This window comes from Pongo pygmaeus, chromosome 19 (genome assembly GCF_028885625.2).
Source record: "Pongo pygmaeus isolate AG05252 chromosome 19, NHGRI_mPonPyg2-v2.0_pri, whole genome shotgun sequence".
Taxonomy (NCBI): domain Eukaryota; kingdom Metazoa; phylum Chordata; class Mammalia; order Primates; family Hominidae; genus Pongo; species Pongo pygmaeus.
Window position 1 is genome coordinate 4,943,187 of NC_072392.2, and position 56,668 is coordinate 4,999,854.

Genomic DNA, 56,668 nt, shown 5'->3' on the forward strand with positions numbered 1-56,668 from the left:
GCCTGGTCAGGAGGGGTTGAGGGCAGGGCCTGGGAAATGAGTGATGCAATGATGTTGGGTGGTACCACCCCCCACCCAACCACCCACTCCAGGCCTCCTACATAATCGGGTCACTAAACAAATCCCAGAGAGCCCAGCCCCAGCTGTTGCCTGGCTTTCCAGAAACAGAACTCGGTTGGGAATGGCAGCTGCTTGGACAGGTCTGTCCCCAGAAAGCCCTGGGAATGGATGGAGTCCTGTCTACCCTCTCATTTCCACTGACACATTTATCTACCAACATTCTGTCCAAGTCTCCTCTTCTGAGCCCTCACCAGAATCACCCTTAATGAAGAGTCACAGGGAGAAGACGTCTGCCCACGCATCAGGAGACAGGCCTGGAACAGAGCCTTCCTGCACAGCCTCAGAAGGGACCCACCCTGCCGATACCTTGATCTTGGACTCATGGCCTCCAGTACTGTGAGACAGTAACATTCTCTTGTTGAAGGTGCCTAGTCTGTGGTACTGTAAAACAGCCCTAGGAAACTAACGCAGCCTGTTAGCCCACAGATGGTGAAGGGATGGAATGCTCCACGGAGCTCCAGGCTTACTGTCTGCAGCTCCCAAAGTGTGCTACGGGACCCTTGGGTGGGTGTAGGTACGCAAGGTAATTTTGGGTGGTTCAAGGTGAATAATTTCAATTGACATAACAATGTATTTATCTTGCTGGGTAAATGAGGGATCCCCAACTGTTAGGAACCAGGCTACACAGCAGGAGGTGAGCAGCCAGCCAGTGAGCAAAGCTTCATGTGTAGAAACAGCCACTTCCCATCCCTTGCATGACCGCATGAGCTCTGCCTCCTGTGAGATGAGCGGTGCCGTTAGATTGTCACAGAAGCATGAACCCTACTGTGAGCTACGCATGCCAGGGATCTGGATTGCGTGCTCCTTATGAGAACCTAATGCCTGATGATCTGTGACTGTCTCCCATCACCGCCAGATGGAACCATGTAGTTGCAGGAAAACAAGTTCAGGGATCCCACTGATTCTACATTATGGTGAGTTGTGTAATTATTTCGTTATATATTACAGTGAAATAATAATAGAAATAAAGCACACAATAAATGTAATGGGCTTGACTCATCTCCGTGTCATCCCTTCCCCTTCTCCCGGGTCCGTGGAAGAGCTGTCTTCAAGAAAACTGGTCTCAGGTAGCAAAAAGGCTGGGAACCACTGGTGTAAATGCTTCAAGGAATAGTTAAGCAGCTTAAGGCTTACATGCTACAAAAAATACAGGTTTAAATGCTAATAAAAATGGGTGCAAATGAAAACACTCTCTTGCTGTGGTCCAGGGAATCTTAAGCATTCTATCAGAAAGACTTGCAGCTTGGAGCTGCAGCTGCCCTCCCACATCCTGTCCACTGTAACCCCTGCAACACACAAACACACACACACACACACACACACACACACACACACACACACACGCACACACACACACACACACACACACACACACACACACACACGCTGTGCTTCATGCCGTCACTAGGGTGGCCTGGGAGGGAATGTGTGTTTTTTGTTTTTTGTTTTTTTGTTTTGTTTTTTTTTTGAGATGGAGTTTCAGTCTTGTTGCCCAGGCTGGAGTGCAATGGCGCAATCTTGGCTCTCTGCAACTTCCGCCTCCTGGGTTCAAGCAATTCTGCCTCAGCCTCCCAAGTAGCTGGGATTACAGGCATGTGCCACCATGCCTGGGTAATTTTGTATTTTTAGTAGAGATGGCGTTTCTCCATGTTGGTCAGGCTGGTCTCGAACTCCCAATCTCAGGTGATCCGCCCACCTCAGCCTTCTAAAGTGCCGGGATTACAGGCATGAATCACCGCGCCCAGCTGGGAATGCATGCTTTTAGGAGAAACGAAGACAACTCAGGCCCCTCATTCTCCTGGTGTTTGCACAAGTGCCTTCTCTGCAGACCATGCTTCAGTCTCTTTCTTAGTTCTCTGTTACTGAAAGAGAGAAGCAGAGCCCCAGCATGTCCCCAGCTGCTTAGGGCCCAAGCCAAGTACACAAGTTTCCTGGGGAGCCTGGTGAGTGGAAGGCACTGCAGATCCTCCCCAAAAGCGGCGTCAGTTTTTGATGGATCCTTGAGCCCAGGAGGGCAATAGACAAGACATCACAGTTCACCAGAAGAGACAACAAAAATGCAGTGAGGAAGGGCAGTAGTCAAAGGTTTTATGCTCCACGAGAAGGGGTTCTCAGGGCTCTAAGCAGCAGGCAGAAGACTATTGCATGTGTGGTTAGGTGATGGCGACCTACAGTTTTCACTGGGAACTGGGATCAAGAGTAACTCAACCTCCTACTCATGCACGTCTTTCTCCCCATCTCTCGCCCTCCTTATCCTCTCAGCCTCCTCTGTCTCTCTCCCAATCTCTCTTCCTCTCTCTCATTCCCTTCTCATCTCTCTTTCTCCTTTTCCAGTTCTGTCTTCCTCCTCAGCTTGCTGCATGCCACCGTTCAGGCTCCTGGGGCTGCACGTGGATGGGCGGACACGGGACTCCTAGGCTAATTTTCATGGCACAAGCACAGGGCTGCAGGATCTTGGTCCCCCACCTCCCAGCACCCTCAAAATGAGAGGTGTGGGGTGTGCCCGTGCTCTCCTGGGTGGGCGCCCCATGCTCCAGGAAGCAGAAACTGCAGGACAAAGCTGGCACAAGTGACATGCCCACGTGGCTGCCAGCTTCCATCTTGGGATCTGCTGAGACCAAAGCAGAGGACACCTGCCCACGACCGACCCTGCAGGAGGGGTGGGTTTGAGGGTGGGAATGGGGATGGGAGCAGCCACTGCAAAGCAGTCCCTGGCTGGCTTCCTGCCCTACACCCTGTCATGCAAGGCCTCTCCTCCCGCCCCACCCCTGCCCCTCACCACCTCCACCCCTAGGATGTCCAGATCCAGGCTCCAGAAGTCTCCCAGGATCCAAGAACTAAGGGCAACCACTGGGTTCCACAGCCCCTAGTCCATGAGTCAGCCACCCCTCTGCATGCTGACAAACCTTGGCTGTCACTTATCCTCCAACCCAAACCAGCCCCAGCCCCATCCTACTGCAGGTGTGTGTGGCTGCTGGCGAGGCCGGGCTCCTTTCCTCACCCCGAGGCTGTCTGATATGCTTTCTGGATCCTGGAGAAAACTGACCCACTATTCTCATACTGGTGCAACTTCTTCCAAGACCTCAAAACTGGCCAATGTGAACTTGTCTTGTTTCTTGTCTTTTCTTGCTAGGGCTGTCATTGGGACAGTCTGAGATGGGGGGTGGGGGGAGACAATGGATGAATGGATGGATGAATGGACTGTAGTCCAGGGAGATGTCCCTGTGTGTCCTGAACTGGGCCCTTCCTCCAGTGAGAAGCCTTCCTGAGTGAGTTTATACAGTCATCCCTTGGTATCCATGGAGGATTAATTCTAGGGTCCCCGGAGATGCCAAAATCCATGGATGCTCAAGTCTCTGACATAACATGGACCTAGTATTTACATATAAGCTATGCAAATCCTCCCATATACATTAGACCATCTCTAGATTATTCATGATGTGTAATACAATGCAGATGCTATATAAATGGTTGTGATACTGTATTGTTTAGGGAATGATGACAAGAACAAAGTCTGCACATGTTCAGTAGAGAGACAACCATCCAATTTATTTTCTGAGTATTTTCCATCTGCTGTTGGCTGAATCCACAGATGCAGAGCTCCCAGATATAAGGGCCAAGTGTGCTTTGAGAGTAGGGTGGGTGAGGTTGCTAATGAGTACAGGGGAGCAGGTGTTGATCAGCAGGGCCCTGCACTGGGGCATCTGGACACCCTGTCTCAGGACTTGAGACTCCGTTTGGATGGCACAGGCAGACTAAGCCCAGGTCAAAGCCCTCCCCTTGGATGTTCATTTTATCCCAAGCTCTTTCTGGACCCTGGAGTTTGGCATCCTCTAGGCCCTGGGTGGGACAGCTGAGCCAGGTTTTAGATAACATGTCTAGAAGAGTGAGCCCCTACTGTGTGCCTGGCACTTTCCCCACAGGATCCTCTAGCTAGAATATCCAAGGGTCATGGAGAGAAATACCCAGTTAAAATATCAGAAATGAAAAAGTGATACCATTAGACACACTAAAAAGACCATTAGAGATACTAAAAAGACCGTTAAGTAATAGTATTAGCTTTTGTATTCTGAGATTCAACAGCAGCAGTCACTTCCCTCTACCCCTATGTGTATCCCAGGACCACCCTGGGCGGGGAGGGCTGAGGTCGGGGAGGGCTGAGGTCAGGGAGTTCTGATGCTGGTCCTGGGCTCCGGGGGTGACAGTGATGAGGAACTGAGTACACACATGGGTGGGGCGGCCAGGCCTGGCCAGAGAAGCAACACACATGTGCACAGACATGTTTACCCACATACACATGTGCACGCACATGCACAAACACATTGCAGGCAGGCATGTTGACGCCTCAGGCAGCGGAGGACCCCAACTCCGGGCCCTGCTGACCCGGGCAAGGCCCCATTGTGATGCGTGCCATGACCTCAGAATGTCACTGGTGCTTAGCACCTATCGGCTCTCCAGACTGCGTCTGTGTTCTACAGCAGTTATACACACGCAGTGGTGTTCGCTAGCGGTTTTGTGGACTCAAAGGTTTTCTCCCTGAGAGGCATAACCCAGGCCAGCTGATTCATCAGAATCAGGTGAGTGAACCTGCTCTCTTCCCTCCAGGCTGATTTGGGGACAGTGGCTATGGTATGGGCGGTGTTGGCTTCTGGGCAGCTACAGAGGAGGGTCATCCCTGAGCACTCACCGGGCGCCCGTTCTACACTGCCCGCGTAGATGATTCCCTTTCGTCCTCATGGTGGCTTCGTAGAGTGGGTGCTGTGTCCAAATGTACCCATTCGACAGGTGAGACGTCTGGGGTCAGAGAGGTGGTAACTGGCCCGGGAATCCAGACAAGACCCTGGGTTTTGCTCTCAGCCCTGCTGTGTGCCATGCGAGACTTCAGGCCTCAACCCTGAGACCTCCCTGCTCTAGATCCCAAATCTGCCCAGATTTCCGATCCCGACGGGGCAGAGCCTGGCCCTGGCAGAGACACTGGGATGGATCCACTGTGGGTGGGGAGGAGGGAAGGGTCCTCAGAACACACCTGAGGCCTAAGCTGGGTCCTGATGGTCACTGTGGGACCCACTGGACACACATGGTCCCATGTCTGGGAGTGGCATGGGGAGCCTTCTGCCCTTGGGCAGTTGTGGAAAGTGAAGGAGCCCTGGAGGGCTGGCTGAAGGGAGACTATCCTCCCTTGTGTTCAAAGGGGTCCAGGCACTGGGGTCTCCCCAAGAATTTCTTATTCTGTCTAGCCTCGCTTTCCTTTTGCCCTGAGTATTCTCGGGAGGGACGGTCCATCTAGATGTTCTCCAGGAGCAAGGACCCACTGTTCTTCATCAGTGACCCAGGAAAATGAAGCCCCCTCCTGTAGGGACAGCTCAGAATGTTGGAGTCCACAGTCCCTCCCTGAGAGACGTGGTTTCCATGAGCACAGTGGCTGCTTTGGAGACAGTAGATCATTTTCATCTCCAAAACCAAACACACTCCTGCTCAAATGGCGTTATTCCTAAAGCAGCTTCACTGGTTAGACTGAAGGGCCACGGTAGCCCAAGTGATGAGCGGGATAGAACAGAGCAGTCAGGAGAGATCTTGCTCCCTGTAGGAAACTGGGCATCTCTGTGGCCCTGAACATCCCAGGAGGCCGATCGTACAGAGACCTCTGGTGCCTGACCGCAGTTCGCATCCACATCCCTGGAATAGCCCATCACAGGCTCTTCACCCTTGGCAGGTGGACACCATTCAACCTGCTGGGACAGGTGTGTGCCCGTTTCATGGCATATGGGGACAACAGGATTCTCTGTCCAGGTCCCACTCTTCTCGAGTCCTTGGGAAGATGCCCACCCCTGCTTGGGGCTTCAGACTGCAGAGACCCATGGAGGTGTGGGCCACGAGGTTTGGCCCCTTTTTACCAGAGTGCAGTGGTGGAATGAAGGTTATACAACCAGCCAGCATCTGGGAGCCCGGCGGGAGCGGTTCAGGGATTCTCCGAAGCTGTTGGGTACAGTGTAACCTTTAGACAATTTTGTCTCACAGGATGGACATAGTAGAGGATGCGGATAGTTTGCAGGCACAGGAGCGGGAGGACATAATTATGAAGTATCAGAAGGTACAGTTCGGTCTGCTCCTTGGAGGGAGGCCTCTTCCAGTGCGCCCTGGTCAAAGGGTCCTGGGTTCCCTAGGAGCACAGGGCAGGGACGGGTGGCCAATACCCCCAGGCCCTTGCACCCTTTACCTTGGACCCCTCACCAAGGCTCCCTCTGGGTTACAGGGACACCGAGCTGGGCTGCTAGAGGACAAGGGGCCTAAGCCTGTTGAAATCTACAGCAGCATTGATCGCTTTGGGATTCTGCAGTGAGTCCTCTGTGCTCCCCTCACCCCTAAAGCAGCTGTCTCAGCTCAGGGATGGGTTTGATTTTAGAAAGGCCTTTCTGATGCAGGACATGTCTCTCCAGGTCAGGCCAACCGCTTTTCCAGGGTCAGAACTCCTCCCTGGCTCCCCTGCAGGTCCAGCCAGAGGTTGTTGTTAGGCCAGAGGTGCAAGGCCCATCTAGGGAGCCGGTGGGAATGGAGACTGGGCTAGGCCAGGCCCCTGGGCTCTCAGCAGTTCTGTCGGCAAGTTAGCACAAGAGGAGCAGGGCAGCCTGAGGTTCTGGCCCTGTCTACCAGGAGACAACCCCAGTGAGATCCAAGGGTTGTGGCCACAAGGTGAGGAGACACCTGGCTCAGCCTCAGGGCTGTTGTCCAGCAGGTCTCTCAGAGCCCACCTGCCCCTGTCCTCCCCCATTTCCCTAGAACTACAGCCCTCACTGTCCCCATGGGGAAAGGGGAAAGGTGTGGGGACAGTGGGGGCTTTGGCCCAAAGAGAATGGGGGAGAAGACGGGAAGGGCCCCGCTCTGGGCATCTCACGGTGAGACCAGGGAGGCAGCAGGGCTTGTGGCTAAAGACCCTGGGTCTGGTGCTGGGAAGGGATCTGGGGCCAGGTAAGAGGAGCCCAGCCTGGAGCCCATCCCTCAGGGATCATAGGATGGAGAGACAGCAGATGCCGGGCAAGATAAGGTGGGAGGGAGCTTATGAGGCGTGCCACTTCTGAAATGCAGGGTGTGTGGCTCGGGTATAGGGAGAGGCAGGTGGATGCTTGGCCAACCTCGGGGCTGTTGTCCAGCAGGTCTCTGAGGGCCCACCTGCCCCTGTTCTCCCCCATGTCGTTAGATCTACAGCCCTTACTGTCCCCATGGGGAAGGGGGAAAGGCATGGGGACAGTGGGAGTTGTGGCCCTAGGGGAATGGGGGAGAAGATGGGCAGGGCCCCATTCTGGGCATCTCACGGTGAGGCCAGGGAGGCAGCAGGGCTTGTGACTAAAGACCCTGGGTCTGGTGCTGGGAAGGGATCTGGGGCCAGGTAAGAGGAGTCCAGCCAGGAGCCCATCCCTTGGGCATCATAGGATGGAGAGACAGAGGATCCTGGGGGAGGTAGGGTTGGAGGGAGCTGATGAGCCGTGCCACTTCTGAAATGCAGGGTGTGTGGCTCAGATGCAGGGAGAGGCAGGTGGATGCTGGGAGGTCAGAACCTGCAAGAGCCTTGAGGCTGTCAAGTGGGATGGGCCCCTGGTGCACCCAGAGTACACCGGGCAGGTCTCAGGGCAGGCTCCCTTGACACTGGCAGGGTGATGTGGTCACTCCCTGAGGGACTCCTGTCAGGGCCCAGTCGCCCACCCTGGGTGGCCCCCATCCCATCTCAGGGTTAACCTTTCTCAGCTCCAGCAGAAAGCACCACCTCAAGTCCAGGACGGGCAGCCCCATTGTGCAGCCTGACCACCCCCCGTGCCAGGGGCCCCAGTAACCCCAGCCAGGCTGTCCCTGCACTCCTTCTTCTCCCAGGTCCTGCCCCTCCTGGGAGTCAGCCCCACAGGAAGGCCCTTGTCCTCCCTTCCCTGTGCCTTCTCCCGGGCTGAGTCCTGAGCTGGATAGGGACAGAGCCAGTCCTTTCTGGGGGTCGGCTCCCAGGCTTGGGTGGCTCCAGGCCCTATGCAGGTCCTCAGCTCTGCCTGGGTTGCCTTACAGTGAGATGGAGCTCCCTCCTGTGACTGCACGGGAGGCGAAGGTAAGAGCCTGATGCATGGAGGGGCTGGTCCAGGGATGTAGGGACTGGGCGGGTGGTCAGTGAGGTAAGAGGAAGCAGCTGGCCTGGGTGGTGGCGGGTGAGGGCAACACGCTGTCACTGGGAGGGGCAGCAGAGACCTGACCCCAGGTTGCTGTAACTTTGGCAGTTTGATAAAATTCCAAAGTGAGAACCACAGTCCTGGCTTGGGGGTGGCTGCCCGCTTGTATCAGGAACCCACCTAGAGGCTGGGACCTAAGACTGGTGTGTCTGTGGCCTGACGATGGCACATCCTGGGGTCCCAAAGCCAGCCCACTGGTGCTTATTTGCTCAAAGGCTCTCAGCCCTTAGGGTCTGCCCTTCCCTGGCTCCTTCCAGCTGGGTCCCACCAGGGCTCCAGATCCCAAGACCCAGCATCCACGGGCGGCTCTGGGAAGCCTGGCAGCTCTGCTAACTCCAACATTCCTCATTTGGCAGCAAATTCGGCAGGAGACAAAAAGAAAAAGCAAATGGCTGGAAATGCTGGGCGAATGGGAGACATATAAAAACAGCAAAAAGGTAATGTGTGGAGGGAGAGGCCCCCGGAAGTACTCTCTGCAGAGACAGGGGACAGGCACCCATGGCTGTGGCCTGGCACCGTCAGCCTCTCGGGGTGGGGGTGGCACAATGTCCTCACCCAGAGGACTGCAGGCCAGGTCACCAGATTGCCTGCCTATTCGTGCAAGCGTCACCTTGCTGGGAGGGAATCTGAATCTAGGGCTGGGACCACCTGGAGCTCAAGGCTAGGGATGCCCTGGTGATCTGAAGGAAGAAAAAGGTTCAGATCAGAGTTTCCACTCTGAGTGTCCATCCACTCTTTCAGTCCTGGGAAGGCACACCCTGTCCCAGCTTGATCTCACCTCTACTGAGGAATCATGGGGCCAAAACCAACAATTTCCAGAATCCCCAGAATCCCCAGGCTCTGGTCCTTGCTGGGGTCACCCCGTGGCCTGTGACACCAGATGTTTTCTGCCCACAGCTCATAGATCAAATCTATAAGGGCATTCCCATGAACATCAGGGGCCCGGTGTGGTCAGTCCTCCTGAACATTCAGGAAATCAAGTCGAAAAACCCCAGAAAATATAAGGTACTGTCAGCCAGAGCACAACAAACAGGACAGGCCGTGTCAGGGGCCCAGGTCTCCAGCTGGAGGGAACGTCAAGCCTACCCTGGTGGGGGTGGAGGGGGATGGACAGATGCACATCCTGGGCATGGACGGTGGCATAGTCACCACAGACAAACTCAGCTTTGGTGACCCTCCCTGGCTTCAGTAACGAGCCAAAAAGCAGCTTTCTGCAGAAGGAAACTTTCCTTCTTTCCTTCCTTCCTGAAGTGCTGACTGTGGGCTGACTGCCATTTGGGGCAGGGAGTCTTCCACCTGTTCTGAGGCTGCTTCCTCCTCTTGGCCCTGCCCTGCAGATCATGAAGGAGAAGGGCAAGAGGTCATCTGAACACATCCACCAGATCAACCTGGACGTGAGCAGGACTCTCCGGAACCATGTCTTCTTCAAGGATCGATATGGAGCCAAGTAAGCCTACGGGAGCCACAGGGTCCCAGTGGAGATGGGGTGAACCAGAGGGATGGGGACTTCCCTGGAGCAGAAGCCAGGGTCACCCAGCAGGGATGACAGAGCTGCCAAGAGCTCTCCTGGCCCAGGGAGCAGCCAGCACCATGAACCGAGCACCTCTCTGGTTCCAAGCCCTGGGCCAGGCTGGAACATGTGGGGCCAGAACCCAGGAGGATCCTGAGGAGACAGAAAACAGCAAAGAAAATCACGCACAATGGTGAAAGGTGCTCTCCCTGACCCATGGGGACCCATGGTAGGACCCACGGGAGGGTGGCACGATGGAGGGCCCATGAGCCTCCCCAGGCAACACTGACAGCACCAAATGCTGGGAGAATTAGGGGTCCTGGAAACTCTCATCCAGGTCTGCTGGGAACAGGACATGGCACAGCCACGTTGGCAGCCAGTTGGGCAGTGGCTCACAAAGCTCAATGGACTTGAACCACGCATCCCCAAGGTGTCACAGATATTGAACCCACTGATTTGAAAACTGACATCCACATGAAACCTGCATGCCACGTTCACTGCTTGATTCATTGTCACTCACACACGGAACCTTCGGGGATGGCCTTCAACACGGGAATGGGGAGAGACAGGCTGTTCCTCCGTTCAAACGGAAGACCCGGTGAGAAAAGGGAACAAACCAGTGATGCCTGCACAAACGTGGGTGGATCCTAGATGCATTTTGCTAAGGGAAAGAAGCCAGACCCAATAAGCTACCACAGTAGGATTCCCATTCCTAGGCCATTCTTGAAAAGGCCAAACCATAGGGACTGAGAAGCAGTCTGGGTGGCCAGGGGCTGACGGATCGGGGAGAGGCTGGGTGAATAGGGGAAACCCTGGAGATTTGGAAGATGAAGGAGTCGCTCCAGGAGGGGCTGGAGTGGTGGCCCGGAGACTGCACATTGGTTTGGAACCATGGAGGAACTGTACACCCAAAGACTGAACTGGCGTGTGTGCAAACTGAAAAAAAAAAAAATCATTCAGAGTGAAAAGGATCAGTCAACTCACTGTAGAACTGGGCTATTTGCATGTCACAGATGTGGATTTACTGAAACATTTCTTCGACAGTCTCAGGCCGTGAAGAGCTCACTGCTTATCTGGTGAATCATCTGAACCTGAAATGGGATTTGTCGTTAGGATTTGTAGACAAAGTGAAACTAACAGCATCTGCACAAACCAAACCATAGCCCCCTTTCTCTGTTTCCTAGGCAGCGGGAACTATTCTACATCCTCCTGGCATATTCGGAGTATAACCCGGTGAGTATTCCCAGCAGTGAGGTTCCCGGGCCGTATTTCCATATTCACAGGAGTGGGTGTCTGGTGGGGGTGTCCTTGCTTCTTTTAAAGTTAGTATTTGTGACCCACCAGGATATAGGAGGTAGGAGTCCAGCTCACCGCTGGCATAAACCTCCAAGCAAGGGGGTGGTCTCAAGGGGTCAAGTTGAGACACAAAGGAGTTGGGGCCTGGACTCCTGAAAGGAGTTGGGGCCTGGACTCCTGGTGTCACCTGGGCCTGACCACCACTTCTCAGAACAAGAAATGATGCCCTCCTCCTGGGGCTGCCCCAAAGCCCGGGAGCTTGGCAGTGTCACACGCAGGACAGTGCTCTCAGGAGACATTTTGGACAAGGTGCTGAAGTGCCTGATGGACTTGGCTCTTGTCATGAAATGAATTTGCATCCTGAGGAAGGCTCTTCTTTGAAGGAAGCTTCCCCAGTCACCTCTGCCCTCTCCAATGACATGAGTCCTCCCAGGTGACCTCAGCCCTCCCAGGTGATGTCCTTCCATGGTGACTCTGGCTCTTGCAGGAGGTGGGCTACTGCAGGGACCTGAGCCACATCGCCGCCTTGTTCCTCATTTATCTGCCTGAGGAGGACGCATTCTGGGCACTAGTGCAGCTGCTGGCCAGTGAGAGGCACTCCCTGCCAGGTAGGTGAACAGCTGCCCGTGGAGCCTCACGCAGCCATACTTGGGGACAGCCACCATGGCCAGGTGATCTCGGCTTTCAGCCAAGGCACCCTCCTTGTGTCACCAGTTTGTTGGGAGCCTTTAGGACGTCTCTGCCGAGGGTCCCACAGGAGTCCACAGCTGACCCCCACAGTCCAAGTCAGATGACTTTCATCCCCATCAGCAGAGGGCATCTCATCCTCCCCGTGGCCACCGTCTGTGTCCTGGAGCCACACCCTCCGGCTCTGATTCTGTGCAGCTGACTCTCCCCTCCCTGAGAGTCCTCCTGCCCTCCAGCTGCCCAGGCTCCTGCTGCCCTTGGTGCCCACAAATGGGCTGACCAGCCCAGGTGGCAGCATCTCCCCATCCCGTGTCCCCTGGCCCGACCCCACTTCCAGGAGATGACCAGGAAGCCCAGCACCCACCCTGTTCTGGCCGCTCTGTTGTAGCCTCAAAGTCAGGCTGGCCCTTTTTGCACCCTGGCCCAGGCCTCCAGGGGAACCTCCAGCCAGGCTCCAGGGGATGTTCCTGTCCCACCTCCCCAGGGCAAAGGCCACATGGTGGGGTCACCAGATGGGAGGGTGGGAGGCCTTCGGGTTTGGGGGCCTCTGCAGCTGCCCAGCTCTTGCAGCTGATGGCTCCACATCTTGGGGGAAGGCTCTGATTTCTTGATGGGCTGGGGGCTTCTCAGGATTCCACAGCCCAAATGGCGGGACAGTCCAAGGGCTCCAAGACCAACAGGAGCATGTGGTACCCACGTCACAACCCAAGACCATGTGGCATCAGGTGAGTTTATGGTCCCCTCGGCTCTTCTCAGAGGCCCTGCCTCCCGTGGGGCTGTAGGAGCAGGGGGACTGGAGCCCCTTGTGGGACTGGTGACTGGCGGAGTCCCAGCCAGGGCCTGACCTGGGACGTCGGGTTCTCCATGGGCTGGCAGTTTGTTTCCTTTCCTGCCCTGGAGGAGACAGAGGCACAGGGATGGGGGCCCAGCTCCTGCATAGCAGGGCAAAGGGCAGTGTGTCCACCAGGAGTGTGGGAAGGGGACAGTGTTGTGGGGAGCTCTGGACACTGCCCAGTGTTCTGCACTAGGGGAAGGGTCTTCAGAGGCCCTGGAAGATGGAGGTTTTTAGGGCAGCCCAGGGGGCTCTGAGCACCTCTGTTCCTCCCATCAGGACAAGGAAGGTCTATGCGGGCAGTGTTCCTCGTTAGGCTGCCTTATCCGGATACTGACTGACGGGGTAAGGAGGCATAGGGAGACCCTGGCTCAGGGACCCTCCTTGCCCTGCAGTGCCCTGCTTCCCCAGCCCAGGGGTCTGGCTCACTCCCAGCCCACAGGAGGCTCAGGCGGGTCCCCGAAGGACACACAAGCAAAACCCTCTGCCAAGAGGGGTCATCCCAGGGCAATGGCTGGGGCTCAGGCCCAGCCTCATGGGCAGACTGGGCCAGGACCCAACTTGAGAGGGCTCAGAGAAGCCTCAAGCCCTGGGCAAGCCCCTCTCTCCAGGAGCCACATCCCCACTCAAATGAGTGCCCCCCATGAGGAGTCGCAAGACCTTGTCTGACCCAGCATTCTGGAGGGCTCAGGCAACCCTCATGGGGAAGGTCACTGACTCTGGAGACTGAATCCCCAATGTGCGCAGCTTGAGCCACCAGCCCCAGCCTGGAAGGGCCAGGTTCTCTCACACCTGCTGTCCCCACAGATCTCTCTCGGGCTCACCCTGCGCCTGTGGGACGTGTATTTGCTGGAAGGAGAACAGGTGTTGATGCCGATAACAAGCATTGCCTTTAAGGTTCACAAGAGTAAGTCTACCTGTGCCCAGTGGGGCCTGGGGAGCCCTGCGGTCAGACCCCGACTGGCCCGAGGGCAGCTTCCTCACCCTGTCCTCATGATCCTCTGTTCTGGCCCAGAGGGAGGTCTGGCCAGGTGGGCTGGGCAGGGCACTGTGACGCCGAGCCCATCCCCCACATGACCCAGATGAAAGTCGGGAGTGTGGTGAACACTTCCCTGTCCAGATCACCCCCCAGCCACAGTCTCCTGTGTACATCTGGACGCCTGGGGTGGCCACAAAAGCATCCGGCACCGCCCAGTGGGAGACTGAAGTGGCCACGGGGTATGAGCTGTGACCATTCCCAGGTAACTCTCCTGGCCTGATATCCACCCTGTCCCTAGAGCGTCTCATGAAGACATCCAGGTCTGGCCTGTGGGCACGTTTTCGGAACCAGTTCTTCAATACCTGGGCCATGGACGATGACACCGTGCTCAAGCATCTTAGGGCCTCTACGAAGAAACTAACAAGGAAGCAAGGGGACCTGCCACCCCCAGGTGGGCTCCAGTGCCATGTCCCTTCCCATGTCACCCTCTGGGGCAGTCAATACTGGGCAACTGCCCCGGACCAGCAACCCTACTACCTGGGCCTTCCTCTTCACCTTTTCTTCCTCCTCTTCCTCCTGGACTCTAAGAAAGTACAGGAGGCCCACCGGTCCTCAGGGCAGGCGCTCAGTGCGTGTATACTGGACGTGCTGTGCACGCAGGAGGGGGATGTGGGCAAGACCCTCCAACAAGCCCCCTCTCACTTTCCACGGTGTCTCGCTGTCCCCCTCACAGGGCCCTCAAATTTACTAGACGAGCCAGACCCATTTGTGGGAGACCCCGCCCCTCCCTGCAAGCACCCACAGCCTCAGAGAGCAGCAGAGGCCCCTCCTGCACGCTCCTCCAAGGTTGCCAGGACAACAAGCCTCGAGCAAGTGAGACAAGGGAATCGGGTGTCCCTGACCCACAGCGCATTCAGGGAGAGGGCACAGGCGGGACCCCGGGCCCAGAGCCAGAGCCAGAGCCAAGAGTTCAGCCAGATGTGGGAACGGTCAGTCCTGGCATGGACTGGGCAGCCCAGGGGGGCAGAGGGTGACCCACGTCCGCGCCCAATCACCCACTGCAGAGACAGGTCCCCATGTGAGGTGGCAAAGGGCTGGGTGACATCCAAGGCCCCTCCCACCTGAGTTCTGACTGGGGGCCGTATCCCAGGCCCAACAGCCCTGGGACGAAGGTGTGGCAGGAAGCCCCCAGCCAGTCTGAACCCTGGCGGCAGTCCCAGGAGCCACCCCCCATGCCCCAACAGCTTCCCCATGCCAGGCAGCACACACCCCTCCCTCTGGGATCAGCAGACTACAGGCGTGTCCTCAGTGTCAGACCACGGGGGCCACAAAGAGACCCCAAAGACTCCAGAGACGCAGGCAGGTGGGGCCCAGCCTGGAAAGGCCTGCATGGGCTCACTGGAGAAGCTGACCACGTCTGTTTTCCTTTCAGCCAAACCCGAGCAAGGGTCCTCGGCATCCAGGCCTGTGCCGGCTTCACGTGGTGGGAAGACCTTCTGCAAGGGGGATAGGCAGGCCCCTCCAGGCCCACCAGCCCAGTTCCAGCGGCCCATTTGGTCAGCTTCCCTGCCATAGGCACCTTGTTCTTCCACACCCTGTCCTGGTGGGGCTGTCCGGGAAGACACCTACCCTGTGGGCACTCAGGGTGTGCCCAGCCCGGCCCTGGCTCAGGGAGGACCTCGGGGTTCCTGGAGATTCCTGGAGTGGAAGTCGATGCCCTGGCTCCCGACGGACCTGGATGTAGGGGGCCTTTGGTTCCCCCATTATGATTTCAAACAGAGCTGCTGGGTCCGTGCCATATCCCAGAGGACCAGCTGGCCACCTGCTGGCAGGCTGAGCACTCTGTGGAGGGCAAGGTTGGCTTTCACTGCACTGAGGCACAATGTGGACATGGACTTCCCGGCCCTGCAGTGCACCCAGCACTGATTCCGACCAGGATGCCTCCTTCGCAGCTAGGGACGAGCAGCAGTGCGCTCCCACCTCAGGGCCTTGCCTCTGCCACCTCTACTTGGAAAGTCCTCTGTTCCCTCCAGGCTTCTAGAAGCATCTGGGCCAGGGCTCATGGATGGATAATTTCCCGAGGCTTAACAACCCAAGCAGGCTTCGCATCCTCGTTTTATTTTTTGTTAAACTTATGAAAACTTATTAAGAAAGTGTGCAGCTTGAAAGACATGCACAGATGGAACACACCAGCCCCCAGATCACAAAGCCAACCACGCCCAGCCCCCTCCCAGCACCCCCAGCCCCACGACCAGTGTTCTGAATTCTGACAACACCGTGAGCCTGCCTTTGCACTTTAAACTCATGGAAGGATAACCACCTTCACGTTTTGAAATAAATGTTTCCTGTTGAAATGATTTTAGATATACAGAAATATTGTAAAGGCACTACAGTGTCCTCCTACACCTTCCATCCAGTTGCCCCTAATAATGACGTTTTGTAGTAGCATGGCACATAAGAAATTTAGGCCGGGTGTGATGGCTCACACCTGTAATCCCAGCAATTTGAGAGGTTGAGGCAGGAGGTTCAGGTTCACTTAAGTCTAGAAGTCTGAGACCAGCCTGGGAAACATAGGTGGACCCTGTCTCTAGAGAAAAGTCAAAGAAATTAGCCAGGCATGGTGGCGTGTGCCTATAGTCCCACCTAGTCAGGAGGCTGAGGCAGGAGGATTGCTGGAGCCCAGGAGTTCCAAGAAGCAGTGAGCCATGATTGCACCACTGCACTCCAGCCTGGGTGACAGAGTGAGACAGTATCTCTTAAAAAAAAATTAAGAAATGTAATGTGAGTACAATCCTATTAACTAAATAATAATGTGAACTATTATCTAAGGTTATTAAGGCTATAATTGTCCCATTTTCACCTAACTTCTCATACCTGTCCTAAGATCCCACCTCGAACTCACCTTCTGCCTTCAGCTCTTGTCTCTTCAGCTTCCTGCAGATGGTCCAGTAAACACACACCTGGGCTGAATGGTAGAGCTGATTGCTTGTACACAAGGGTAGACCTGTGGGCAGGGATTTTCAAACTTATAGAGTAAATGAGTTTTCCATGGTGTTCTTGGAGAGCACCCTTTGAGAAACACTTTGACAGTGAATCTAGGCCTCAATATCCATCAGCTGCTCTAGCTTGAATTTCTTCAATTTTTTTTAAGAGATAAAGTCTCACTCTGTCACCAAGGATGGAGTGCAGTGGTGCAATCATGGTTCACTGCAGTGGTCCCATAAGATTATAATACTGCATATTTAGTTGTACCTTTTCTATGTTCTAACATGTTTAGATACACAAATACTTACCATTGTGTTACAGTTGCATACAGTGTTCAATACAGTAACATGCTGTACAGGTTTGTAGCGAAGGAGCAACAGCCTATACCATACATAGCCTGGGTTTGTGTAGGTACACTCTGTGATGTTCACACAAAGACAAAATCACCTAATGATGCATATCTCAGAATGTAACCTCATCGTTAGGCAATGCATGTACTAAAATTAACTAGATTTTAAAACTTCTGATTTAGGAATAAGATGTCTTTAAAAAAAAAAAAAGAAGCAATTGAGTGGGTGTAAATTAGATAGATAAGAAATTAACACATTTCTATCTGTCCTTCCAGTTCATAACAAAGATATGAGTTGGCCTGAGGAGATGCCTTTTACAGCAAATACTAGTAAAATAGATAGACAAAAGGGTAAGTCTCCAGCATTATTTTTTAAAGAGATTATTTTAAATGTATTTTTTTTCTTCTCTCAACTATTAAAGTGCTAACAACTTTTGGTTTTCTAGTTCAAAAGTAATTAGGGCCCTTCTTTTTCTTTTTCCCTGAAGCAGCATTTGATGTTGGCAAACCCACCAGCACATTATTTTCTAAATTTCTTTCTAACTCTGCAATTAAATAATTTATATGTTTTAAAAGACATACTAGAAGAAGAATTGTTTGAATTATTTTGAAAAATCATAGCAAGTAAAAAGAATAATTGCTGCTTCTGGGTTACAAATGAGCATGGATCATCACTGTTGCCAGACATACCATGAAAAGCTGCCTCTAGCATTTCAAAGACCTGCTAGAGAATTATTAGCACCATTTAGCTGATTATGAGAGTTATAAAAAATCTTTTCATTGAATGTAACTAACTGTTTGTGCCATGGCATATTACTACAGCTAAGCTTTGGTTCTCATATTGTTTGTTCCAGTTCCCATAGAAAAGGGAGCCACAGGTCTAAGCAACCTGGGAAACACATGCTTCATGAACTCAAGCATCCAGTGCGTTAGTAACACACAGCCACTGACACAGTACTTTATCTCAGGGAGACATCTTTATGAACTCAACAGGTAATCTTTCTTGAGTCACCGGCCTCTTAACCTGTGACTTTGATATAAACCCAATATCACCTAAATTTCCTCTTTTTTCACCCTGCGGGAGAAAGATTTTATCTTATTTGCCCTATTTAATATGAAATAGGCCAAGGAATACATCTCTTGTTTCAAAAAGAAAAGATATTTTGATGTGAGATGCTAGGCATCTTTGTGCCCACATGATTGTGATTTATGAGAATCTTTGGCAACAAATTTTCCTCTCAAACTTCTAGGACAAATCCCATTGGCATGAAGGGGCATATGGCTAAATGCTATGGTGATTTAGTACAGGAACTTTGGAGTGGAACTCAGAAGAATGTTGCCCCATTAAAGCTTCGGGTAAGCAGGTTAAAATAATATAAAAGTATTTAATTCCTAAATAGTTGTCTAATCATTTTTCTCTACTTGTTTTTTCTGTTTAGCCTTTTAGCTTAATGAATGTTTTTGGATCCTTCACTTGGTATAAACAAGAGGCCAAATTCTTTTGCTTGTTTAAATATTTGCAAAATACTATGTATATGTAGTGGGTAGGATAAAGACCAAAGGTACACTCTAAATTCGGGATGTCATTCATTTTACTAATTTGTCAAACATATGAAGAGTAAACCTTTTTTGGTAATACTTCACTATTAGCAGTATTCTAACTGCAAGGTGGACCTCAGAGTCTTATTAATTACATCCAATCCAATCCATTTTCAACAGAACTAAGACAGTTCTATCTGTAGAATACAAAGAAGTAGGCTGGGCACAGGGGCTCACGCCTGTAATCTCAGCACTTTGGGAGGCCGAGGTGGGTGGATCACTTGAGGCCAGGAGTTCAAGACCAGCTTGGGCAACATGGCGAAACCCTGTCTCTACTAAAAAAAATTAGCCAGGCGTAGTGGTGCATGCTTGTAATCCCAGCTACTTGGGAGGCTGAGGCACGAGAAATGCTTGAACCTGGGAGGTGGTGTTTGCAATGAGCCAAGATCGCACCACTGCACTCCAGCCTCGGCAACAGAGTAAGACTCTGTCTCCAAAAAGAAAAAAAAAGTAGAAGAATGAATGAATGAAACTAATGAATGTAAGTTTTATATTAATATCAGATGTAGTAGATTTTAGTGAAGTTAGGATTATTCATTATTTTTATTTAAATACAAAGCAAAAGCTTTTTATATTACAAATTATTAACTATAACAGCTACACATTTGACTGCTTACCTCTTGCCAGGCACTATTCTAATTAATTTATATCCTCTAAATAATTCTAATGCAGTTAATAAAAGTTAGGATGCAACAAGACCAGAAAATGTAATTGTTGAAGACATTACATTATATAAAATAATATATACACATATTATTTTATACATGCTATGTATTATTATATACACATTATTTTATGCATGTTATGTATATATTATGTACCTATAAAATATACATATTTTATATGCATATAAAAATGTGTAAAACATTATAGAACAGGATGTCTTTCAATGTGAGCAAATGCTGTTTTAGTATTTCTGTCTTAAATAACATCTATGTGCCTGAAGAACAGTTTGCTTACATGATACTGAACTGAGGACACAGTATTGGCCAAAATACTTCTCTCTCTTTTTTTTTTTTTTTTTTTGATCATTTTACGTTAAGATTCAAAAGATTTCATGATTATCCAAAATACATTCGTTGAAATGGTGGCAGACTAAGTACTATACTATTTATTTTCTTGCAATGGCTCTGATTGGATTATACGACATGTTCATTCCAAGTTTTATGGGTAGGAAATAATGACTGTGACTTCTCTTATATTTATAGTGGACCATAGCAAAATATGCTCCCAGGTTTAATGGGTTTCAGCAACAAGACTCCCAAGAACTTCTGGCTTTTCTCTTGGATGGTCTTCATGAAGATCTCAACCGAGTCCATGAAAAGCCATATGTGGAACTGAAGGACAGTGATGGCCGACCAGACTGGGAAGTAGCTGCAGAGGTTTGTCGGTTTTGAGTTTCTAATGTAAGCAATAAACAAAATGTTCTGGCCACAAATACATGTAGCACAACTTAAATGAAAACTAAACTATTCTGAGATCAGAATTTTGCTGCGAAAATGAAGGAATTTCTGTTTCTATGCTTAATTCTTATGTGATAATGCCAAAACAAAAATACCTTTAATGAATATAGAAAACTGTTGCCATTTCACATTGTAAACTTTATGGGACTGGATGTAGGAATAATTATCCAGTGGAATTTAAAGAGTCCCCATAATTGCTAAAGTAATGCATACAGTGACCTATAGGCATGCTTTATACTTGTTAATGGACAAATAACTTTAGTATTTACCATTGTTACCTTGATAAGAACAAAGGAAAAATAGGATTTTCCATCTCAATTTAATACTTTATGTTAAATGAAGAGTAAGGATTATATTCTTTACTTTTAAATCCAATATATTTAACCAGTTTCTGTGAATTTATATAGAAATGCCTGTCTTTTGGATTTTGAGAGAAAATTCTCATCTTTTTTACTGCTAGGCCTGGGACAACCATCTAAGAAGAAATAGATCAATTGTTGTGGATTTGTTCCATGGGCAGCTAAGATCTCAGGTCAAATGCAAGACATGTGGGCATATAAGTGTCCAATTTGACCCTTTCAATTTTTTGTCTTTGCCACTACCAATGGGCAGTTACATGAACTTAGAAATAACAGGTAGGTCACAAAGTTCTGAAAAATTACTTGATTCCATTAAATTTACTTTATTTAAATAGCCTGAATTTGTAAGCATAGTTATTTGTTTACAAATAAAGACTGGTAGTCAGCATATTATAATCGAGCAACCTAATTTTAGGCATGACTTGAGGTTTGAAAGATGTAGATTGGGGCATGTTTTTTTGGTTTCAAATATGCCAGCAACTCTCTTTAAAACCCTGCAAAGCCACTCATACTTTTATGTCAGACAACACCAAAAAAATACTGATTTCACTTAATATTATCCCTAAGTACCATCTGTTTTAGTGTTTACACATAAAATAAAAATTCTAGGCTGAAATATTTGCTATTATATTTACAGGTCAGATATATCTGTACACAGCATTTAAGACTTGCAATGAAACCTGCATTTTACCGATAAAAGATCTTTTCTCTTTACTAGTGATTAAGTTAGATGGTACTACCCCTGTACGGTATGGACTAAGACTGAATATGGATGAAAAGTACACAGGTTTAAAAAAACAGCTGAGGGATCTCTGTGGACTTAATTCAGAACAAATCCTACTAGCAGAAGTACATGATTCCAACATAAAGGTAACGTTAACTACTCTGAGAAACTTTTGATTCTATCCTTCAAAGATGACATTTTTCTCGATTATGATGATCAGTTGTTAGGTTATGTGACCAAGAGAGATACTAAAACATAGTGAAAACTGAACAACAACAACAAAAAATGCCAAGTTTTCCAACCCAGAAACTTAAAAGAGTTTTCTACCAGAATAAAGGGATAATACTGATGGTGGTATTTTTGAAGAAGGGAAATATGTAAGTCTGCCTGTATGGAGTGTTTTAGCTGTGTCACTATAGTATAGGTTTCCTCCAAAGACTGCTGCTGTTACACTTCACAGCTCATCTATATTACCACTGTTACTAGAATTCTTCCTAGGTTAAAGCATTTTATGTATTTATGAGTATATATACTTGGTCTTTTAACACACTAAGAAATTAAGAGTAAAGACAAATTGGCACCAGTCATGTCTTTCTACAAACCAGCTGGGGAAACAAATAATCTAATAAATATATTGCCTACTCTAAATTAAGCTCCTGCAACTGGTATTATTTATATTAATCTTTGGGATTCCTGAACACATTCTCACCTCATTGACATTTTCTTAATATGAAATGCAAAAATGGGGTCTTTGAGGGTTGGAATTTAGATCCCTGAAATGAAGGACAAAACTGAAGAAGTCAGTCATATACAACACACTTCTTCTGTGAAAAGAGATAATAGTTCAACAATTGAGGTTAGTTTTCAGTTATTTTTATCAAGCATTCATCCTTTATGTAGTTGAAAAATTATTCAATCATCTCATTGGTTTTACGGATGAAAGCCCCTAAGACATTCTTTTGAAATACATTAGAGAGAGAACTTTTCCTTTTTATCTGAAACATCTCCCCCTCTCATCTTGCTGCTGTTTTTGTAGAACTTTCCTCAGGACAACCAAAAAGTACAACTCTCAGTGAGTGGATTTTTGTGTGCATTTGAAATTCCTGTCCCTGCATCTCCAATTTCAGCTTCTAGTCCAACACAGACAGGTAAGATAGAACTAGAACTCCTTCTCATGATTGCATCTTTAAATATTTGTCTAAGAGTTGTCATCTTTTTTATACTTGTTCATGCTGAGGATATTATAGCAGAAGAATTTTGGAACCCAAGGGAAACCTTACTGATTATTCCATATTTTTTAGATGAGAAACCTAAAATTTAGAGAACCCAAGTGACTTCAGTTAGATAGGTACTTGTTAGCTAATATACTCTTGGAATTCAGATCTCTTTGAACTTTTATCTAATACTAACATGGCAACAGCTAGTATGAGAGGAACATGCTACCAGAAAATATAAACAATAGATATAGCTAGAAAGAAATCCAATATTATATGTAATTTAATGTGGTCACTCACTGAGTCCTTTTAGCCACTAGTATGCTTTGTCTATTCTTTATGTTACTTACAATTAGGTTAATTAGGCTAATTCCCCAACTATAAAGGGCTTTATGAGGTTTCCCTCATTGACATGTAGTAGGTAGATAGTCCTGACGGTGAGTTGGTGGATGATCTAATTTTAGTTTTAATTTAGAGCATCACTATCCAATAGAATTCTGCAGTGGTGGGAACTTCTGTGATCTTTGCCATCCAATATAGTATCCACCAGTCACGTGGACTGTTAAGCACTCGAGATGTGGCTAGTGTGACTGAGAATAATGCATTTTTAATTTTTATTTTTTTATTTTGAGAAAGGGTCTCACTCTGTCACCCAGCCTGGAGTGCAGTGGCATCATCTTGGCTCACTGCAGCCTCTGCCTTATGGGCTGAAGCAATCCTCCCACCTCAGCCTCCCAAGAAGCTGGGACTACAAATGTGTACCACCATGCCCAGCTATGGTGTATCTTTTGTAGAGATGGGTTTTCACCATGTTGCCTAGGCTGGTCACTGGCTCCTGGGCTCAAGGGATCTGCTACTTCAGCCTCCCAAAGAGCTAGGATTACAAATGTGAGCTGCCTCATCCAGCCTAATTTAAATTTTAAATGCAACATCTGGGTAGAGGTTACTGTATTGGACAGTGTCTTCAAAGGCGAAGAGAAGGAAAAGAAAACAAGTGGTAGAACTGTTTGTGTGCTACAACATGGTGCTGATACAGGTTTCTGCAAAAATTCTGCTTAAGAGTTTCCAGCAGTTACTCTTTCCTTTTCATTTGGTCAAAAGTGTGAGTTACGGAAGTAAAACTGGAAATTAAAATCTTCCAACAAATCTAGAATTATTTATACTATGATTTCTCCTTGCCCTGTGTTAAGAGACTACACTGTCTCTGGTCCTCAGGATACTTGAGAAAAGAGCAAAGATGAAAATACCACAAGCTTATGATGCTGTACTTATCTTTGAATTTGTAGATTTCTCCTCTTCGCCATCTACAAATGGAATGTTCACCCTAACTACCAATGGGGACCTACCCCAACCAATATTCATCCCCAGTGGAATGCCAAACACTGTTGTGCCATGTGGAACTGAGAAGAACTTCACAAATGGAATGGTTAATGGTCATATGCCATCTCTTCCTGACAGCCCCTTTACAGGTTACATCATTGCAGTCCACCGAAAAATGGTGAGTTAAATGTTAGGCAACTCACTGCCAGTCTTGCTAGTGTCATTTGTGATATAGCCATTTTCTGTCTTTGCAACATCATTGAATGCATTTTCTTCTCTTTTTTCTTTAATTTTTTAAAATTTAATACTTTTACAAATTTTATTTTTTTACTTTTTTATCCTGTCCTCAAAATCTGTTGCTATGAATGCATTTTCAATGTATTATATATGCTAATATAAGTGATCAGAGCCAGGATTTAGTATTACTCATGATGGCTAATGTATGAAGTGACATTCCTCATCCGTATATGAAGAGGCAACAGGATAGTCAGTGCATCTGAGTACTACTTTCTTTAAAAATTTGTGTCTCCTGGCCAGGTGCAGTGGCTCACACCTGTAATCCCAACACTTTGGGAGGCTGAAGCAGGAGGATCACCTTAGCTCAGGAGTTCAAGGCTAGCCTGGGCAACATAGTACGACCTTGTCTCTACCAAAAAAAAAAAAAAAAAATTTTTTTTTTTTTTTTTTTAACTAAGCAGCCATGATGGTGTGTGCCTATAGTCTCAACTACTCTGGAGGCTGAGGCAGGAGGATCACTTGAGACTAGGAGATCAAAGCTGCAGTGAGCCATGCTTGCTTTCACCACTGCATTCCAGCCTGGGCAAGACCCTGTCTCAAAAAAGAAAAAAAAGAAAGAAAGAAAATGGCCGGGTGCGGTGGCTCACACCTGTAATCCCAGCACTTTGGGAGGCTGAAGCAGGTGGATCACCTGAGGTCAGGAGTTCAAGAACAGCCTGGCCAACATGGTGAAACCCCATCTCTACTAAAAATACAAAAATTAGCTGGGCATGGTGGCATGTGCCTGTAGTTTCAGCTAGTCGAGAGGCTGAGGCAGGATAATTGCTTGAACCCAGGAGGCAGAGGTTGCAGTGAGCAAAGATTGTGCCACAGCACTCCAGCCTGGGTGGTAAAGCAAGACTTTGTCTCAAAAAAAAAAAAACAACTCTCCTAAGCCAGACACGTTTAGGAGGATCCCTTGAGGACAGGATTTTGAAGCGATAATATGCTATGATGCTCACACCTGTAAATAACCACTCCACTCCAACCTGGGCAATAAGTGAGACCTTGTCTCTAAAAAAATTAGAAAAAAACAAAAACCAACACACACAAAATTTATGTTTCCTGTGTGTTTATGTAGGTATGTACATCTTCAATGCCACATAAATGCGGATGGCTTTGGAAAAGTTTTTTGTTTTGGGTTTTTTTTTTTTTTCCTTAGAGGACACAAGAATGTTCTTGGGCAAAATCAAGTTGTGCATAATTCCTCTCTTGATAGTCTAATATATAACTATTGCATTAAAGGTTGACTCTTTGGTAAAAAAGAAAAAGGAAGGTTTCAAAAGTGTGGTCAGTGGATAATTGTTAAAGAGGTAGTCTTCGGGTATAGTGGCAACTTGGTAGAGTAGAAAGGGCACTGAACTAGGAATTTAGCAACCTATGTTTTAGTTCTAATTCTGCCACTAGATAGCTGATTGAGCTCTTTGGATTTTAGTATCCTAATTTGATAAAGGAAAGGAAAGGCCGGGCGCAGTGGCTCACACCTGTAATTCCAGCACTTTGGGAGGCCGAGGCAGGACGATCATGAGGTCAGGAGCTCAAGACCAGCCTGGCCAATATGGTGAAACCCTGTCTCTATTAAAAATACAACAATCAGCCAAGCATGGTGGCACACGGCTGTAGTCCCAGCTACTCAGGAGGCTGAGGCAGGAGAATCGCTTGAACCTGGGAGGCGGAGGTTGCTGTGAACTGAGATCGTGCCATTGCACTCCAACCTGGGCGACAAGAGCGAAACTCTGTCTAAAATAAATAAATAAATAAATAAAATAAAGGAAATTAGGGCTTCTAGATCAAGTAAATTGATTGTATAGCAGCAACAAGAGAAAATGAAATTGTAAAAAAGGTACTGTATTGGTTTCTTAGGATTGTTATAACAAATTACCATAAATTTGGTGGCTTTAAACAACAGAAATATATTCTTTTTTTTTTTTTGACGGAGTCTCGCTCTGTCACCCAGGCTGGAGTGCAATGGCGCAATCTCAGCTCACTGCAGCCTCCGCCTCCTGGGTTCAAGCAATTCTCCTGCCTCAGCCTCCTGAGTAGCTGGGACTACAGGCACATGCCACCATACCTGGCTAATTTTTCTATTTTTAGTAGAGATGGGGTTTCACCATGTTGGCCAAGATGGTCTTGATCTCCTGACCTTGTGATCTGCCTGTCTCGCCCTCCCAAAGTGCTGAGTTTACAGGTGTGAGCCACTGCACCAGGCCCAGAAATTTATTCTTTCACCTTCTGGAGGCCAGAAGTCTGAAACCAAGGTTTCAGTAGGGTGGGGGCTTCCTTCAAAGGTTCTAGGGAGAGAATGCTTTCTTGTCTCTTCTAACCTCTGGTGGCTCCAGGCGTTCTTTGGCTTGTGACTGCATAACTGCAATCCCTGCCTCTTCATATGGCCTTCTCCTTCTGTCTTTCTCTGATAAGGATATTTATCATTGAATTTGGGGCCCACCCAGATAATCCAGGATGATCTCATCTTGACATCCTCAATTTAATTATATCTACAAACATCCTTTTACCAAATTAGGTCACATTTACTGGTTCCAGGGGTTAGAACATGGATATACTGTTTTAGGGGCCACCATTCAACTCAACTACAGATATTATTTATCTTAGTATCAAAAAATTAAATGCTGAGAAAAAAATTAAGTACCTAGGAATAAACTTTAAAAATGACACATAAGACATCTATATAGAAAATAAAATATTGATAGAAATTAAGGAAGACAAATATTGGAAGGAATAAACCATGTTCATGGATTAGAAGGCTCGATATTTTAAGATATCAGTTCTCTGCAAACTAATCTACAGATGACTTAATGCACAATCCCAATAAAAATGCAAAGTCTGCATGTGTTTGTGTGTGTATGTGTGTGTGTGTGTGGTGTCTGAGTTGATAAGCTGATTCTCATATGTGGAAATACGAAGCACCAGGAATAACCAAGATACTCTTAAAGAAGAATAAGGTATGAGGATATCATCAAGATTGGATATCATCCAGATATCAAGATTTATTTCACAAAGATATGATACTTAAAATAATGTCGTATTGGTACAAGAAAAGACAAGTAGACCATTGGGATAGAATAGAGAGCCCAGAAACCAGTTCACAAATGTATGAACACCTGATTTATAACAAAGAGAACATTGCAGGGTGGTGAGAGAAAGACAGTTTTCTCAGCAAGTGGTGCTGGGACAATTAGATAGCCATATGAAACTTGGCACCTACCTTTCACCACAATTCCAGGTGATCTATAGAGCTAAATTTGAAAGCAAAACAATGAAACAGCACTTGGAAGATAATAATGGTGAATACATTCCTGACACTACTCATATAAAAGAAAAGATTAAATTGGACTTCATTAAAATTGATAACTTGGCTGGGTGCAGTGGCTCACGCCTATAATCCCAGCACTTTGAGAGGCCGAGATGGATGGGTCACAAGGTCAGAAGTTCAAGACCAGCCTGGCCAATATGGTGAAACTCTGTCTCTACAAAAATACAAAAATTAACTGGGCGTGGTGGTGGGTGCATGTAGTCCCAGCTACTCGGGAGGCTGAGAGGCTGAGGCAGGAGAATTGCTTAAACCCCAGAGGCAGAGGTTGCAGTGGGCTGAGATTACACCATTGCATTCCAGCCTGGGCAACAGAGCGAGACTCTGTCTCCAAAAAAAAAAAAAAAAAAAAAAAGTGATCAACGACACTAGTAATCAGTGAAATGTAAATTAAAACAATAGTATGATATCAGTGCACTCACCTGAACAGGTAAAATTAAACAGACTGGCAGGGTTGCTAAGTAGAGCAACAGGAACTCTCATACCATGCTGATGAGAATATAAATTAATACAACTACTTTGGAATACAATTTTCTAGTTAAAGATAAGCAGTTCTACCTGTAGGTATCCACCCAAAAGATATGTGTACCAGGAGATATGTACAAGAATATTCATAGCAGCATTATCTATAGTAGCCCCAAAATGAAAACATTACATGTCCATTAGTTGCAGAAGGGATTGGGAAATTGAGATATATTAAGATAACAGAACATTATACAGGAATGAAAATAAATGGATTTGTAGTTATATGCAGTATAAATGAATCTCGTAAACCTAATGTTGATGGAAAGAAGCCAGACAAAAAAGAATTAGGCTAGGCACAGTGGCTCACACCTGGAATCTCAGCATTTTGGGAGGCTGAGGTGGGCCGACTGCTTGAGCCCAGGAGTTTAAGACCAGCCTGGGCAACATGGTGAAACTCCATTTCTACAGAAAATACAGAATTAGCCGGCATGGTGCCACATGCCTGTAGACCCAGCTACTCGGGAGGATGAGGCAAGAGAATCTCTCAAGCCCAGAAAGTGGAGGTTGCAGCAAGCTGAGATCACACCACTATGCTCCAGCCTGGATGACAGAGCTAGACCCTGTTTCAAAAAACAAACAAAAAAAATGAATTAAGTAATTCTATGTATAAATATAAAAACTTTTAAAACAGGGAAAATGAAATCTAGTGTTTATTTACTTCTGCATAGGATATAAAACTGTAAAGAAAAGCAAGAAGGTGATTACTGTAACATTTAGAATAATAGTTACCTTTGTGAGGAAGGGAGAATTTGTGATTTGGAGGAAGCAAATGGGAGGCTTTTGAGTGCTCACTATATTCTGTTTCTTAAACTCAGTGATAATGGAAAGCTAGTTGCTTTGTGATAATTATTTGAAATGTACTTTTTTTTTTTTGCAATGGAGTTTCGCTCTTGTTGCCCAGGCTGGAGTGCAGTGGCATGATCTCAACTCACCGCAACCTCCGCCTCCTGTGTTCAAGTGATTCTCCTGCCTCAGCCTCCCCAGTAGCTGGGATTATAGGCATGCGCCACCACGCCTGGCTAATTTTGTATTTTTAGTAGAGACAGAGTCTCTCTATGTTGGTTAGGCTGGTCTCGAACTCCTGACCTCAGGTGATCCACCCACCTTGGCCTGCCAAAGTGCTGGAATTACAGGCATGATGAGCCACCGCATCCAGCCAGAAATGTACCCTTTTACCTCTGATTTTTATTTTTCTCTGAATTAGTAGCCCTTGGCTTAAAGTTTCTTTCTTTTTTTTTTTTTTTGAGACAGAGTCTTGCTGTTGTCGCCCAGGCTGGAGTGCAATGGCACGATCTCGGCTCACTGTACTCTCTGCCTCCTGGGTTCAAGTGATTCTCCTGCCTCAGCCTCCCAAGTAGCTGGGACTACAGGTGCCTGCCACCATGCCCAGATAATTTTTGTATTTTTAGTAGAGACAGGGTTTCACCATATTAGCCAGGCTGGTCTCGAACTCCGGACCTCATGATCTGCCTGCCTCGGCCTCCCGAAGTGCTGGGATTACAGGCGTGAGCCACTGCACCTGGCCCTGGCTTGAAGTTTCTAACCATGTTAATAACTGGGAGTAGAATTTTTCTCAGTAGTAACTGAGAAAGTATGGGCCCTAGGGCACTAGGAGAAGTTCCTTAATGAGAGGATGAAAATTGTGTGGGTTTAGCTACGTTTTAAAATTTTATAAAATATTTGTACTGAACTCTGGATTTCTCTGGGTCTTATAATAATAGTAACATATGAAATAGGGTCTTAAATTATGTATTTAAGCTTAAATGAAAACGGCAAAATAAAATGCTTCATAATCTGAATAAAGAAGGGTCTTTTTACTTAGAAACTAGCTAACTTAACCCCTAGTGAGTTGATAAGTTGTTGATTTAGCTTTTCTAACTACTCAATAAATACCAAACTTCTTAGGGAATTAAATGTTCAAAGGTTCAGCAGCTTTGGATAACCTTGAACTCCCACCAACCATTCCATTATACTAAATGTTTATTAAACAGCCATTTTCAGGATAATTCTGTGCAGTATCTCTATATTAAGGAATATCATAAATATCTCTTTAACATACTCAAAGCAAATTTTTAAAATGTTTACCTTACTTTTATCCTATCCTGTATTTAAAAAACAAAAAACAAAGATTAAAATCACTTAACTGCTTTTAGGAAGGTGGATAAGCTTGTTACAAAATAGAATTACTAGGTTTCACAAATCTCCAAAACTTTGGGAATTGCCACTCCAACAACTACTATCAACAGCTTATCCCTAGAAAACTATAGTTGAGAGAGTGTTTTTTTTTTTTTTTTTTCCACTGGCATCTTTTCATTTCTTTTTCTTTTTTGAGACAGGTCTCACTCTACCTTCCAGGCTGGAGTGTAGTGGCATGATCACAGCTCACTGTACCCTCAACTTGCCAGACTCAAGCAATCCTCCCACCTCAGCCTCCTGTATAGCTGGGACTACAGACACATGCCACCATGCCCAGCTAATTGTATTTATTTCTTTATAGAGATGGGGTCTCCCTACATTGCCCATTCTGATCTCAAACTCCTGGGCTCAAGGGATGCTCTTGCCTCAGCCTCCCAAAGTGCTGGGATTACAGACATGAGCCACCACACCCAGCTTACTGGCATATTTTCTGGAGAAAGAAAGAGTCTTAATTGTTTAAAAGCCTTTAGCTATGAAGCTATTACTAGTTTTTACATGTGATTCAGTGTATGTGAGATATGTTTATCAGAGAAAACTGGTTTGAATATATTAATTACTGAAACCCAAGTTTGATAGAATAGGCAACAACTCTAAAACTGGCACTACCTCAGTGCTTTTAATGACTCCACTGTAACCGTTCTCTTTGTGTCAATAAAGATGGTTTTATAAACATAGAGAAGAATGTGATAGTGACTAATTTGAAATGGTGATAATGCCTGTCATTGGCAGGGTTAGAAGAACCAAAGGGAGGAATCAGAGGCCTGTCTTCTCAACTCTCTATTCTCGTTCATACATACAGATGAGGACAGAACTGTATTTCCTGTCACCTCAGGAGAATAGCCCCAGCCTCTTTGGAATACCATTGATTGTTCCATGCACTGTGCATACCCGGAAGAAAGACCTATATGATGCGGTTTGGATGCAAGTATCCTGGTTAGCGAGACCACTCCCACCTCAGGAAGCTAGTAATCATGCCCAGGATCGGTGAGTTCAGGGGATCCATCTAAACCTGTGGTTTCCAAACTCTAGAAAAATAATTTATATTAATTCTACGTGACTGATAGGACCCAGCCTATGTCAAGTTAATCACTCTTGGAAGAACCACTCAGAGAGCATACAATTCAACCATTTGGTTTGATATTTGGAGTAGGAGAGATGATACAGCTTCCTTTTGCCAAACATTCTAGTGTCTAATAATCCTTCCATTCTCTAATCTTTTGCCTGGATCCGTCCTGCTAATGCTTCAAGTAATATCCTTGTCTTCTGTGTTGCAAAAGTAGAGAGTATGAATTCACCAGGAAATTTGTATAATCTCAGTCCTCTGAAATTCAGAATGAGAGTGACTGCTTACGTGAACTCTGAAGTCTCATAATACAAAAAATAATTCTGTTGGATTATTTCCATACCATGTCATTCTTTTTTCTTTTTCCCTTACCATGTCATTTTAACGTGAAGTAATTTCATAAATCTAGATAAAAATAATTAACATTTTCTGTTTTCTTTCCCTTTTTCCTACCACTGTTCTATTTGATTAGTAAATGCATTTACTCTGAATAATTTTTGGGATTGTGATGATGTCTTATTTTGGTCTCAATAAAATTGTAGATCATTTTCTTTTTTTTCTCTTTTCTTTATGACAGAGTTTTGCTCTTGTTGCCCAGGTTGGAGTGCAATGGCACGATCCTGGCTCACTGCAACCTCCGTCTCCCGGGTTCAAATGATTCTCCTGCCTCAGCCTCCTGAGTAGCTGGGATTACAGGCATGCACCACCATGCCTGGCTAATTTTGTTTTTTTGGTAGAGATGGGGTTTCTCCATGTTGGTCAGGCCGGTCTCAAATTCCCAGCCTCAGGTGATCCACCTGCCTCAGCCTCCCAAAGTGCTGGGATTACAGGCGTGAGCCACCGCACCCAGCCTGTAGATCATTTTCTTGCCATCATGATACAAATGAGAGTTCTGTTTTATGGTAACTAAAAAAAATTCTTTACTTATTTGTTATGATATGGGGTCTTTTGATGATTAGGGTAGGGCTTAGGATAAATACATCTTTTTTTTTTTTTTTTTGAGACATATTCTTAATTTGTCACCCAGGCTGGAATGCAGTGGTGTGATTTTGGTTCACTGCAAACTCCGCCTCCAGGTTCAAGTGATTCTCATGCCTCAGACACCCGAGTAGCTGGGATTACAGATGCTCGCAACCACACCCAGCTAATTTTTGTATTTTTAGTACAGGCAGGGTTTCACCAGGTTGGCCAGGCTGGTCTCAAACTCCTGACCTCAAGTGATCTGCCCGCCTCAGCCTCCCAAAGTGCTGGGATTACAGGCATGAGCCATCACGCCTGGCCAAAATAAGTTATTTAAATAAATAATTAAAGTATTTATTTTAAGATTTAAATAAATCCTAAAGGAAAACTGCAAAGAATAGATAAGCAGTTTAGTTAATGAATGTTGTGTTTAGTAAAGATGAAAGTTGGACAAGATTAAATTTGAAGTGAAGTAATTGAATTAAAGAGCTTCTAGATGAGGGCTTTTCCCAGGACTTGCTAATGAATTGGATGTGGAGTATAGGGAAAGAGGAATCCAGGCTGACTTCTTTTTGTTTGGTAGGGGGGTGGAGTCTTGCTCTGTCGCCTGGCTGGAGTGCAGTGGCATGATCTCCGCTCACTGCACTTCTGCCTCCCAGGTTCAAGCAATTCTTCTGCCTCAGCCTCCCGAGTAGCTGGGAGTACAGGTGCACGCCACCACACTCGGCTAATTTTTGTATTTTTAGTAGAGACAGGGTTTCACCATGTTGGCCAGGATGGTTTCAATCTCCTGACCTCAGGATACCACCTCAGCCTCCCAAAGTGGAGGGATTACAGGCGTGAGCCACTGCATCCAGCCCAGGCTGGCTTTTTACCCTGAACAATTGTTTGTGAATGGTGGTACCATTTAATGGAAAAAGGAAAACTGGAGAAGGAGCAGATTTTGGCAAGAAAAGACAGGAATCAAGTTAAATTCAAGAAGTCTATTATATATTCAAGTGGGAAATTCACTTGAATGTCCTCTGCTGGAGATATAAATATAGACGTCATCAACAAATAGATGGTATTTAAAGCCCTGAGACCAGATGATTAACATTTAGAGAGTGAGATTTAAATAGAGAAGATTCCCATGATCTATACATGAACTCTGAACTGAGTTCATATGCATTCCGACATTTAGAGATTGAAAAGGGAAAAAGAAGCATCAAAATAGATCGAGGCTGGGTGCAGTGGCTCATGCCTGTAATCCCAGCACTTCGGGAGGCCGAGGTGGGAGGATCACTTGAGGCCAGGAATTCAAGACCAACCTGCCCAACATGGCAAAACCCCGTCTCTACTAAAAATGCAAAAATTAGCCAGGCATGGTGGTATGTGCCTGTAATCCCAGCTACTTGGGTGGCTGAGGCATGAGAATTGCTTCAACCCTGGAGGTGGAAGTTGCAGTGAGCTGAGTGAGATCACACCACTGTACTCCAGCCTGGGTGACAGAGCAAGACTCTGTCTCAAAAGAGAGAGAGAGAGATTGAGAAGGAGCAGCCCGTAATGTAAGAAGAAAACCAGGAGTTAAGTGAAGGAAGTATTTCAAGAAAGGAGTGATAGTTGTTTCAAATGCTACAGAGGACTGGGAATTGCCCACTGGATTTGATAAAATGGTCTTTGGTGATCTTTGTGAAAGCTATTTTAGTATAGATAAAGGAGTAGAGATTGGAGTGGGTTAAAGAGAGAATGGTCCTTTGGACATTAAAAAAGATAGCCAGGCATGGTAGCTTCACCTGATTCTAGTGGTACTTGGTAAAGTTATGGATGAAATAAGAGTGGCCTGGAGTTGATGATTTTTATAGTTGGGTAATGAATACATGGGGTGTTCATTGCATAGTTCTTGTCTTCTTGAGTGTTTATGTCAATAAATTTGAAATTTTAGATTAAATGGACAAAATCCTGGAATTAAGGGTCTATGTAGAAGAGTGATTATTTTCAGGGACAGTGGGTAAAGAGGCAAGTGAGGATTTCAGGGCAGCGATTGGAGGTTTCTCTTGGGTGAAAGAATCATTAGAATAGGGATGTTTGAATAAGTAAGTAACCCAAAAAGATAGGAGGTTGTGGTTGCAAAGTAGGATACTGGGAATTGAGATTTTGGAGGTAGAAAAGTTTGTATTCACAAGGTCTAGAATATGACATTTGGAGAGTGTTTACATATGGGGTGGAGGAAGTTATTGTTGGAAGAGAGAAGACCAAGTTACTGTTGTATTAATTGCATTGATGTTGATGTCACCAAGAATAATAACAGGAGAAGTGGTGGAGAAAAAACACAGTGAACTGGGCTCTGCAATCTTTAGTGAGTAAAGAAGATATGTACCTTCCAAGGAGGAATAGCAGGTGGCATAATTCAGTAGCACATGCTACCAAGAAGCTGGAATGTTTTAGAAAAGGAAGGAAGAAGTCATGTACAAGTGGCATAGGAATAAGGAAGAGATCTATTTTACCTCCAGGTTCTGGAATGTATGAGAATAAAAAGTGCAGAGGGTAGGGTGTGGTGACTCAAGCCTGTAATCCCAGCACTTTAGGAGGCTGAGGCAGGAGGATCACTTGAGCCCAGGAGTTCAAGACCAGGCTGGACAACATGGCAAAATGCTGTCTTTACAAAAAATGTAAACATCAGCCAGGTATGGTGGTGCGTGCCTGTAATCCTAGCTACTTGGGAGGCTGATGTGGGAGGATCACCTGAGCCCAGAAAGGTGGAGGCTGCTGTGAGCCATAATCATGCCATTGCACTCCAGCCTGGGCAACAGAGTGATACCCTGTCTCAAAAAAAAAAAAAAAGGAAAACATCTGCAGGGGTAGCAGGATTCTCAAGAAAGCCAGGCTTTGTTCAGTTAGAGCAAAAAGGTAAAAGAAATTTTCAGAAGAGAAGTGCTGCACAGTTTTCTATGAGAGTGCTACTTGATTGTTTTATCCCGTTATCTTTCTTTTGATTCCTCACTTATTGCTGGCCTGAGTTGGACATGGTACTAGACAGTACAGGCTATCAATGATCATTCACTGGATCAGTTATGCAGAAAGATGGGAACTCCTATGCCAGATGTGATTCTCACTTTTGCCCTTACAGTGACTCTTTATCATGGTTTCATTACCTTCAATAGCCCATGTAATAACCACTATCAGTTGCCAGATGAGCTGTAAAGTATGCCACTCTTATGTTATATTCCTTGCATTGCTTCCTTCTCCCCCACCCCCAGCTTTATTGAACTATAATTGACAAGTAGGAATTGTATATACATCTAAGGCGTACAGCTTATATTTCGATAATATGTATAAATTGTTGCACTGCTCCTTGTTAGGGCAAGGATGAGTAAATTCTTTTAGAAGTTGGAAAATTCACAGGGCCATCTTGACATAATCATTGGCAGTTAAAAGAAGTTACTCCATGGTGTATATGTGCCACATTTTCTTAATCCAGTCTATGGTTGTTGGACATTTGGCTTGGTTCCAAGTCTTTGCTATTGTGAATAGTGCCGCAATAAACATACATGTGCATGTGTCTTTATAGAAGCATGATTTATAATCCTTTGGGTATATACCCAGTAATGTGATTGCTGGGTCAAATGGTATTTCTAGTTCTAGATCCCTGAGGAATCACCACACTGACTTCCACAATGGTTGAACTAGTTTACAGTCCCACCAACAGTGTAAAACTGTTCCTATTTCTCCACATCCTCTCCAGCACCTGTTGTTTCCTGACTTTTTAATGATCGCCATTCTAACTGGTGTGAGATGGGTGCAGCACACCAACATGGCACATGTATACATATGTAACTAACCTGCACGTTGTGCACATGTACTCTAAAACTTAAAGTATAATAAAAAAAAAGAAGTTACTCCAAAAATGGTATGTAGCTTATAACTCTGAGTAGTTAAGGCAGTACTTAGCATGTACCACATCAGCGATTCTGATTAAAGAAGACTTCTAAATATACAGCCTTCTGCAATGCGTCACTGTTCTTGTCATGGAAAGATCTAATTATTTTAGTTTAATGTGAATTAAATCCTCTGATAGAATTAAGGCTGAAGGATAACTGGTATTTAATTTCATGATTAGCTTATCTTGTAAAATTTTCGTGGGCCACATGGCTCCCTTAGAGACAACTGGCAGTCGTATGTCTACCCTTCTGTAAGCCCAGATAGAGGATGGGAAGCCAGAGTGTATCTGGTACGGGGCTGCAGCTAATGGATTAGGATAAGTAACATTGAGCTGTCAACGTGAGCATACTGCTGTGGCAAATGCCCCTTCCTAGGATTACTTCAAGAGAAGACGAAAAGGAGTTGGACCTCGAACCAGAAATGCTTCTTACACTCTTTTTGTTCTCTTCTGTTTCAGTGATGACTGTATGGGCTATCAATATCCATTTACTCTACGAGTTGTGCAGAAAGATGGGAACTCCTGTGCTTGGTGCCCACAGTATAGGTAAAGTGACCTGCAGAAGAATTACTTTAGTAGAATTTCAGCTTTAGATATTATACAATTTTCCTAAGATTTCCAATTTTCAGAAGTAAATAGTGAATAATGAGAAACTTAAGAATTGTGGCTGGGCATGGTGGCTCACGCCTGTAATCCCATCACTTTGGGAAGCCGAGGTGGGTGGATCACCTGAGATCAGGAGTTTGAGACCAGCCTAACCTGGTAAAACCGCATCTCTACTAAAAATACAAAAATTAGCGGGGCTTGGTGGTGCGTGCCTGTAATGCCAGCTACTTGGGAGACTGAGGCAGGAGAATCTCTTGAACCCAGGAGTCGGAGGTTGCAGTGATCCAAGGTTGCGCCATTGCACTCCAGCCTGGGCAACAAGAGCGAAACTCTGTCTCAAAAAGTTTTTCACTTCCTTTTGAGGTCAATAGATAAGTTTTGCTTTTGAGACTTAGCTGGTTTTATAAACTACAGTCCATACCAAATTCATAGCTTGTGATAAACATTTATTACTCTATAACTTCACCTCTCCTTTTTTGTTTTGTTTTGGGATGGAGTCTCGCTGTGTCGCCCAGGCTGGGGTGCAGTGGCTCAATCTTGGCTCACTGCAACCTCTGCCTCCCAGGTTCAAGCAATTCTTCTGCCTCAGCCTCCCAAGTAGCTGGGACTATGGGTGCACACCACTGTACCCAGCTAATTTTTGCATTTTTAGTAGAAATGGGGTTTTGCCATGTTAGAGGGGTCTCGAACTCCTGACCTCAGGTGATCCACCCACCTCAGCCTCTCAAAGTGCTGGGATTATAGGTGTGAGCCACCACGCCAAGCCTCTCCTTAAATATAAATAAGTTTGCCAGTTCTGAGCACAGTAGACCATAGTCTTTACTAGACCTTGCTGGAAATCTGTTCTTGGTTTTTAAAGAGTTACAGAGATTGATTGGTCATTGTTGTTACAGCAGGGAAAGTGCCTAATGATACTGAAGTCCACCTTTAGAGAACTGCAATAGACTTAGCAAACTGAGTCTAAAGTAGGCATTGGTCGGGCGTGGTGGCTCACGCATGTAATCCCAGCACTTTGGGAGGCAGAGGCGGGCAGATCATGAGGTCAGGAGATCAAGACCATCCTGGCTAACACGGTGAAACCCCGTCTCTACTAAAAATACAAAAAATTAGCCAGGCATGGTGGCAGGCACCTGTAGTCCCAGCTACTTGGAAGGCTGAGGCTGGAGAATTGCTTGAACCCAGGAGGCGGAGCTTGCAGTGAGCCCAGATCGTGCCACTGCACTCCAGCCCGGGCAACAGAGTAAGGCTCCATCTCAAGAAAAATAATAATAATATTAATAAAGTATGCATTGGAACCATGACTTTATTATATCCTCCTCCCCTACCCCATCTCCCACCCCACCCCTGCAACTCTATAAACTTTTTTTTTTTTTTTGAAACATAGTCTTACTCTGTTGCCCAGGCTGGAGTGCAGTGGTGTGACCTCAGCTCACTGCAACCTCTGCCTCCCAGGTTCAAGCAATTCTCCCACCTCAGCCTCCCAAGTAGCTGGGATTATAGGTGCCCGCCACCGTGCCTCACTAATTTTTGTAGTTTTGGTAGAGACAGGGTTTCACCATGTTGGTCAGACTGGTCTGGAACTCCTGACCTCAGGTGATCCACCCACCTCGGCCTCCCAAAGTGCTGGGATTACAGGCATGAGCCACCATGCCCGGCCTCTGTAAACTTTTATATGCATTTATTTAATCTGCCATTTTACAAACATGGAGCTAGGTGTTATACCAGATAAACTGTCCTACCTCAGAGCATTAAATAACTGAATTTGGAATTTCTTGCGTGCTGTAGTATCTCAAACAGCCAATTCCCATGTCATTTATTTGCCATAAAGTTCCCATCTTCCTGTGATTAACAGATGGTTATCAAGTACTTTGTAAAAATAAAGACTTGAAAAGTGAAAAGCATGATTCCCTGAAATGATAATAATTATTAATAAGTATCCCTACATTTATCAGAGTCTGAAGTTAGAAGCCCATGACAAATTGTGAGGCCCAAGAGGAAAGCAGAAAAGTAGGAAGGGAGAATATTTTTTATTAAGAAAATTTAAATTCCTTCATAATTATTTCTTCCTTTGTGGATCTTTCCCCCCCTTTTTAGATTTTGCAGAGGCTGTAAAATTGATTGTGGGGAAGACAGAGCTTTCATTGGAAATGCCTATATTGCTGTGGATTGGGACCCCACAGCCCTTCACCTCCGCTATCAAATGTCCCAGGAAAGGGTAAGTGTTTAGGGCTACCATAAAATGGTGGTTTTTATATGGGAAATTTCCCCCAGTGTAACTCTTAGGCCATTTCTGTTTGAGACAATTTAAAAACAACCAGAAAAACCTTAATTGGCATCCTCTATGGCACCTAATATATTGACATGTTTGCTTGAGCTTTTTCATTTTCCAGCTTCTGGAGTTCATTGTATTGGGGCATTGTCTTTGTCCATTTTGTGTTGCTATAACAGAGTACGTGAGGCTGGTAACTTATAAAGAAAGGAGGTTTACTTAGCTTACTGTTCCGCAGCCTGGGAGGTTCAAGGACGTGGTCCTGGCTTCTGGCAAAGGCTTCTGTGCTGCATCATAACATGGCAGAGAAGAGCAAAGGAGAACACAGGCAAGAGGGAGGACCAAAGAGGAGGCAGATCCTCACTTTCTAACAGCCCGCTCTCTTGGAAACTAAGTTCTCAGAAGAGAGCTCACTACTGCAAGAATGGCACCAACCATTTATGAGAGTTTCACCCCTATGACCCAAACACCACCTACTAGGCCCCACCTCCTAACAACGCCACATTGGGAATCAAATTTCAACATGCATTTTGGTGGAGACAAATAAACCATATCCAAACTATAGCAGGCATTAAATTTCAAAAATATTAATAAGTAAACCTTGAAACAAAACTGTGTCTGGCTATGACATATCAATAAGCATCTCTCTGTTAAATATTATTGAAGTTGCAGCATTTGGTAACCACAGTTACTTAGGTCAAATGTGTCCCAGGGCTATCTATAGCTGCTACCTTTAATAGGCATAGTGATCAGAAAAGTTAGAGAAAGGATTGAAATGTTTCAATTTTGGGTACCTAAGAGCACATCTCAATGGCCACTCTTCACACTTCACATTCTTCTATTGTCGCTGTCTGGCCAGAGCAATTTTTAAATTTTGAAAATGTTGCTTCAGAAATAATTTTAACTCCATACCTAAAAATGTTTGCCTCAGGCAGTTTTTAATCAACCAAATATTATTTGAAAGGTAAAGACATTAAGAATCTGATAGAGAGTAAAAGCAACAGAGTCAAAGGAGTTCCTTAAGTCACATGAAGAATTGTAGTGGTTTTTGCATTTTTATGGCTCTTGATAGTCGGAAATTTCCTTTACTAGTTTTTAAAGCATTCCCTTTGGATAAGTTAGTAACGGTAACTGAATTTTCTGTCTTGTTATGCTATGGAGGACTGGGGAAACTACCAATTCTAGACCTAGTTTCCTATTTAGATCCCAAAATATGCCCCACATACCGAGGCTCCTGGGAGCCCTTTCTAGCCAGGAATAAGTATAATTTGTGAATACTTGTCAAATGAAAGATCACTAGGCTAAAGCTAAAGAAAGCTGAAGAGAAACTAATGTTCTAGATCATGCTCACTAGCAAGGAGGGAAAATTTCACCAGTTGATAGATTCATAAATCTTTGTCAGCACAAAATCTGACAGGGCATTATTCTGACAAGACATTACTATCAATGATGATAAATTATTTGGCTCTATAAATCTCTTCCCCTTTTTAACAAATCCAGTGTGCAATCTGAAAAGCTCTTTAGGACATCCTGCTTATAGGAAACGGCCTACGTGACCTGTTAAATCTTACCCTACTTCCACTTTCAGTGATGCACTTAGGATACCATGGAAACCAAGGGCTGTTGATGCCTTGCTAGGGAGTGGGGCCATATGCCTAATCTGGGCTCCACTACATGTAGGGTTTCTGCATGTGCTTAGAAAGTCATGTAGACAAAAGAGATACCGTGGTTTAAATTGGGATTATTGCCCATATGCTTTATATTTTTTATTCCAGTGATTTCCCTTTTAGGAATTTATCTGAGGGGAGAATACTCTGTAATTACTCCATAATTTGCAGGCAAATATCATCATAGCATTTTTTAGGAGAGTAAAAAGTTATTAACAACTTATATTTGTCTCACATTAGAGGAATGGTTAAATAAAGCATGGTGTATTCATTGGATAAAATATAATGCAGTTGTTGAAAATGATTACCAGGAGTTTTTGCTAACATTTATGGGAACATGCTTATGATAGGTGAACATTTTTTAAAAAACAAGACATAAAGTTGCATATACTGGAAATAATACTTTCAATATTGAAAAAATACTATTTAGGAAAAAGGACAGAAGAAAATCTGCCAATATTTTGACAGTGGTTGCCTTTGTATTAAGAATATAAAATGATTCCCTGCCTTTTTACATTTTTCTCTGCTTTCCAAAATTTCCACATGAATATTATACCTAGTAATCAGAAAAAAATAGAGGGACAATCACTCTTATCCTTTACATTTCTCTCCTGTTTGGACCTCAGATTCCTCAGTAGAAAATTAAACTAGATGCCAGCCTGAGCAATACGATGTCACCCTGTCTTTACAAAAAATGCAAAAATTAGCCAGGTGTGGTGGTGTGCACCTATAGTCCTAGCTTTCTGGGAGGCTGAGGTTGCAGGATTCCTTGAGCCCAAGAGATCAAGGCTGCAGTGAGCTGTGATCTCGCCAGTGCACTCCAGCCTGGGTAACAAAGCAAGACCCTGTCTCAAAAAAAAAAAAAAAAAAGAAAAAGAAAAAAAGAAAATTAAACTAGACAAATTCTTAGGCCTCTTTTTTTTAACAGTCTTATATGAAAACTATTACTTCATTTCCTGTGTTTTGTGTTAAGGATGAGCTTTAAAGCAACTCTGAAAAAGAAGAGGGTGCCTATAAGTAATTTATAGACTATTTAAACAATAGTAGAAGATCTAAGCATAGATCCCAAGAGGTAAAGGGAATCTTTATCACTTCGGGAAATTTTACTGATAAATAGAAATTATTGTCAGTAGAGTCCACAAATGTTTTTTATCAGCCTTCTTTCCTCCCTGTGTTCCTCTAGCACTGTAGCCTGTGTTCCACAGAAAATATAGTCAATAAAAATCAACATTCTTTACTAGGTTACTCTAATTTGTGGTTGGCCATAAAGTATTCCTGGTAGAGATAATAGAGATAATATTTAACTGGCTATGAGAAAGGAAACACTATCGTATATGTACACCCCTTTTTCTACTCATTCCAACAACTACGATACAGCATGTTTCCTTTTGAAGCATGTCAGTTTTTTCCTTGAGTGACCAGTTCAAAAGATGATGACAGTTAATATCTTGTTACTACAGAATTTGTACTCAAAAAGGAAGTCTATAACCCAAGTGCAAGCCAGATTTCCTTTTCTAAAAAAAGAATTTTCCTCTAAGTTCCCCTTTTTAAATGAGCTCTTTAGCCTGGATAGTTATGCAGTGCTAGAACCTTAACTGCATGATCAAACCCAACCTCGCTGGTTTATAACAGCATTTGACAGCCTTGTGACTCTCATATAGGGAAAAAGTCTCACCTGAAAACCCATGCTAAGCTGAATGTCTCGAGCTGTGCCAATTTGTATTCCAGGCAGCCTAAGGTTCCCTTCATGAGTTTCAGGAAGGGAAATTCATGGAGGAAGTTCACCTCTGGAAGGGAGGAGCAATAAATAGGGTGGGTGATGGACATATGTGACGTTTGCCATAGAGAGGCAGTCAGTGTGGGCCTTGTGGTCCGGGCTTTGCTTTGGGACACAAATATATACTGTGTGAAGTCTTATGGTAGCATTCATAACCCTGATGCTTCACCCACCTTCCCATACATTAGAGGGACAAACAGAAGGATCCCAGTTCTATGGTTCTTGATTGTTTGTCAGGTAGCAGCCAGTCATGGAGAGGGAAAAATTCTTTATTTTCTGCTGCACTCTAGATCCTTCCTTCTCTCCTTCTTCTTCATTCTACACCACCCCCAACATACATCCCTGCACCCCGCCCATTCTTTGCTCTCTCTCCTTTCTTGTACTTAACTCCTTCTTGCTCCACAGCCTAACATGCTGATTAACAGACCCCAAAGGTTTGGATGGGTATTAGGGGCCTTCTCAACAAAAGCAGCACACTCTTGAGCTTGTTCTTCCTTTTGTTGCCATCTCAGATAAAAAGGCCCCATGAGAGAGGAGACAGATAATTATAGACTTGGTATTCTGATAACTCTGTGTTACATGGGATCAGATGCAAATAGGTTGTACCCTGTAGTGTATCATGCTCTGCTGTGCTGTCTTCTCATGGTGAGCTTTTCTGTGCCCTTATTTCATCCAGCTCTGGTTTCTGTGTTTCATGTTATTTCTCCTAGCCTCTGTAAACTCTGCAGCATACTAATAATGCTCTGGCTTTCTGATTAAAAATAAATGGCTTACTATCAGCACCCCTGGCTTGAGGGCCAGCTCACATGTAATCCCTTATAGGATTCCAAAATTGTTAAATAAATGCAATTCTTTTTGTTTTTGTCATTTTGAAGCATTCAAAAAATTTTCAAGAAAAGTTATGGTCATATAAATAGAAATTTTATCCAGAATGTTACTGATGTAACATTTGTGACTAAATGTGTAGGTGCTGTATTTGCTCAGACTCTAGTTTGGGTTGTGTTTTCTTTTCCCTTTTTTTTTGAGACAGGGTCTCTCTCTGTCATCCGGGCTGGAGTGCAGTGGCGTAATCACAGCTCTGGTAGCAACCTCTACCTCCCAGGCTCAAGCAATCCTCCTGAGTAGCTGGGACTACAGACATGCGCCACAACGCCCAGCTAATTTTTAGATTTTTCTTTTACAGAGACAGGGTCTCACTCTGTTGGCCAGGCTGGTTTCGAACTCCTGGACTCAAGCGATTCCCCCCACCTCGTCCTCCTAAAGTGCTGGGATTACAGGCCTGAGCCACCATACCCAGCCAGTTGTATTTTCTTTTTCCTTATAAAGAGTAAAATAAGGGTGAGTGACTGAGCGGTTGATGCATAGCTAGATCACCAGTTTAAATGCCTTCCCACACACCCCTTTCCTCCTGTCCCCTCTACCTACAGGTTGTAGATGAGCATGAGAGTGTGGAGCAGAGTCGGCGAGCGCAAGCTGAGCCCATCAACCTGGACAGCTGTCTCCGTGCTTTCACCAGTGAGGAAGAGCTAGGGGAAAATGAGATGTGCTACTGTTCCAAGTGTAAGACCCACTGCTTAGCAACAAAGAAGCTGGATCTCTGGAGGCTTCCACCCTTCCTGGTATGTTACAGTCCTGCCTCTGAGAGAGCAGGAATCTAACATAAAAGAAAGAAGACATGAACAAACAGGAGGTTTTGTTATTTTTGAGAATAAGACTTTTCCTGCAGCAGTGTTTAAAACACTTTCTGTACAAGGTTTTTATGTTGAATACAGAGATAAATCTTTCTACAAATATTTGGTAGTTCCTTTTCCTAAAGAGCTCATAACCTAGAAGAAGAGATCAATCATGTAGACCAGTAACTGCAATTCAGTGCGATGTGAGAACTGCCACAAGGGGTACAACGTGGTGAATTTGAACTTCAGGAGAGGGTGAACTTCTGGCTCTGTGGAGAGAGGAAGCTTAGGCTAGCCCTTTGTGGACTCTAGAAGAGCAACTGAGCCCGGAGCCCCCAACACCCACTGCACGTAGTCATGTGGCTGTGGCACACGGCTGAGTTGAGTGTGTGTGCACAAGCACACCACTGCACTAGGGCCTGTGTGTTCTTTTAGATTTAATTTACTTCTGCCTTCTCCCTTCATGGATTAGGAGACTGTCCTTTTGTTTGTCAGGAGAGTTTGAAGTGACAAATCTTCCTATTCATTAAGATCAGTGTAACTGTAAGGTACTGGCAATTTTAATCAGATATTTATATGTATTTTTTTTTTTTTGAGACAGGGTCTCACTGTGTCACCCAGGCTGTAGTGCAGTGTTGTAATCTCAGTTCATCGCAACCTCCACCTCTCGGGCTCAAGTGATTCTCTTGCCTCAGTCTCCTGAGTAGCTGAGATCACAGGCATGCACCACTACCACCCGGCTAATTTTTGTACTTTTAGTAGAGATGGGGTTTCACCATGTTGGCCAGGCTGGTCTCGAATTCCTGACCTCAGGTGATCCGCCCACCTTGGCCTCCCAAAGTGCTGGAATTACAGGCATGAGCCACCGTGCCCAGCCGTATTTTCTTATTCTATTCATGTCTCTGTCACACTACTCTGTGAAGCTGAATGTAGGTTTTTCTTAGACCAGAACAGCTTCCCAGGGAATGATGCACAAGAAATTAATAACACTGGTTGTTAGCTAGCTCCACAGGTAGGAACTAGAGGGAAGGGGCAGGCTTGGGGACAAGGTGGCTGGGGAAGCAGGGGAGACTTTTTTTTTTTTTTTGAGATGGAGTCTCGCTCTGTCGCCCAGGCTGGAGCACAGTGGCGAGATCTCAGTTCACTGCAAGCCCCACCTCCCGGGTTCACACCATTCTCCCGCCTTAGCCTCCCGAGTAGCTGGGACTACAGGTGCCTACCACCATGCCTGGCTAATTTTTTGTGTGTTTTTTATTTATTTATTTTTTTTAGTAGAGACGAGGATTCACTGTGTTAGCCAGGATGGTCTCGATTACCTGACCTCATGATTCACCCGCCTCGGCCTCCCAAAGTGTGGGGATTACAGGTGTGAGCCACCACACCTGGCCGAGGGGGAGACCTTTTTTAAAAAAATTGAGGTATAATTAACATACAATTAAAAGCATAGATTTTTAATATCCAGTTTGATGAATTTTAACAAGTATATATTTTCATATAATCATCAAATAAAACAAGCAGAGCAGTCATGTAGCCCAGTAACTGCAATTCAGTGCGATGTGAGAACTGCCGCAAGGGGTACAACGTGGTGAATATGAACTTCAGGAGAGGGTGAACTTCTGGCTCTGTGGAGAGAGGAAGCTTAGGCTAGCCCTTTGTGGACTCTAGAAGAGCAACTGAGCCTGGAGGCAATACCCACTGTGCAGTCACGTGGCTGTGCCACACTGCTGAGTTGAGTGTGTGTGCACAAGCACACCAGTGCACTGGGGCCTGTGTAGAGGCCTTTATGAAACCATATTTTTGAAGTCTTTAAAAAATAATGAAGAGTAAATGTTCTGTTATATATTCCCAAACATTCACATGTATTTGACTTGTTTTTTCCATGTAAATGTTGTATCTTCAGAACCCTTTAATGCGATGTTTTCTACCTTTACTTCTCCAGATTATTCACCTTAAGCGATTTCAATTTGTAAATGATCAGTGGATAAAATCACAGAAAATTGTCAAATTTCCTCGGGAAAGTTTTGATCCGAGTGCTTTTTTGGTACCACGAGACCCGGCTCTCTGCCAGCATAAACCACTCACACCCCAGGGGGATGAGCTCTCCAAGCCCAGGATTCTGGCAAGAGAGGTGAAGAAAGTGGATGCGCAGAGTTCAGCTGGGGAAGAGGACATGCTCCTGAGCAAAAGCCCATCCTCACTCAGCGCTAACATCAGCAGCAGCCCAAAAGGTGAGGCCTGGGGGCCTTATGCAGTTGCTTTCTTGGGACTCCTGTAGGCTACATATGTTTCTCTGTCTTCTGTTCTGGAACATCAGGTTGGTTGGGTGGAAGGAACCTATCTGGAATCAGACCTATCTGTATTTGAGCTATGTAAGTTTTAGCAAGAGATTCAGCCTCCCTGAATATATTTTCTCATCTGTAAAATGGAGATAATGCCAGGTTTACAGAGTTGAGAGTTTGACATATGGAGAGTAAAGCACTTCACACAGTGCCTGATGTATGGTAAACAGGAATGGTAGCTGCTGTCTTGTCCCCTTATATTGAAAGTTCTGAGTTTCCCCATCTTTCAGGGGGTCTAGAGGATCAAAACTCTTTTTTTAATTTATTTTATTTTTTATTTTTTTGAGACAGGGTCTCACTCTGTCACTCAGGCTGGAGTGCAGTGGTGCAACACAGATCACAGCTCACTGCAGCCTCGAACTCCTGGGGTCAATCAATCCTCTCACCTCAGCCTCCTGAGTAGCTGCGACTACAGGCACGCACCACTGCACCTGGCTAATTTTTGTATTTTTTGTAGAGATGGTGCTTCGCCATGTTTCCCAGGCTGGGCTCGAACTCCTGCACCCAAGTGAACCTCCTGCTTCGGCCTCCTAAAGTGCTGGGATTACAGGTGTGAGCCACTATGCCTGGCCCAAAACTATTTTCATAAAAATACTAAGACAATATGTGCCTTTTCACTTTTATTCTCTCACAGATGTACAATGGTGTAAGAGACAACATGACATGGAATAATATCGTCACTTTGACAGTGACGTCTGTGCTAATGTATTATACTTTTTCATTCCTCAGTTTTAATTTCTAATACAGGAAATACTGATAGATAAAATTCACATAAAAGTTCTAAAGGTTCTCAATAATTTTTAAAGGTATAAAAGGGGGTACGGGTAAGAGGCTATAACCAAAAAGTTAAAAGCCTTACAGGATTTTTGTGAGACATAGAGGTAACAATGGACAGCAAGAAATTCCCAGTACCATGCCTAACAATAGGAAGTACTCAGTAAATGGTGGTCACATTTTTTGTCTAATTTTACAAAGGAGAGGAATATGTATTTGGAAAACTCCTTACTCTAATAGTTAGATTTTTTTCAACTGAATCTGACATAAATCATCTTTCTGCTATTTTCTGAGTCCCTATAATGTACTTTACATTTTCAGGACATTGTTGCTTATAGGGACTTGGCATTGAAGAAGACAAAAATGTAACTTACTGGCCACATAATAGGAACTAAAGGGTAGCCAGTCACGACTCCCCTGTCTTTACCTTTGTGTGTACAGTTGTGAAGCTAACCTCAGAGTTAGCATTTGGGGCTGGCTTACTTTGTGGCATTTGGATTTGTGAATCTTTTCTTCTGTCCTGTTCACAGGTTCTCCTTCTTCATCAAGAAAAAGTAGAACCAGCTGTCCCTCCAGCAAAAACAGCAGTCCTAATAGCAGCCCACGGACTTTGGGGAGGAGCAAAGGGAGGCTCCGGCTGCCCCAGATTGGCAGCAAAAATAAACTGTCAAGTAGTAAGAAGAACTTGGATGCCAGCAAAGAGAATGGGGCTGGGCAGATCTGTGAGCTGGCTGACGCCTTGAGCCGAGGGCATATGCTGGGGGGCAGCCAACCAGAGCTGGTCACTCCTCAGGACCACGAGGTTGCTTTGGCCAATGGATTCCTTTATGAGCATGAAGCATGTGGCAATGGCTGTGGCAATGGCTACAGCAATGGTCAGCTTGGAAATGACAGTGAAGAAGACAGCACTGATGACCAAAGAGAAGACACTCATATTAAGCCTATTTATAATCTATATGCAACTTCGGTAAGTGGTTTATTATACGGTTTTCAGAGAGTGGACTGTGTTTTGTTCACTTGTCTTCATGTATTCATCAGCAAGTATTTTTCAGGTCCTGCTTATTTCCTAGCATTGAGCTTAGTGATAGACAAAGTTAACACAGAAATCTGGGCCTGCCCAGGTGTGGTGGCTCACACCTGTAATCCCAGCACTTTAGAAGGCTGAGGCAGGAGGATCACTTGAGCCCAGGAGTTTGAGACCAGCCTGGGCCCCATCTCTACAAATAATTTTAAAATGGAGCGAGGTATGGTGGCATTGCCTGTGGTCCCAGCTACCTGGAAGGCTGAGGCAGGAGGATCACCTGAGCCCAGGAGGTCAAGTCTTTAGAGAGGTGTGATCACTCGACTGCACCCCAGCCTGGGTGATAGAGCAAGCCCGTCTCAAAATAATAATAATAATAATAATAGTAATTACAATTATAAAATGATTGTTTATCCACACAAGACTTGAAGCTTATGACTTTTATATTTTGCTTTTTGCTTATTTTGGTTTTAGAGAAAGTTAGAGGGTTCTAAAATATTTTCTCACCTACTGATCATTTACATGATCAGTGTTCTCCTGCTCAGATCCTAGTGCTATACTCTGGCCATAGTACGGTTAACTACTAACATACCTCCACTCTCTTATCTCTTACAGTGCCATTCAGGAATTCTGAGTGGGGGCCATTACGTCACTTATGCCAAAAACCCAAACTGCAAGTGGTACTGTTACAATGACAGCAGCTGTGAGGTAAACATTCTCAATCTTTGAATGAAAGTTAGAAACAGAATATCAACAGAACTGGGGAACATTTGTTGAAATAATGGACTATCTCTTGAATAGGAAATAAATATTTCTGTTAGAATCAATATACAGATGCTGTCAGTATTAAAGGAACAAAAGTGATATGCAGAGCAGGGAATGAAAACATGAGTAGTGAAGAAAAATAAAGAGTTAGTTGACCGGGCGCAGTGGCTCATGCCTGCAATCCCAGCACTTTGGGAGGCTGAGGCAGGCTTAGGAGGTGGATCACTTGATGTCAGGAGTTCGAGACCAGACTGGCCAACATGGTGAAACCCCATCTCTACTAAAAATACAAAAATTAGTTGGGCATGTTGGCGCATGCCTGTAATCCCAGCTACTCGGGAGGCTGAGGCAGAATGGCTTGAACCTGGGAGGTGGAGGTTGCAGTGAGCCAAGACTGCACCACTGCACTCCAGCCTAGGCAACAGAGCAAGACTCTGTCTCAAAAAAAAAAAAAAAAAAAAAAGGAGTTAGTTAATGCAAAAAGCTCCTATCTTCTAGACTGTTAGAATTTGATAGGGTTGGGCCAAGCGCAGTGGCTCACACCTGTAATCCCAGCACTTTGGGGGGCCAAGGCAGGCGGATCATGAGGTCAGGAGATAGAGACCATCTGGCTAATATGGTGAAACCCCGTCTCTACTAAAACTACAAAAAATTAGCCAGGCATGGTGGCACATGCCTGTAGTCCCAGCTACTCGGGAGGCTGAGGCAGGAGAATCGCTTGAACCCAGGAGGCAGAGGTTGCAGTGAGCTGAGATCGCACCAGTGCACACCAGCCTGGTGACAGAGCGAGACTCCATCTCAACAAAATAAATAAATAAATACAAAATAAATAAATAGAATTTGATGGGGTTTTAGGTCATTCTGTTTTGACTTGTCTATGGTCAAAATATTTTCCCCAAAGCAAACATTGGAAATAATGGGGCTCATTTTAAAGGGGCAGGTGTGAGACAGCCAAACTAGTGAGCTTACTGAAAGCAATCAGGTTTAGTAATTACAGAGGGGTGGTCTTCCCTTTCCTGGCAAGGATTTAGAGCCATAATAGTGGTGGCTTTTTGTTAAAGGTTTTTCTTGCCCTTTCAGGAACTTCACCCTGATGAAATTGACACCGACTCTGCCTACATTCTTTTCTATGAGCAGCAGGGGATAGACTATGCACAATTTCTGCCAAACATTGATGGCAAAAAGATGGCAGACACAAGCAGTATGGACGAAGACTTTGAGTCTGATTACAAAAAGTACTGTATGTTACAGTGAAGCTACCACTCTGGCTGCTAGACAGCTTGGCGGTGAGGGAGATGACTCCTTGTAGCTGATACTTGGCAAAAGTGTCACTGAAAGACAAGCTAAATGTAGTTATTTTATCCTGTTAGAATACAAATTCTAATTAAAATAGTTAACTTTAAGAGTAGTAATAATTTTATTTTGAAGTCTCATACAAGTTGTCCGATAGAGAACTTTCAGGCAGATCCCACCATTAGCCTGTAAACAAAAGGTTTGGCACCAGCCACCTGGGACCAAATAAGAATTCAATTGTGCTTGTCCAGATATGAACAAATATGTAGTGAGTATAGAGTTTACCAATAATCATAACAAATATTAAAGATTTCCTTGGAGTCAAAGTAAAAAACAAACAATTATAATGTTGTCTAGGGACAACATGATACGCTACCTCCTTTTTCCTGAAGGTTTATTCCATTACATTGACAAGATGGAGAAAGCAAGATCATGAAGGTGTGCAAATGATTCTTACAGCATGGACGAGGATTTTTGAATTTATTTTTTAAACTGTTTCCATACCCTTTCTTTGTCTTTCTTGCTTTTTGTTTTTGCTGTTGTGTTTACGTTTGAGATAACCAGTCATTGGTGGCAGGGGCATAGAGTGGTCAGTCTGAAAGGGAGGCTCTCTTAAGAGCTATGTGCCTTCCACTCAGAGGGAGACCCAGTAGAAAAAAAAGCATCCTGGGAAATCCAGCTACCAGGGCCCTCCCAGTGGAGCCATCTTACATTCAGGATACTTCAAGTATCCTCAGAAATGTATTCTGCACCCCCGGCCCCGCCCATGCTGAGAGAAGGGGAGCAGTTGCCAATATTTGCACCATCTTCACATGCACATGTTGCAACAAGAGCTTCTGGGAAGGTAAGCGGCATCGGAGCTAGATCATGTTTCACAATTAGTGGTTATTCTTTTCCGTGTTTGTTTTGCACTTTAAAAAAGAGAGAACACATGCAAATGAACTTGTGTGTATTTGATGGCTCTAAGGCTACAAATTACAAACAAAACACATCCCAGACATTAGGAGTTCATAAGTATATTTAATGAAATTGGTGGTTTTAGGAAGTCAACTTTAGTTTTGCTTTGTTTGCATGTTTACTAATTTTTTTATTTTGATATTTGTCTTTTTTAAAATTTTACAGTAGTCATTGAAAGTTATGTTTCTTTGCTTACTTCATTTTTTTCCTCTAATTATTCAAGACTGGAACAAAAGTATAAATATTATTCATTTCAGGTAGCATTTTTTTTGTGTAGCTTTTAAATATATACTTGAAGGAAATGTTTCACCTTATTTTTGGTCTTTGTTTATTCATTTAGACCCTGCAAGTTGATTCTCATTAATTGTCAGATTCCACTACCCTTTCTTCCTCATAGGTAGTAATTACCAATGTAACTAAGCATTTGTGTTCTGATATCTGAGGCCAGTAACTATTAATATCTAGTTCCCAGAGCATTTGGAAAGGTTATCTTAAATGGCTACCTAAATTGAAATCCTTTTCAGAAAAAATATAATTGCAAGTAAGTAGGAATGGCCTAAATTGTCTAATGTAATAAAGTCAGAAAAAATGCATACTTTATAGTTTCAAGATTTTCAGTACATAAAATCTGTCCATTCCTACCTGGACATGTCCCATTAAAAAGCAGAAGATTTTAAATTATTTCTTTACAGATGTTTTATTTAAGCAGGTAGCACAATCTACTAATGTTGTTTGATCTGTGTTTGTTATACTGGTTGTAATTAATTTTTTTAATTCATGAACTAGCAGAAAATTTATTAAATTAACTATTAATTACATTCACCTTGTAAATTACTGTATAAAACTTGTTGACGATGCACTGGCTTTAGAAAGATGTTAATGTACATAAATAGAGTGTAAATAAAATAGTGTTGATGTACTGAAATATGAACTGTATAAAAAGTATTGCTAATTGTATATGAGGTGTACCTGTTTATCTGTAACTATTATCCAAACAAATTAAATACTGTGGATGCCTCTATGTGCTGTTTTTCCTCATACAAGTAAACACAGAAAGTCAAATTCTTCAGCCTCCCTCTCTGTGATCCTGTTTTAATTCTCCTACTTGAATAATTTCTTTCTGACTTACACAGGGGATGCTTCATCTCTGAGGTTGGAAACTCTGTAGAGCAGGATTCCCCAACTCCTGGGCTACAGACCAGTACCGTCCATGGTCTGTTAGGAACCTGGCTGCACAGCAGGAGGTGAGCGGCAAGCTGTATTTATAGCCGCTCCCCCTTGCTCCCATTACCGCCTGAGCTCTGCCTCCTGTTAGATCAGCAGTGACACACCATTCTCACAGGAGAAAGAACCCTATTGTGAACTGCGCATGCTAGCAATCTAGGTTGTGTGCTCCTTATGAGAATCTAATGCCTAATGATTTGAGGTGGAACAGTTTTATCCTGAAACCACTCCCCCCATCCCCCCAGTCCGTGGAAAAATTGTGTTCCACAACACCAGTCCCTGGTGCCAAAAAAGGTGGCAACCACTGATGTAGAGGGTAGAACAAGATCCCTCCAGTGACCAGGTGACTTTAAACATGGCTCACATCCCTTTTAGAAAGTTATGGCAGGGAAGCAAGTAGAGAGCAGGTGGTAAACTGAGGATTGGTGCCTACATTGGTACCTACAGTGGGTCCTACAGTCATTTTTGTGCAGATCAGGAGATGAGGTGAAGACAAGGAAAGTGTCTCATTTGCATAACGCCTTGAAATGATCCTAGGTTTCTAGGGGGCACTGAGAAACCAGAGATGTCCCTTGTTGTCTGTCTGGGAGATTCAAGGAGACAGTTGGCAGTGTTGAGAAGAGATGAAGGTGACAGCTGTAGGTCCTCCACCCTCAGCTTCTATTTGTTCACCTATAAAATTAAAATACTGAACACTCAGGCTTGTAAGAATTAAATGAAGGACACAAATGCCTGGCACAGTTGCTTGGTAAGTGCTCAATCCAACGATATTCAATCCTATTTTACAAAGAGGGATTTTTTGTTTGTTTTGTTGTTTGTTTTCTTACCTCATTGCTATACTGATGCTAAAAGAGTTTAATAGTCCTCTGATCACATTTTCCAAAAACAAGAATACACATTAAAAATGTATAAAATGGGCCAGGCCCAGTGGCTTACACCTGTAATCCCAGCACTTTGGAAGGCCAAGGCAGGCAGATCACCTAAGGTTGAGAGTTCGATACCAGCCTGACCACCATGGAGAAACCCCGTCTCTACTAAAAATACAAAATTAGCCAGGCATGATGGTGCATGCCTGTAATCCCAGCTGCTTGGGAGGCTGAGGCAGGAGAATTGCTTGAACCCGGGAGGCAGAGGTTGCAGTGAGCTGAGATCACGCCATTGCACTCCAGCCTGGGCAACAAGAGTGAAACTCTGTCTCAAAAAAAAAAAAAGAAAAAGAAAAAGAATAAAATGAAACATGTTGAATCAGCAGCAGTGGCAGCTTGTTTAAGGAACAAACAGAAAATTAATACAGAAAGTCAAAAAATGAAGCACAACTCTTTTAAGTGCCAGTCTGTTTTTAGGTTTCTTTCTTTTTTTTTTTTTTAAACAGAGACAGGGTCTCTGTTGCACAAGGATGGAGACACACAAGGCCTGGCATGGCTGTAGGCGATACAGGGTGGAGACATTGGGAGGTCAACGTGGCTGCAGATACAGGGTTTGGAAACACCTGACGGAAAATGTGGGCTGTCAGATAAATCCCTGCTTAGAGAGAAATTTACAGCCTTAAAGGAATGTGTTAGAATAGAAAAAAAGATTGACAATCACATAAACTCCCTTCTCAAGAATTAAAAACGATCAAAATGAAAGAATGCAGAATTAAAGTAATAAAGAGCAGATATCAATGAAATAGGAAAAAAATGCAACAGAAACAAATCAAGGATAAAAGCTGGTTTATAGGGTCGGGCACAGTGGCTCACACCTGTAATCCCAGCACTTTGAGAGGCCGAGGCGGGCGGATCACAAGGTCAGGAGATCAAGACCATCCTGGCTAACACAGTGAAACCCTGTCTGTACTAAAAAATACAAAAAATTAGCCAGGTGGGGTGGCGGGCACCTGTAGTACCAGCTACTCGGGAGGCTGAGGCAGGAGAATGGCCTGAACCAGGGAGGCAGAGCTTGCAGTGAGCTGAGATCACACCACTGCACTCCAGCATGGGCAACAGAGTGAGTCTCCGTCTCAAAAAAAAAAAAAAAAAAAAAGTTGGTTTATAAATATTAATAACACTTAAGAAACCACTAGTGAAACCAACTGAGGCAAAGAGAAAAGACACAAAAAACCAGTATCAGGAATCAAAACAGAAGCCTGCTCCATAGAGCAGTGTATTAAGACACTAGGAGGGTTCTGTGAAAAACTTAGGACAAGTTTGACAACAGAGATTCAAATAACATCACACTGAAAAATAAACTTACTAGGCCGGACATGGTGTCTCACGCCTGTAATCCCAGCACTTTGGGAGGTCGAGGCAAGTGGATCGCCTGAGGCCAGGAGTTCGAGACCAGCCTGGCCAACATGCCGAAAACCCGTCTCTACTAAAAAATACAGCCAGGCACTGTGGCTCACACCTGTAATCCCAGCACTTTGGGAGGCTGAGGTAGGTGGATCATGAGGTCAGGGGTTCAAGACCAGCCTGGCCAAGATAGTGAAACCCCGTGTCTACTAGAAACACAAAAATTAGCCGGGTGTGGTGGCACGCAGCTGTAATTCCAGCTACTCAGGAGGCTGAGGCTGGAGAATTGCTTGAGTCTGGGAGGCGGAAGTTGCAGTGAGCCAAGATCGCGCCACTGCACTCTAGCCTGGGAGACAGAGTGAGACTGTGTCCCCCAAAAAATAAAAATAAAAACAAACTTACTAAAATGGACACAGAAATAACATAAAGCAAGAAAACTCCTACAAATACCAAAGGATTTGAATTATTAGAAGTCAAACCAGCCAACAAAAATACTGTTCCACAAGGAGAATTCCATACCTAAAGAAATATTCCAAATATTTAAGGAAGAAAACACCTAAATTTCTCAGACTCTTTCAAAGAGAAGAAATATAGGAAATATTTTTCGGTTTTTTTTTTTTTTTTTGTGAAGCCAGCATTACGTTGACACCACAATCGGAACAGGACATTAGAAAAAAAAATTATAGGCCCTCTCTTTCATGAACAGAAATACAAATATTCTAAAAAAAATCATATCATATGAATTAAACCACATATGGAAATGTAACACATGGATACCAAGTGGGATATGCTAAAAAATGCAGGATTGGTTAACATCCAAAAATAGTTCATGTAAAATATCCTATTTTCAGAAAAATAGGAGAAAAACATATGATTATTTACAGTATATGTAAAAAAAGCATTTATTTAAATTCTACAATTAGTCATAAATAACTCAGCATATGTAAAAGAAGGCAGCTTCCTTAATCTCATTAAGTTTGTCTAAAATGAAATTATAATAAACTACATAAGGAATACAGGATCACTGAAACCTTTTCCCTGGAATCAGAACCAGACACACCGTGTTCAGGAGGTGTGATCGGGACAACAAAAGAAGAAAATAAAGAAAAATAAAGGTGTAAGAACAAACATTTAAGCAATATAGCTGTTATTATACATGGCTGACACTAAGTACGTAAGTATTTAAGTACGTTAAGTATTTAAGTACATAAGTACACAACTGCATGTACATAAGTACATGAAAAACCCACCACAATCCAAAAATGATGCCAATGAATACGTGAATTAAACCAGGTAACAAGATACAAAATCAATCTATAAAACCAATTAGATTCTTATTTACCAGCAAGAAAGAAATGTGAAATAAAATTACGGTACAATGACCAGACTAAGAAACAACTATCTATCTGCACTAGAAATGAACACATAAAGGATTAATTTATAGAATACCTTTTTAAATTCTTGAAATCAACGTAAGAACACAAATGACCCAACAGAAAAGCCAGCACTGAAAATGAAGACAAAGACGCAAAGGCCAATAAATATTCACAAAACGTCGCTTCACTAACTTATTTCCAGTTCCAGATGACAGGAGGCCCTCAAGGACCCAGAAGGCAGGACCACAGGGGGCCACAGCTCCTGGCGGGCTGCAGGGACCGGGAAGCCTGAGCAGCCTGGCGCTCCTGGCCCCTGCACACGCTTCCCTCCCTCCACCCCGTTCCTCTCTCTCTCTCTGTGCCTTGGGCCCCGTGGGATGCGCTCACATCCAGACTCACCAGGCCCGAGACGTTCGGAGAATGGAGAAGCGCTTGCGAGCCGAGAGTCCTCCAGGAACATCTGAAGGAAGCTTCGTCTGCACCTGGGACACCCTTCCCTGATGGCAGGCGCGCCGCACACGCTTCCGGTCCATGACGCCCACAGCGCAGAGCAGCACGGGAGCCCAGCCTCCACGAAGAAAAAATGGCGGAATGGGCCTTCGCCTGCCTTTTATCATGGCTGTACTCAACCGCTGTATCTTGGAAGCTTGGTTCTGATTGCTCCAAGTTCAATGCCTCGTGTGATCTGGTCTGGTCATTGGTTTGGGGCAGTGTGGGCTGAAGGACTGGGGGAGGTGGAGAGTTTATTGAGT

General features: G+C 44.8%; 1 protein-coding gene across 3 annotated transcripts; it reads left to right on the forward strand.

Annotated features, from left to right (window-relative positions):
* Nucleotides 1-4,496: 4,496 nt before the first annotated feature.
* On the forward strand, nucleotides 4,497-52,120 carry USP6 (ubiquitin specific peptidase 6). 3 transcript variants are annotated; one of them, XM_054459435.2, is made up of 33 exons: nucleotides 4,497-4,697; nucleotides 5,708-5,861; nucleotides 6,139-6,211; nucleotides 6,374-6,456; nucleotides 8,167-8,206; nucleotides 8,681-8,761; nucleotides 9,222-9,329; nucleotides 9,662-9,771; nucleotides 11,019-11,067; nucleotides 11,618-11,738; nucleotides 12,448-12,542; nucleotides 12,929-12,994; nucleotides 13,457-13,556; nucleotides 13,927-14,079; nucleotides 14,362-14,501; nucleotides 15,061-15,184; nucleotides 17,239-17,313; nucleotides 17,817-17,955; nucleotides 18,213-18,318; nucleotides 19,770-19,943; nucleotides 20,485-20,659; nucleotides 21,102-21,253; nucleotides 22,144-22,255; nucleotides 23,608-23,819; nucleotides 30,766-30,950; nucleotides 36,365-36,451; nucleotides 38,606-38,726; nucleotides 43,652-43,843; nucleotides 45,837-46,125; nucleotides 47,541-47,977; nucleotides 48,647-48,739; nucleotides 49,877-50,082; nucleotides 50,482-52,108. In XM_054459435.2, the coding sequence occupies exons 3-32, from the start codon at nucleotides 6,140-6,142 to the stop codon at nucleotides 50,048-50,050; spliced, it is 4,065 nt and encodes a 1,354-aa protein (XP_054315410.2). In that variant the 5' UTR covers nucleotides 4,497-4,697; nucleotides 5,708-5,861; nucleotide 6,139; the 3' UTR covers nucleotides 50,051-50,082; nucleotides 50,482-52,108. The 3 variants fall into 3 exon arrangements, with proteins under 3 accessions (XP_054315410.2, XP_054315408.2, XP_054315409.2); XM_054459433.2 differs by having other exon boundaries at nucleotides 49,877-52,120; XM_054459434.2 differs by lacking the exon at nucleotides 5,708-5,861 and having other exon boundaries at nucleotides 4,577-4,697; nucleotides 49,877-52,108.
* Nucleotides 52,121-56,668: the final 4,548 nt, after the last annotated feature.

Excerpts from the sequence above, each read along its gene's own strand:
- USP6 (XM_054459433.2), top strand. The coding sequence starts at position 6,140 with ATGGACATAGTAGAGGATGCGGATAGTTTGCAGGCACAGGAGCGGGAG. Across the intron at positions 9,330-9,661 it reads AAAACCCCAGAAAATATAAG|ATCATGAAGGAGAAGGGCAA; the intron begins GTACTGTCAGCC and ends CCTGCCCTGCAG. Across the intron at positions 17,314-17,816 it reads TAAAATAGATAGACAAAAGG|TTCCCATAGAAAAGGGAGCC; the intron begins GTAAGTCTCCAG and ends TGTTTGTTCCAG.